At 38.6% G+C, this 72,089-nt stretch overlaps 2 protein-coding genes and 3 pseudogenes across 2 annotated transcripts; all 5 read right to left on the reverse strand.

The window, feature by feature from the left end:
* LOC102182330 (olfactory receptor 51B4-like) lies at positions 2,655-3,590 on the reverse strand. The gene is given in 3 exon segments (XM_013969668.2): positions 2,655-3,360; positions 3,362-3,449; positions 3,452-3,590. Coding segments are annotated over 3 exon segments (933 nt in total).
* On the reverse strand, positions 14,815-15,750 carry LOC102182057 (olfactory receptor 51B2-like). Its single transcript, XM_005689905.2, has one exon. The coding sequence runs from the start codon at positions 15,748-15,750 to the stop codon at positions 14,815-14,817; it is 936 nt and encodes a 311-aa protein (XP_005689962.2).
* Positions 28,560-30,093, reverse strand: LOC102181798 (annotated as a pseudogene).
* On the reverse strand, positions 40,371-41,281 carry LOC106503981 (annotated as a pseudogene).
* Positions 50,167-51,049, reverse strand: LOC102174229 (annotated as a pseudogene).

Below are 72,089 nucleotides of genomic sequence, written 5' to 3' on the forward strand. Positions count from 1 at the left end.
ACCTTAAAAATACCTGTATTTTCCACTTATAAGTTACAGAGTTGAGTCTTAATCTTAAATGCAGTACCTATGTTTATCCCTATTACAATTCACTTTGCTAGTTTTGTTCCCTTCCCTATCTGTCAACAATACTTTTGAATCCAGCTGTTCAACAGTGATAATATTTGATAATCATGCTAAGAGGCTTGGGTGGGCTATCAGAGGAGTCTCAAGGCTACTGAAGACTACAAGGGGAATCAGTAAGAATTTAGATAAACGAAGTTGTTAGGGAAGATTCTCATGGAGGAGTATACAAAAGGTGGACAGAAAATAAAGAAAGGAAGAAAATTATTCATGTAATATAGAGACACCAAGGTACCCGTGATTTCTATAAGGTGTGTGAGCAAGAGAGGTACCAATATAGGAGGATCTAGCACTTAAGATTTAGATGTGGGAGATTTCTGGCTGAGAGAAAATGACAGATGAGGTTTTTCCACGTTGACGTTCCTGGAATACTCTTAGAGAGCTCACTGTCTGGATAGGCCATCATTATGGAGAGTCTCTGAGGTGAGGCAGAGAGAACCTAGACTGTACTTGCTATATCCTGGGCTTCATATATAAGATCTAATCAGAAAACAGGATGTGGGGAGGAGGTCCAAGGAGAAGAACCAACTTAGAAATACAAATAATGACAATTCTCAGAAAGCAATGAGCACTAACTTTTTTTTTTTGCTCTTATTTTTTATTTATTTTTTTTAGTTTACCATATTGTATTGGTTTTGCCATACATTGACATGAATCCGCCACAGGTGTACACATGTTCCCAACCCTGAACCCCCCTCCCACCACCTTCGCCATATCATCTCTCTGGGTCATCCCATTGCACCAGCCCCAAGCATCCTGTATCCTGTATCGAACCTAGACTAGTGATTCGTTTCTTACATGATAGTATACATGTTTCAATGCCATTCTCCCAAATCATCCCACCCTCTCCCTCTCCCTCTGAGTCCAAAAGTCTGTTCTTTACATCTGTGTCTCTTTTGCTGTCTCGCATACAGGGTTATCATTACCATCTTTCTAAATTCCATATATATGTGTTAGTATACTGTATTGGTGTTTTTCTTTCTGGCTTACTTCACTCTGTATAATCAGCTCCAGTTTCATCCACCTCATTAGAACTGATTCAAATGTATTCTTTTTAATGGCTGAGTAATACTCCATTGTGTATATGTACCACATGGAGCTAGGCTAGTCCTGAGCATGTGATTTTTAGTAGCACAGAAACAACAGCAGATGAATGTTAATTAGCATAACATAACATCAGCAACAGACTGTAAGCTATATTTCGTTGTTTAATTTTTATGGAAGTATAGTTGATTTGCAATGTTGTGTTAGTTTCAGATGTATAGCAAGGTAATCCAGATATATAAGTATATTCTTTTTTATATTCTTTTCTATAATAGGTTATTACAGGATACTGAGTACAGTTCCCTGTGCTATATAGTAGGTCCTTATTGGTTACCTATTTTATATATAGTGGTGTGTATATTTTAATCCCAACTCCTAATTTATCCCTCCCCTACTTTACATGTTTTTTTTCCCAGCTTGATGTACACTTTCATATTTTTGTTGACTATTTCAACCAAAATGAACAGCTTAAAGGCAAAGACTTTGAAGAAAGTTGAAGGAAAAACCTATTCAATCAGCACACAGCATTACTAATGCCAGGTTTTCTGTCTTCATTAGCAGAAAAATTTCATAAAGGAAAAATGCTCTGAGTTATTCTCTGTCAGAAGAAAGTAAGGAGAGATGGAAACAGGAGGTGAAACATCAGGAAGCAAATTAGAAAATTGGAAAGAAGAAAATTAGTATATTGATGTTTACTGGGAAAAAGGAAAGGTGTGCTAGGGGATCTGACTTTAAAACTAGCTGATAGGAAATTGTTTGCTTGCTATTTAATTTTTAATTGTATCAGTTTCCCTTTAATAAATTAAAACATATGGATTTGCTAAGGGAAACTGAAGTTTCAGGAGTAAGTTTCTAGCATTGTATACATTTTGTAGTTTTCCTTACTTATGAAACAACATAATTTCTGAGAAAGATTCAAAACGTAGATAAGGGAAGATGATATCATTATAATTCTATTTTATAGAGCACACAAAATGTTCCTTCAATTGCAGATATATTTTTCAGACCAACCAAGTTTACACCAGGCTGTGTCCACCTCTCATTATACCATGGACTGCAGAAGACCAGGCTTCCCTGTCCCACACCACCTCCCAGAGTTTGCCCAAGTTCACGATCATTGAATTACTGATGCCATCCAACCGTCTCATCCTCTGTCTCTCTCTTCATCTATTTATCTTGATACTTATTATTCCTTTACATACATGATCTAGAATGTCCCATCTCACTATTTCCTATATCCCTTTCCCCAAGGTCACTGACATTATATTCATTATTAGAATATTTTATGTATTTATTCTAATATATACTCTGTAGTCAAATAGTAAATAAGTAGTATATATAACCTGCTCAAGTCAACATACAGCTGTATGTAATAATTTAAATCTCATCTATCTTGGAAAAGAACGAGTGAGCATAAAAGCAAGTTTCTCTTCCAATAATGAGAAAGGCCAAAGTATCCTAGAGATCTCAAGGTCCTGCAACAAGGCTCAAGCAAGCCTACTGCTCACAGGAAATAGACAAACAATGCTTCTGTGAATCTGCTTGGTCTTGATGCTGTGTATCAGAGGATTCATGAACGGAGGAAAGAGAAAGGAGGCGTAGCTCACGGTAATGTGGACTACGTGTGGCACATGGGTCCCAAACCTGTGCATGAAAGTCAGGCCAATCACAGTGATGTAAAAGACCAGGACACAGCTGATATGGGAGACGCATGTGTTGAGAGCCTTAGCTCGCTCCTCTCCAGAGGCAATGCCCATCACTGTCTCAAAGATTAGGATATAAGAGACGAGAATCATCAGAGCATCTAGGGAGAAAGTCGAAGCAACCAGAATAACTGGGTACACATGATTAAATGTAATATCAGCACAGGTGAGTTTCATGACATCTTGGTGAAGACAAAAGACATGAGAAAGAACATGGGGATGGCAGTATGGGAACAAATAAAGTGGCAGAATTGGGGGTACAATGGACACAAAGTCCCTCATTAATGCCCGCAGTCCTATTTTCATCACCCAGGAAATGATAAGAATGGAGCTGTACCTCACAGGGCTACGGATGTTAATGAAACAGTCATAGGCTCTGGCAGGCAAGATACCTGACTCTACAATAGCCAGTGTGTGAATGAAGTCGGGTTGAGTGAAACAAGCACTCTGGGCAATTTCCCTCCGATCCAGCAACAGGACACCCAGGACTGGGCATTGTAGTTAGCGTCATCCCAAGATCTGTACCTGCCAGCATAGCCCGGAGGTAGCACATGGGCTCATGAAGACCGTGTTCATCCAAATAAGGAAGAGCAGTGTGCCATTGCCAGAAAGGATGGAGAGGTATATGATAAAGAAAGGAAGAGAGATCCAGTGGTGGACTGCTGTTAAGCCCAGGAAACCAGTCAGCAAGAAGGGAGGCGCACTGTTGTTGGACCACATGGTAGGGTTTGCAGGTGAAGTGCCTTTTTCAAGGCACTCTTATTATGCAGTATTTGTTCTTTCTCTCCATCTTCTTACAGCATATTATCAAGCCATTTTTTTCTCTTAAATGTACAAGAATTTATGTATTGTTTCAGTCTTAATTAGTTATAAATCTCTATCCACAAAGCCTTTTCCTGGAATAATAAACAAACATAATACTAACCAAGTTAATAATCTCAGCAATTTACTCTTCAGCATCCAACTTTTATTCTATCAATCACACATCTATGTTTCTAGCCTTTATGCCTAGTTGCCCAAAGGATTCGGTGGCTCTGTTTCATGCTCTTCACTCCTTTATTCCTCCTCATATAATCTTTCACACTTAGGTATTTTCCCAATATGAACCAATAAAGATTTTCTCTCTTGAAATCAATCGGATATTTGTATCACTGATTAATCACTGAAGAAAATGATTAATCCATAGAATTGAGTCCATCACCAAGAAATATTTGAGAAATATCAATAGTGATGTCTCAAGAGGAATTTGAATAAGGAGATGACTTGTGAAAGTCTAGAGAAATGAGTAAGTGCGCATGCATGCATGCATATTGTCACTTCCGTCATGTCCAACTCCTTGGAATCCTATGGACTGTAGCCTCCCAGACTCCTCTGTCCATGGGACTCTCCAGGCAAGAATACTGGACCCGGTTGCCATTCCCTTCTCCAGGGGATCTTCCCTAGCTGGAAATTAAACCCACATCTCCTCTCCTGCATTGGCAGGCGGATTCTTTACCACTAGTGCCCCCCAGTGGGAAGAGTTGGTAACCTCATTTTGGCAAGGTATATGGAGCCCCACTCCATAGCCACAGGGCTCAGGACATTTTCTGTACTGCAGAAGATCTGAGGCCTGAAACACCAAGACACAAACTTTAAAACAGGAAAAGAGATGGTAGTTGAGAGCTCTCACAGGAAACATTCTGAGGAAGACAAGTCTTGGAACAAACGTCTCAGAAGCCAGAAGCCTAATACTTACAGAGTCATAGATTTTAAAAAGGCATGAGAATCTGAATGACAAAAGCAATATCAGAAATTCCTAACTGAACACATAAATTTTACACAGCCATCTCTTTGGAAAAGATAAGGCTCCCAGAGTGACAAAGATTGCTAATGGAGGCATCATTTAGAACTTCTTGTATTTATGAGTCTAGAAAGCTCATAACCAGAAAAAAAATTAAGAATAGGCTTCTATAGAAAATTTTGAAATATGACATGTTTATAATTATACTCTTATCAAATCAAGTTAGCTTTGTTTGCCTATAACCAAGAAATTTCAGAGCAAGCTGATCGCAATAACCTAGTGACTCAAATGGGTAAAGAATCTGTCTGTAATACAGGAGTCCCAGGTTTGATCCCTGAGTCAGGAGGATAGCCTAGTGAATGGAATGGAAACCCACTCCAGTATTCTTGCCTGGAAAGCTCCATGGACAGAGGAGCCTGGCGGGCTGTAGTCCATGGGGTTGCAAAGAGTCAGATATGACTGAGCAAGTAACACTTAATATAAGAGAAACATTAGTTTCTTCCAAATTCAGCTGAATCTATATGTACCCAGTCTTTTTCTTTTTTTAATTTTTATTTAACACTAAAAGCACTTTGTATTGGAGTATAGCTGATAAGCACAATGTTGTGGCAGTTTTAGGTGAACAGAGAAGGTACTCAGCCATAAATATACATGTATTCATTCTCCCCCAAGCCCTCCTCCAATCCAGGCTGGCACATAAACATTGAGCAGAGTTCCATGTGCTGTACAATATGTCTTTGTTGGTTATCCATTTTAAATATCTCAGTGTGTACATGACCTTCCCAAAGTCCCTGAGTATCACTTCCTCCTGGTAACCTACCAAGAGTCTTGTTAAATATTTGTTCTCTCTTATCATCATTACTGATATCTCTGAAGAGGAATTTAGAAAGAATGAAATGACAACAGTCTTTGTACCACTTCCATTTCATAAAAATATAAAAATAAGAATAGATTTTTGAGGATTTTGCATATGGTAACGTATCTAATAAAGAGCAGTGGATGGTGAGCGGAGATGGACAGAGGAAATGAGAATGTTCTGTGGAAATGACCACCACTTCAGGGAATACTGTCAATGACAAAAAGATCCGTCTGGACATTGAAGTGGCAGGTACTTTGTTGATGTGGATACTGATGAGACTGCCACTAAGTTGATCCACTGAACTATGACCCATGCGGGGCTCCCTTGTCAATGCCTATTTACTTGATATATAAATCATCGTAAATCATCATTCCTACCTACACCAACTTCTTAACTTTTTAACATTGCATTTCTAAAATAATAAAACCCATGAAATGAAAAGAAAGAGAATGGATACATGCAAAAATTTGTTGTTTGGGATATGTACAGATGACCTATCAGGACCAACTGTCACCCAGTAAGTGGACCAGAGGAAGGAAGCAGGAGAAAAATCCGAACTTGCTTAAATGACATGGACTTGTAAAACCTGAACTGAAGGCTTTGGATTTTGGAATTTGAGGTGATTCAGGTACACAAACTGTATGGGGATTGCTTTGGGAATAGACATTAAAATGTATTATTTTTGATAGACTAAATTAGAATTGTACTCAATTCATTACCTGCAGTCTTTAGCAGCAGCCACACTGGCATTTAATTATGGAAAATGGCAGTTTCAGAAACTGTCCTCATATTCCCAGAAGGAGTAGCCAGAATATGCCAGAGGGAGTAGCCACTCAGTATAGGGTCTCTTATTTGCAATGTGTGACAATAGTAGTAACTTCAGTGGAGTGTCTCATCACCATCAGGCAAGCCTGAGGCTCCATCAAAGATGCAGAGAGGACTAGAATTTACTATCTCCTCTCCCTCTTCAGTGGCTCTAATCGTAAAGAACCCACCTGCCACTGCAAGAGACATAAGAGACTCAGATTAGATCCCTGGATTGGGAAGATCCCCTGGAGGAGGGCATGGCAACCCACTCCAGTATTCTTGCCTGGAGAATCCCACAGAGATAGTCCATAGGGTCGCAAAGAGTCAGACACGACTGAAGCACCTGGCATGCATGCACTGCCTCCTCAGAGTCTTCATTGGTCTGATTCTCTGAAAATATTTTCTCTGAAAATTCTCTGAGTCCTTCCTAGTTTCTAAGAGTAACTCAGATAAATCATTTAGAGTTTATTCAGCCTGCTGTGCTAGCTAGAAACTAGAGAACTGTTCTAGAAACCTGTAGTACAGACATAAGAAGTTGAAAAGTGAAGGGAAAGAAGAGAGCCCATTAGAATTATGCTGAAGAAATGGAAAAATCTTCTCTTTACTTCTGTGTAGTCTGAAAGCAACCCATATAGTCAGCACCTCCTGACTCCATTTTTCCTTCACACTTAGATATTGCCTAAGAATCTGTACTCCGTTGTTTAAAAAAGTTATGTCTAGATATCTATATATTTAGATAGATAATCTCAACTAATAATGAGAAGACAGGTTGGAGGCAACAATCTCAAAGATCTCAGCTTTTAAGTGTAAGTCTAAATTTTGTCTTAGGTATAAATTATGATGGAAAATAGATAAAGGGAAAATTTGTGAGCCCAGGGAAGCATTCATTTTAGGATAGAAGGACATATCTCAAAGAAAATGGACAAAGTAGGCAGAAATATAAGAGGATAGTAAAGGTGACCTGTAATTTAAAAAGAAAATGGAAAATAAATTTTGTAGAATTAGGCAGTGCTGTAGTTTAGTAGTGAAAAATGTCATAGAATTTCCAAGTAAGACAAAAATGACAAATATCCATTTGGGGGGCAATAGGCTTTCGGTGATCTTGACATTTTCAATAACATTTTAGAAATATGTTCAGAATGATGGCAAAATGGAAAATGAATACTTAATGAGAGAGTGAAATATGTTTACATTCATTCTACAGATGAGAAAATTGAGCTTTCAGTAGGTTACACAGTTTGTCAAAAATCACACAATTAATAGGTGGTATATAAGAATTCAAACTCAGGTTTATCTGATCCCTGAACTCATGATCTAAACCAACATCCATTGAATATAAATGCTAATTCTCCTGCCCAAGTTTGCCTTCCCATATAGTATCCTAGTTCCTAAATTATTCATTTTGTTAAAAAAAAAAAAAGACTAAAGTGCTTTCTCCTCCTTAACAGCCATGCCAACGAGTTACTCTTAAAGCATTTTTGCTGCATCTGAATCCATGTATTTCCTTACCCAAGCCACAGCTTTTTCTTTGTTGTTCCTGAGCATGATCTGTGGATTGGTTTGTTCCTGTATCTTTACCATGTGTTCAGAGTCCTGATGTGTTTATTTGTTAAAGAAACAACCCCCAAGCGAGTTATCTAGCTCATTTCCAACATAGGCTATTTGGGAATACCAAATGATCCTTTTTTCCCTCTCCAATCTGAAAAAGATCTGGCCTGCTGAAGCTGCCCCCTGTGCCCTGCTTTTCTTCTCTGTGTAGAGAATCTCTTAAGCGAAGCAGTGTCTCTACAATCAGATGAAGCAAGCCTATCCAAGTCACTTTCAAGAGTTCTATGTGTCATAGAACAGGAAGATAAGTCATTGATTCTTCAAAACTGTTGGCCTTGGCAAAAACTATTTAATTCCTCTTTTTTTTTTTTTAACTGTTCTTGAATTATATTTTGACACACCACAATATTTTTAGGAACAGCAATATGAAGAGACCACCAGATCCAATTCTTTACCAAATTTTTAAAGGGAAAGTGAAAGTCACTCAGTCCTGTCTGACTTTTTGCAACTCCATGGACTATAGTCCATGGAATTCTCCAGGCCAGAATACTGGAGTAGGTAGCTTTTCCCTTCTCAGGAAATCTTCCCAACCCAGGGATTGAACCCAGGTCTCCTGCATTGCGGGCAGATTCTTTACCAGCCGAGCCACAAGGGAAGACCAACAAATCCTTAAGCCACCATCTATTAATAAAATTTCATCAGACATCTATTTGTTGTTTCTATGGATTGAAACCTGCCTCTTGAGAAATCTGTATGCAGGTCAGGAAGCAACAGTTAGAACTGGACATAGAACAACAGACTGGTTCCAAATAGGAAAAGGAGTACGTCAAGGCTGTATATTGTCACCCTGCTTATTTAACTTCTATGCAGAGTACATCATGAGAAACGCTGGGCTGAAAGAAGCACAGGCTGGAATCAAATATGCCAGGAGAAATATCAATGACCTCAGATATGCAGATGACACCACCCTTATGGCAGAAAGTGAAGAGGAACTAAAAAGCCTCTTGAGGAAAGTGAAAGAGGAGAGTGAAAAAGTTGGCTTCAAGCTCAACATTCAGAAAATGAAGATTATGGCATCTGGTCCCATCACTTCATGGGAAATAGATGGGGAAACAGTGGAAACAGTGTCAGACTTTATATTTTTGGGCTCCAAAATCACTGCAGATGGTGACTGCAGCCATGAAATTATAAGACGCTTACTTCTTGGAAGAAAAGTTATGACCAACGTAGATAGCATCAAAAGCAGAGACATTACTTTGCCAACTAAGGTCCGTCTAGTCAAGGCTATGGTTTTTCCAGTAGTCATGTATGAATGTGAGAGTTGGACTGTGAAGAAAGCTGAGCACTGAAGAAATGATGCTTTTGAACTGTGGTGTTGGAGAAGACTATTGAGAGTCCCTTGGACTGCAAGGAGGTCCAACCAGTCCATTCTGAAGGAGATCATCCCTGGGATTTCTTTGGAAGGAATGATGCTAAAGCTGAAACTCCAGTATTTTGGCCACCTCACGTGAAGGGTTGACTCATTGGAAAAGACTCTGATGGTGGGAGGGATTGGGGGCAGGAGGAGAAGAGGACGACAGAGGATGAGATGGCTGGATAGCATCGCTGACTCGATGGACATGAGTCTGAGTGAACTCCGGAGTTGGTGATGGACAGGGAGGCCTGGCATGCTGCGATTCATGGGGTCACAAAGAGTCGGATACGACTGAGTGACTGAACTGAACTGAACTGATGGATTGAAAACGCCATACCTCCTGAGGTAATGCATTCCATTTTTGTCTCTATCATATATGTGATATAATTATACATTGAAATATAAATCTACTTCTCTAAATGATCTACCTCTTATCCCTAGTCCTGATCTCTGAAGTCAAATGATCAAATTTAAACAATCACATTCATATCCCACCTCTAAATGTTATAAAAACATCTGCATTAATATTTCTGAGACATCTTTCTGGATAGCTGACAATCCAGTAGTATGTTAATTATTCGTGGTATAATTTTCCTAGTTCTGATTCTTTTATTATCATCCTGCTCCATAACAATCTGGATGTTATCAGATCAGCCTCATTCTGTAAATACCCACTGAACCATATGTTTAATTTCTATTTTAGCAGTCTATGATTGTGCAGGTCTGCAAATACATATCCAAAACCCTTGTCTCAAGCTGCATGCCAGAATCCAGTCTTTCAGGTTTAAAAAAAGTCATAAAGTGACTTCCCTGGTGTTCCAGTGGCTAAACCTCCCTGCTTCCACTGCAGGGGGAGTGGGTTCAGTCCCTGGTCAGAGAACTAAAATCCCACATGCTGCACAGCATGCCCAAAATTCAAGCAAAATAGTCATAAAATGCGCATTCTATATTATGCATGACACCCCTAGCAGGTTGCAACCTGTAATACCTTATCAACTATCATCTGTTTATATTAAGATAATGAAGAAAGACTAACCTGTATGTTCAGATCAGATTTTGCTACAGTATGGTCTTAGACTATGTCAGATTTTTGTCAGTAAAAATATACTTCATAAATAGTTTTGCAGAACCTTTGATTTCAGAATTATAATTAAGAGATTGTAGCTTTTTAATAACTGTGCTATGAAGTTAATTTACATTACTCATAATAAAACTTCTGAAAGACTTTTAAAGGAATTGCATTTTCATTTCATAGCAAAAAGCTTAGTTGTGGTTTGTGCTCGTTAAGTACTAGCTGAGTGAATGAATGCAGAATCATGTTATCAAGCAATTGGGCGTGTAGTCGTACATCTTTTACTTTTATTTATAAGAAGGTCAACTATTTTAGATTCAGTCCCTCACTCAAGTATGTCGAATTATAGGTCCTTTTCTTGTTTATCATTTATTTATCTCCAACTTTTATTTCAACCATATTGCAGAAAGAAATGTGTAACATGACACCATCGGGTTACAGAAGAGAGATGTATGTGTCTCTTTTCGTTCTGAGTGCTTTTATTGACTTGTGAGGATTAAGAAGAGATTTTTTCAACCATTTATTATAGACCTTATACTTCTCTATTTTGACTGAAAGACTACTTTGAAAAGTGTTGTTGATGTTTAATTACAATAAGTCCACCTGATGCTATAACCTACCCAGACTACTGACTGCTTAGACTAATACTTGGAAGAGAGTTTCAGTTTCGATAAAATCTCTACCCAGAGGATACTATACTACAAGTTAAATTTATTTTCTTCCTCTTGATGTCAACTCTGTCACCACATGGGAAAAATAGAAACTGAGGCTTACGCTCTGGGAGATAGAGGGCCATGTGTGTTATTCTAGCCAAGGAGTGGCAGAGAGGCCTGTGGTCTTCCCACGTGGCCCGGGACTCGGGGCATGCATCTGGAAACAGGACTGCCAACCAGGGAGTCTGGTGCACCAAGCCACATTGAGGTGGCTGTAGGTGATCTGGCTAACCAGCTGCCAAAAATAAATAAACAAAAAACCTGGAAATAAAATAACGTCTATAGATTTCATGGGAAATAGATGGGAAACAGTGGAAACAGTGTCAGACTTTATTTTTTGGGGCTCCAAAATCACTGCAGATGGTGACTGCAGCCATGAAATTAAAAGATGCTTGCTCCTTGGAAGGAAAGTTATGACCAACCTAGATAGCATATTAAAAAGCAGAGACATTACTTTGCCAACAAAGGTCCCTTTGCCAACAAAGGTCCATCTAGTTAAGGCTATGGTTTTCCAGCGGTTGTGTATGGATGTGAGAGTTGGACTGTGAAGAAAGCTGAGTGCCAAAGAATTGATGCTTTTGAACTGTGGTGTTGGAGAAAACTCTTGAGAGTCCCTTGGACTGCAAAGAGATCCAACCAGTCCATTCTAAAAATCAGTCCTGGGTGTTTTTGGAAGGACTGATGCTAAAGCTGAAACTCCAATACTTTGGCCACCTCATGTGAAGAGTTGACTCATTGGAAAAGACTCTGATGCTGGAAGGGATTGGGAGCAGGAGGAGAAGGGGATGACAGAGGATGAGATGGCTGGATGGCATCATCGACTCGATGGACATGAGTTTGAGTAAACTCCAGGAGTAGGTGATGGACAGGGAGCCCTGGCGTCCTGTGATTCATGGGATCACAAAGAGTCGGACATGATTGAGCGACTGAACTGAACTGAAGTGAAATAAGCCAGACACAAAAGAATATTATAAGATTCCACTTTATAAAATATGTACAATAGGCAGTCATAGAGATATAAACTAGATTAGAGGTTAGAAAGACCTGGAAGTAGGGTAGAATGGGGACTTATGTATTAATGCATACAATGTGTCTGCTTGGGATAATGAAAACCTTTTGGAAATAAGGATGATAGTTGAATACTGTGAATTTCATGAAATTGTACTCTTAGTATGGCAAATTTTACATAATAGGCATACATATAATGTACAAAATATATATAAACCACAATAAAAATATTTCAATACATTCATTCTATTTCATTAAATTTATTATGAAAGTTGTAAAAGTTTTGAGATCAGAAATTCTTTATAGGATAAGACCTTGAAAGGTTTATCACTGTTTTACATGTGTGTAAACACACACAAATGTACATATATTATATATATGTATCCTTCTTTCTTTAGAGAAAAAATTAAAATATATGTATTGTACATATATTACAGTACTATTTTTTCTTATTTATAAATTAACAAAATTAATAACAACCAATAATTGCTTTTCAGTTGGTATTCTTCAAATAGTGTAAAACAGAAACTCAACGGTTATCTTTGCTTCCTTCCCAACCTTTTTTCCTCTGTTTTTCTAAAAAAAAAAAAGAAAGAAAGAAAAGGAAAAAACCTATAAATCTTAATCAATTTAGATCCTAAACTTATCTCTTGTTAATCCATTACCTCCCATCTGTATTTTCTGAAACTGAGCTGCTATTACCTCTTTTTAAAACTATTCTTAACATCCTCTGATTGTTTCTTCTGTTTGTCTCCATATTCATCAAGCTTATTTCACCAATAATGTTGAAATGAAGATTTTTAAAACCTCAGTGAAATCATATTACTTCCTTCAATAGTTTTCCGTGAATCTTTGGGTAGATACTGAACCTTCTGCCATGGCCAGAAGGGTCTTTGTGATCTGGTCTCCTCTTTTAGCCTCAGCTTCTCCTCAAGGTAATCCCTCTCCCCAGGTAGCCATTTTATCTATATGGGTGATTCTGTAGTAGATAGACTGGAGGTCTACACATGTACTAATTCTCTTTTTGGAATATCCTGTTTCCTATTTCCACCAGCTGGTTTGTAATTTTTTCAGACCTCAGCTAATGCAACGCTTTTCTCAGGGTAACTTACCTTTACCTCAAGCCAGAATGTTTGAGACTAGCAACCTAAAATCAGGTTCTCCTATATATTTTATTATTAATTTTGAATAACAATTACTAACTTATTAAGTTTGTCATTAATTTAGCTTGAATTTAAATTTGATTTTGTTTAAATTTTTGAGTCTCTGATTATTTAAAAATTCAAAGAGGGGAAAGTTTTTGTCTGTTACTATCATATCATTTTTGCTTAGCAAAGTGCTTGTCCCATACTAGCACCTTAAAAACTCTGCCAAATAAATGATTGAATATTATTGCTACTTCCATAAAAACAGGCACATGAAGGAGATTGATTTAAATCCCTTATCTTCCTCCAAACACAAATATATTATAAAACAAAATATGTGAAAATAAATTATGCAAGGATATAAGAAAAGATACAAATAAATCTGAAAATAGGACTTTGTCAGTGTGGCCTCAATTATTTCAATAGATAAAGCGAATAATAAAATTATTTATACATCAATTTTTAAAATATTTATATAGAAGGCAAATAAAGGTGGGAGGGGGGTTCAGGATGGGGAACATGTGTACGTCTGTGGCAGATTCATGTTGATGTGTGGCAGAACCAATACAATATTGTAAAGTAATTAGCCTCCAATTAAAATAAATAAATTTAAATTTAAAAAATTTAATACAAAAAAACTGGAAAAATACTTATACATAAAACATTTCAGATAATATAAAATGGACTCTTACAAATCTAGCAAAAAAAATACTATTAGACAAGTTTAAAGTGAGGTGCAAATGGTTGCAGAAAATTAAAATTGTTTGTGCTTTATAGCAATAAAGAGTAAACTGAATACACAAAACTATGATATCAGACTAGAATTCATATATCAGACATATGACAAATGTTTCTCTCATATATTCAGCATTTAGAGAGAACACCAGAAAAAAGAAACCATTCATGAAATGAACTAATTCATGAGCTCAGAGATACTCTGGCATAAAGTTTGTAAATGACACTCTATCACTTGGAAAGCAAATCCTGCATTGAAATATAGTACTTTTGAGATAGAGTTTCATGGTTCTCAATTCACACGCTCTGGTTCATCTTTGTATGGCCCTCAGATGAAGCTGTGATTACCTACTTTCCTTAGAGCAGGCTGTGGTTGTCCCGGACTGGACATCTAGCTTGACCTTTTCTAATCTGTTACTTGACACTTGTTAAAAATATGGAATCTGAAGTTCCCTATCTTTCCTGGTTATTGAAGTATTTGTTATATTTAGAAATATTACCTCTCTTCAAATTCTACCTACCTACAAATTATCTATGGATTCCCAGGTGGCTCAGTAGTAAAGAATCCACCTGCCAATGTAGGAGACGCGGAATCAATCTCTGGGTTGGGAAGATCCCCTTCAGTAGTAAATGGCAACCCATTCCAGTATTTTTTCCTGGGAAATCTCATGGACAGAGGAGCCTGGTAGGCTACAACCCATGGGCTTGCAAAGAGTCAGGCACGACTGAGCACACATGCAGAAATTACCTGTCTATATTGCATTCCTCAACTTAGCTTGTATCTTTATGTAATAATTGAAGCCTATCTTACTCTGATAAAAGGCCTAGACATCCTGGAGCTTCCAAAATTCTAAAAGAAAAGTTCAAGCCCTACTGTGCACAGAAAATAGGCGAACAATGCTTCTCTGAATCTGCTTGGTCTTGATGCTGTATATTAGGGGATTCATGAACGGAGGAAAGAGAAAGTAGGCGTAGCTCATGGTAACATGGACCACATGCGGTACATGTGTCCCAAACCTGTGGATGAAAGTCAGACCAATCACAGTGATATAAAAGACTAGGACACAGGTGATATGGGACACACAGGTGTTAAGAGCCTTACCTTGCTCCTCCCCAGAGGCAATGCCCACCACTGTCTTAAGGATTAGGATATAAGAGACAAAGATCATTAGAGCATCTAGGAAGAAAGTCAAAGCAACCAGAATAATTGGGTACACACGATTAAATGTAATATCAGCACAGGCAAGTTTCATGACATCTTGGTGGAGGCAAAAGGCATGGGAAAGAACATGGGAATGGCAATATGGGAACCAACAGAGTGGCAGAATTGGAGACAAAAGGGATAAAAAGCCTCTCATTAGTACTCCGAGACCTATCTTCATCATTTGATTATTGGTAAGGATAGAGTTGTACCTCAGAGGGGTACAGATGGCAATGAAACGGTCATAGGCCATGGCAAGCAAGATACCAGATTCTACAATGGAAAGCGAGTGAATGAAGTAGGCCTGCAGAAAGCAGGCTCCAGGGCTTATTTCTCTGTGATTGCCCCATAAGAGACCCATTACAGTTGGCATTGTGGTTAATGTCACCGTCAGATCTGTGGCTGCCAGCATGGCAAGGAAATAGTACATCGGTTCATGGAGACTCCGGTCAGCCTTGATGAGGTAGAGGAGAGTGCCATTGCCAAGAAGCACAGAGATATAGACTGCGAAGAAGGGGATGGAGATCCAGTGATGAGCTGCCTCCAGACCTGGGAAGCCAGTCAGCAAGAAGGGGGCCTCACTAGTGTTGGGCCACATAGCATGTCCACAGGTGGAGAGCAGCCTTCTGGAAACCTTTTATGCAGAAACCCAAAGTTTTCAATTTGTAATATCTCCTTGTGGGAATATATCACAACGGTTTCAATTTTACCCTTTGTAGTTAAAAGAATGAATTTGCGTATGTGCGGTTTTGCAACTATTTTCTTTTAGAAGAATAATACAGATGCATAGACTGTACTTAGGAAGAGGAATAATGGTATTTTCCTAAATTATGTATAATATTAGATTAATAGCTAAAATGTTCATTGGGAGCTTGTGTACACCCGTGGCAGATTTATGTCGGTGTATGCCAGAACCAATGCAGTATTGTAAAGAAAAGTGAAGTAAAAATAAAAATTAAAAAAAAAAATCATGAGGCCCCACTCTAATGTATATGCTGGAAAATGTTTGAAGGAATAAAAGTAACAAAAAAGAAGATAGAGTACTTCCCTGGTGGTCCAGCGATTAAGAATTCATGTTATGAGGGTGCAGTTCAATCCCTGATTGAAAAACTAAAATCCCTCATGCCATGCAGCATGGGCCCCCTCAAAATAAAACAAACAAAAAAGAAATATAGATATATCAAAATGGGCAATAATATTGCTTCATTAGATTTTCTTTTTGCTTAATTGTAATTTTTTTAATACATTTAAGCTTGACTTTATGCTTCACAACCGTGATAGTTCTTGTTAGAAAATGTTTGTTCCATTTCAAAATTGAATGTTATTGGCTTATGGAATTCTAAACAAAAGCCATAAACAGTCTATGCAGTAAATGGAGAAGAGCAGACATGTCACCTTTAGACTAAAGAAATTCAGTTTTTCTAAAGCATGTCCATGTATACCCCATTAGAAACTTCAAATTCACCTTGACATACATGTCTCAATTAAAAAAAAAAAAAATCTGTGCTATAGGTGTTGACCATCCAGGGTAGTGGATACCCCATTTTGCAGACCTCTGGAAAATCTTTCTATCTTCTCTTGACTTCATCTAACATCAGCTTGGAGAGGAGTCATTTCATATTTCTGGTCCTGGCACTCACCAATAACACGGTGTTATTTCTGGAATAGTTACTTGTTTCTGTCTTACTTGAAGATTTGTGCCAGACACTTTCATCTCAAAAACCGTTGAACAGTCCAGGTTAGAGAGTTTATGTATATAGAAATCACCTCCCCAGAGTTGTATTTTTCCAGCCACTTGGGAGAGTCTTTTATTTTCCTTCCCTTCCTTCTTATTCTGGGAGAAGATGAGCCACTCAAACAATGTTTACAAGTCTATAGTTCCCCAAGGATGTATCAGGAAAGTGGAAATTCAAATGCCATACAGGTACGAGGATGCCACGGCTTTCCCATGTGGGATTGCCACACAGGTGTGAGGATGTGACCCCGGGATCCTCAGCATCAAGATTTAGGAAATCCATGCATGACTTCCCAGTAGTTACCCTCATGAGTTACACGTGACTTTGTCAGTCCAAGAATTTGTAAATCCTAATTGCATCTTTGTTTTTCCTGCTTCTTTGGGGAAATCAGTTCTGATTCACAGAAACCTCAACAGATCTGTGAATAGCCTAGTGCGTAAAGGACATCTTATATTGTATTTTAAAATTACTTTGCTAATACTCAGATTATTGCCCATTTGTGTCAAATTCAGGGTGATGGACTTGTTCTTTTCTTTAGCAGAACTTAAAAATCTAATGCAAGCTAGGAAGGAAATATTATACATTTTCATAACAATCGTCACTGCATGGAAGTTAATGTGCTATAAGGGGAGCACAGAAGATGTATCTGGGATCTGGAAAACTTCCTCAAAGAAGTACTATTTAAGCTGAGAATTGGATAATGAGACAAGTAAGGGATATGATAGTTTGGGTTAGAATTGGCACTGGTTTCAGGCAGAGAAAAAACAAAACCAAATCAAACAAAAACATCTACACTGGTCATAAGACAAAAGAAAATATGATGACTTTAAACAAAAAAAATCATTTTATACTACATTAGATGCACTAAAAATTTATAATATCATTAGAACAAAACCTGAAAGAAAGCTTGACATAAAATGAATCTGTGGTGGTATGTTCTGATCACATAAATCTGATCACCTAATGACAACTTGCATTAAATGAATGACAAGACTGTGTTTATGATCAGGTGATCATTGCTTATAGGTCACTTTGCTACAATATGACTAGTACATTGGAAAAGAGGTGGTAAAAGAAAGAGAAATAGTAGGAAAGAGTAATCTACATGAGAAACTGTGTTGGTAGGGATGTGACTAGCTGTTATCAGTAGGGCTGGATAGAAGCTGATGAAAGAGAGAGTCTATGATTTAGAAAGAATAAAACTTGATAACTGATTGCATATGGTAGATTAAGGGAAAGATGACAACTGTATTTCTGACCTAGCTGACTGAAGGATAATTCCATGTGTAAACATAAGATCACTGGAAGATAATTACTTCATTCATTAATAAACAATTTATTTGTTGATTGACTCTTTTTCACTGAGCTTTGTTTTACACATTAGATGTTGAAAAGGTTAAAGAGAACTTGTTCTGTTTCAGTCATCCTGTCTATAAGTGGTCAATTTAGGATATAGTTACTCTGGGTGGATGTAGTGATTAAAAGGCAATATAAGACTCGTTTTGACTATTTTTGTATTTGGTCTAAGTAGACTCACACAAGAGTTTGATTTTTATTGTTTGCTCAATATCAGGTTTAAGATGCATCCATGCTGGGAGTTAGTTCATATTTAACTATAATATTCATTATAAAAATATAATTTATTTATCTATTCTTTAGTTAATAGGAATTTAAGAAGCTGGAAATCATGTTGAAAAAAAAAATTCATTTAAAAACCATAAAGGCAGGGCATCCCTGGTGGCTCAGTGGGAAAGAATCTGCCTGCCAATGCAGGAGTCATGAGTTAGATCCCTGATCCAGGAAGATTTCACATGCCGCAGAGCAACCAAGCCTGTGCACCACAGCTATTAAGCCTGTGCTCTAAGCCTATGGCTCTGGGAGCCACAACTACAGAAGCCCTCATTTCCTAGAGCCTGTGTTCTGCAACAGGCGAAGCCACTGCAAAGAGCAGCCTCTGCTTGCCACAGCTACAGCAAAGCCAGTGCAGCAATGAAGACCCAACACAGTAAAAAATAAATAAATACATAAAACTTTAAAAAAAATTAAGGCACCTGGAACAGAGCACTGAACTTCTTTTTAATTTATTTATTTTTAATTGAAGGATAATTACTTTACAGAATTTTATTTTCTGTCAAACATCAACATGATTCAGCCATAGATGTAAATATGTCCCCTCCCTCATGAACCTCCTTCCCATTTCCTTTCCCATCCCACCCTCTAGGTTGATATAGAGCCCCTGTTTGAGTTCCCTGAGTCATACAGCAAATTCCCATTGGCTATCTATTTTACATATGGTAATGCAAGTTTCCATGTTACGCTCTCCATACATCTCACCCTCGCCTTCCTCCCTCTTCCAAGTGTCCATAAGTCTGTTCTCCATGTCTGTTTCTCCATTGCTACCCTGCAAATAAATTCATTGGTACCATCTTTCTAGATTCCATATATATGCATTAGTATACAATGTTTATCTTTCTCTTTCTGACTTGCTTCACTCTGTATAATAGGCTCCAGGTTCATCCACCTCATTAGAACTGACACAAATGCATTCATTTTTATGGCTGAGTAATATTCCATCATATATATGTACCACAGGTTCTTTATCCATTCATCTGTTAATGTGCATCTAGGTTGCTTACATGTTTTATCTATTGTAAATAGTGCTGCAGTGAGCATTGGGATACATGTGTCTTTTTCAATTTTGACTTCCTCAGGATATATGCCTAGGAGTGGGATTGCTAGGTCATATGGTGGTTTTATTCCTAGTTTTTTAAGGAATCTCAATGCTGTCTTCCATGGTGTCTGTATCAATTTATATTCCCACCAACAGTCCTAGAGGGTTCCCTTTTCTCCAAACCCTCTGCAACATGTATTGTTTGTAGACTCTGATGATGGCCATTCTCACTGGCAGAGCACTCAACTTCTTAACCAAAGCTTGGGAACAACTCCACCAATAAGTCTACCAGTTGCCTAAAGTCTTCTCCCTCCATACGGAAAACAACCCTGCTTATCCAACAGTGAGAGGCCTTCTTGCACCTCTTCAGGAGCGCTTGAATATTGTCACTTCATGTCCAAACCCTCTATGTGCTCAAATGCTGCTGCTGCTGCTGCTAAATCACTTCAGTCATGTCCAACTCTGTGCAACCCCATAGATGGCAGCCCACCAGGCTCCCCTGTCCCTGGGATTCTCCAGGCAAGAACACTGGAGTGGGTTGCCAATTCCTTCTCCAATGCATGAAAGTGAAAAGTGAAAGTGAAGTCACTCAGTCATGTCCAACTCTTTGCAAACCCATGGACTGCAGTCCACCAGGCTCTTCCATCCATGGGATTTTCCAGGCCAGAGTACTGGAGTGGGATGCCATTACCTTCTCCAATGTGCCCAAATGAGCATGCCAAAAATGCTGGTCCACTAAAATTTGAATCTCCCAATCCTCTCACACATATGTGGCAAGTAATTTAGTAAACTGTGAAATGAAGATCCATGTGAGGTAACTGGGGTCTTGCTCATTAACAAGATTTATAACTTAAAAGGCCTTGGCCAGATTAACTGGGGTTTCTGCCATCAAATTTAGCACTATAAAAGAGGCAACCCATCTCTAAAATTTAACTCTGAAAGTGGGATATATCAGTCATTGGTGACCACACAGAAACCATAGATTCCCCACAGCTTCTATTTTGCAAACATGACTTGCAAATCTAGTCTTTCCTCAGCGAAAGAACCTCTGCACCAAAGTTAGCAAATCAAATGGGAACAATTTGGGGTGTCATTTTCTGTTAAAGATATATATACTATAGGCCTTGTGGACACACATTATGAGGGACAGAGGAAGACTTTGGGAAATAACCAGACTTTAAAATTTTGGTATATATTCAGCATTAATGGCTTAAACATTTTACTCTAGGGCACATTATCCTGTTATGAATCTTATGACATAAAAATACAGTTTCACAAGTAAATTAAGTTGAAAATAATTTAGCACACAGTCATACAGAAAACTCCTCCTAACCCCAGTTTTTTAAGCATTTCAGATTAGAGTCCATCTGTAGCCATGCTGTTCTGTCTTCCCAGTATAGACATTGTACATAGAAAGGAAAGCACATATTTGTTGCAGAGAAATTATCAGTTCTAATTTTTCATCCTGGAGAGGTACCTACAAAGTGTAGATGCCTTATGTTTTTAGTTCTGAAATGATTATATTTTTTTTCTCTATGGACTTGACATTTCTCTCCTGTCATTACCCTCCTGCTCTCCACCTGGGTCCTCTTTCCCAATAAAATCTCTTGCTTTGTCAGCACATGTGTCTCCTCGGACAATTCATTTCTGAGTGTTAAACAAGAGCCCAGTTTCGGGCCCTGGAAGCGGTCCCTCTTCCTGCAACAAATGGCGACTCTGGCAGGGACTCTTCTTCGCTGAGACTGACATCCTGACCACTTGGGGTACTCAGGGGCCAGCTTGCCTGCCAATAGACCAGACCCAGCAGCCACGACTGGGACCCTTTTGTCCCTGGTCTTCTCCTGACGTGGACAACTGGCCAGAGTGCCCCGACTGGTAAGGAACAAGAGACTTTATTGACCTCTCTCCCCTTCCCTCTCTCTTTCCTCTCCTTAACCCTTCCTATCCTTCCCTGCTTTTCTAGTCCCTGGATGCAGAAATCTGGTCGAAGGGCCCTCAGCCTGAGCTGAGGATTGGAGACTGATCACCTCCTCTTGGCAGAGAACTCTAATTCTGGCTGATTTCTGGTAGGGCCGAGTTCCAGTCCTCCGTTCTTTGGAGGCCCAGGGAAAAGTCCCGTAATGCCTGGGTATCTGTAGGTGGCAGGAGATGTCTATAAGGCCACTCGTTTCCCCCCTACCCCACCTCCTCCCCCTTCTTCTTTCAACCTGGCTTCCTTTCCTCCCTTGAAATCTTTGATGTTAGTACTTGGATCTGAAGTTCTGTGTCTCTATAGGAGGTTTTCTGAGAGACTATATTCTTGTATTTAAAGGCTTCCCTGGTGGTGCAGAGGTTAAAGCGTCTGCCTGCAATGTGGGAGACCTGGGTTTGATCCCTGGGTCTGGAAGATCCCCTGGAGAAGGAAATGGCAACCCACTCCAGTATTCTTGCCCGGAGAATCCCATGGATGGAGGAGCTGGTGGGCTACAGTCCACGAGTCACAAAGAGTCAGACACGATGAAGTGACTTCACTTTCATTAAGACAAGGAACACTGCTGCTAAGTTGTTTCAGTGCTCAACTCTTTGAGACCTTATGGACTGTAGTCACCACGCTCCTCTGTCCATGGGATTCTCTAGACAAGAATACCAGAGTGGCTTGCCATTTCCTCCTCCAGGGGATCTTCCAGACCCAGGGACAAACCTGTATCACTTATATGTCTCCCGTACGGGCTGGCGTGCTCTTTATTAGTGCCATCTGGGAAGCCCAGGATAAGGGATAAGTTTATGTAAATCATTGAGCAAAAAAGTGACTTCTTCCAAGAGGTGAGCCTTGTTTTTCTCCTTCAAGGATTTAGATTGGGCACTAGAATATTCAAAGTGGGAAGTGGTTCAGATATATGTTTGTGTAGGACCTGAGCACCCTGGGGTGAATGCATTGGAATTGTACAGAAGCTCATTAAATTCCCTACTTGAAAATGACTTATGGTTTCACTTGGAAAATATAATATGCAAATCATGATCCCAGAGAGTCTCTTAACTCAGGCTAGAGGATATTTAAAATGGACATCAAGACATGCTGATTTAAAAGTAAACTTAAAATACTAATGCAACTTTATTATGAGAAAAAGAAAAGACTTTAAAGTTAGAAATTATAGAGAATAAGAATCACAACTTTCTTTTATTTTTATACATGTGTGCACTAGCATGTTCACCACTTCCTCCAACACACACATGCAAAAGCACACACTGATGTAAAGCTTCCTCGTACTTGGAGATGATTTGTGGGCTTGTTTACAGAATCAAATTAAGATGGCTAATCTCCAGGTACATTTGAAATGAGGAATTATGTATGAAAGTTTTCAGTTCCATATAGTTTTCTTCAGAAACCTGTGACCAGGCATCTGTAGGATATGCCTCAGCCCTGTGGTAAATTACTTAAGCCCTAGCCAAAAAAAAAAAACACCTTTATTTTCCAATGTAGCATTGCTTTTTGATCAGAGGAATCCAGTTGTTCTTTATTCAAATTTTGTATTTGTGTCTGTACCTGATTTTCCATCTCTAAACCATTATTTCTTATCACAATTTATGTATTATTTTCTGTATTTTGTATTACAACTGACTTGTATTTTCTTTGTGAGCAAACTCTAGCAAAAAAATGTTCAGTAATCCTGATCTATCTTGTTCTCCCAAGATAGGAAAGCAAAGACCATTGTCTTCTATGAGCTAATTTTTTTAAGCGACAACAAGTTCAGGTGTTTTTCTGTTGTATTCTATAATCTTTTAGCACAGACTGACAAACTCCTACTTTTTCTATAGTTACTAATCAGTTCAGTTCAGTTACTCAGTCGTGTCTGACTCTTTGCCACCTGATGGACTGCAGCATGCCAGGCCTCCCTGTCTATCACCAACTCCCAGAGTTTACACAACTCATGTCCCTTGAGTTCTTAATGCCATCCAACCATCTCATCCTCTGTCTTCCCCTTCTCCTGCCATCTTCAATCTTTCCCAGCATGAAGGTCTTTTCATATGAGTCAGTTCTTTGCGTCAGGTGGCCAAAGTAATGGAGTTTCAGCTTTAGCATCAGCCCTTCCAAAGAACATCCAGGACTGATCTCCTTTAGGTTGGATCTCCTTGCAGTCCAAGGGACTCTCAAGAGTCTTCTCCAACACCACAGTTCAAAAGCATCAATTCTTTGGGGCTCAGCTTTCTTTATAGTCCAATTCTTACATCCGTACATGACTACTGGAAAAACCATAGCCTTGACTAGATGGACCATTGTTGACAAAGTAATATCTCTGCTTTTTAATATGCTGTCTAGGTTGGTCAAAACTTTCCTTCCAAGGAGTAAGCATCTTTTAATTTCATGGTGATAATCACCATCTGCAGTGATTTTGGAGCCCCCCAGAATAAAGTTTGTCACTGTTTCCACTGTTTCCCCATCTATTTCCCATGAAGTGATGGGACTGGATGCCATGATCTTCAATTTCTGAATGTTGAGCTTTAAGACACCTTTTTCACTCGCTTTCACTTTCATCAAGAGGCTTTTTAGTTCTTCTTCACTTTCTGCCATACAGGTGATGTCATCCGCATATCTGAAGTTATTGATATTTCTCCTGGCAATCTTGATTCCAGCTTGTGCTTCATCCAGCCCAGCATTTCTCATGATGTACTCTGCATAAGTTAAATAAGCAGGATCTCATTATACAGCCTTGACATACTCCTTTTCCTATTTGGAACCAGTCTGTTGTTCCATATCCAGTTCTAACTGTTGCTTCCTGACCCCATACAGATTTCTCAGGAGGCAGATCAGGTGGTCTGGTATTACCATCTCTTTCAGAATTTTCCACAGTTTGTTGTGATCCACACGGTCAAAGGTTTTGGCATAGTCAATAAAGGAGAAATAGATGTTTTTTCTGGAACTCTCTTGCTCTTTCAATGATCCAGCAAATGTTGGCAGTTTGATCTCTGGTTCCTCTGCCTTTTCTAAATCCAACTTGAATATCTGGAAGTTCGTAGTTCACATACTGTTGAGTCCTGGCTTGGAGAATTTTGAGCATTACTTTACTAGCATGTGAGATGCGTACATTTGTGCGGTAGTTTGAGCATTCTTTGGCATTGCCTTTCTTTGGGATTGGAATGAAAATGTATTTTTTCCAGTCTATGGCCACTGCTGAGTTTTCCAAATTTGCTGGCATATTGAGTGCAGCACTTTCATAGCATCATCTTTCAGGATTTGAAATAGCTCAACTGAAATTCCATCACCTCCACTAGCTTTGTTTGTAGTGATGCTTTCTAAGGCCCACTTGACTTCACATTCCAGGATGTCTGGCTCTAGGTGAGTGAGCATACCATCGTGATTATATGGGTCATGAAGATCTTTTTTGTACAGTTCTTGTGTGTTTCCTTTCCACTTCTTCTTAATATATTCTGCTTCTGTTAGGTCCTTACCATTTCTGTCCTTTATTGAGCCCGTTTTTGCATGAAATGTGCCCTAGATATCTCTAATTTTCTTGCAGAGATCTGTAGTCTTTCCCATTCTATTGTTTTCCTCTATTTCTTTGCACTGATGACTGAGGAAGGCTTTCTTTTCTCTCCTTGCTATTCTTTGAAACTCTGCATTCAAATGGATATATCTTTCCTTTTCTTTGTTTTTCACTTCTCTTCTTTTCACAGCTATTTGTAAGGCCTCCCCAGACAGCCATTTTGCTTTATTGCATTTCTTTTTCTTGGGGATGGTCTTGATCCCTGTCTTCTGTACAACATCATGAACCTCTGTCCATAGTTCTTCATGCACTGTCTATCAGATCTAATCCCTTGAATCTATTTGTCACTTCCACTGTATAATTGTAAGGTATTTGGTTTAGGTCATACCTGAATGTTCTGATGGTTTTCCTACTTTCTTCAATTTAAGTCTGAATTTGGCAATTAGGAGTACATGATCTCCACAGTCTTCTCCTGGTTCTGTTTTTGCTGACTTTATAAAACTTCTCCATCTTTGGCTACAAAGAATATAATCAATCCAATTTTGATATTGACCATCTGTTGATGTCCATGTGTAGAGTCTTCTCTTATGTTGTTGGAAGAGGATGTCTGCCATGACCAGGGCATTCTCTTGGCAAAAGTCTATTAGCCTTTGCCCTGCTTCATTCTGTTCTCCAGGGCCAAATTTGCCTGTTACTCCAGGTGTTTTTTGACTTCCTACTTTTGCATTCCAGTCACGTATAATGAAAGGACATATTTTGGGGTGTTAGTTCTGAAAAGTCCTGTAGGCCTTCATAGAGCCATTCAACTTCAACTTCTTCAGCCTTACTGGTCAGGGAATAGACTTAATTATTTGATAGTGAGTGGTTGCCTTGGAAATGGGCAGAGATCATTCTGTCGCTTTTGAGATTGCATCCAAGTACTGCATAGTCCAGCAAAAAATATACATACTAACAATTATTTCAGTATATGACTACTTAATGAATATGGTACTATTTTCCCTTAAAAATTGAGTGCTGCAGTATAGAATATTTCCAGAAGTCATTTTTATAGATTACAACTTCATCGTTTGTACTTTTAATCATCCTCAAATTTCCAGAAAAATTGTTTATCTTTATTTTAAAATGCTTTATTTTCTATTGGAGCATAGTTGATCAACAATATTGTGTTAACTTCAGGTGTACAGCAAAATGATTCAGTTATACAGATATATGTATCTATCCTTTTTCAAATTGTCCTCCCATTTAGATTATTACAGAATGCTGAGTAATGTTCCCTGTGCTATACATTAGGTCCTTATTGGTTATCTATTTTAAATATAGCAGCATGTACATGTCAATCCCAAATCCCAGTGTACCCCTTTCCCCCAGTAACCATGAGTCACAGAACATTTTTTAAATAATTAAATTTTTCTGATTGTTAATAATTTACTGGATACATAATCAGTAATAGGACTGATAGTACTAAGATTTCAAAAATAATCCAGAAATTCAACATTATATCTTTTCCTCCCAAACTTTTATACACCTCTCTAAAATGGCATTACCAACTTGATGGACATGAGTTTGAGCAAGTTCTGGGAGTTGGTGGTGGACAGGGAAGCCTGGCGTGTTGCAGTCTATAGGGCCACAAAAAGACGGACAACATTGAGTGACTGAACTGAAAATACTCGCAAATCCTGTTGATTTTGGATCCCAATTAAAACTCATATCTATCCACTGCATACACCATCACTTTAATAGAATAATTTTAGCTACTGATATTGCTTTCTGAAACTGGTACACTATTTTCTTTCTGATTTTCTTGTTCCCTCTTGCCTCACGTCTAATAGTACCTGAACTTTTAATTTGTAAACATCACTGAAATCACCTCACTCCCTAGTTTGAAGTAAGACATTGAGTTAACACCCAAAGCCAACAGGATGCTCTTCACTGAACCTCCTCTTTCCTCTCAGCCTCCTCTTGGAACTATCACACTTTTCCTGTCAGCTACATTCAAGGAAGATTTCATGATCCATCCCATCTGCAGTCTCTCACATACTGCTTCTGCTCTCATCCCTGTTTTCACTAGTTATTTTGTAATCTACTCTAACATCTCAGCTGAAGTGATCTTCCTCCAGAAAACTTTCCCTTCCTCAGTCTTGGTATGATCTTTTTGAGATCCTTCCCTGGTGGCTCAGATGGTAAAGAATCTTCCTGCAGTGCAGGAGACCAGGTTTGATCCCCAGATTGGGAAGATCCCCTGGAGAAGGGCATAGCAATCCACACCAGTATTCTTGCCTGGAGAATTCCATGGACAGAAAATCCTGGTGATCTACAGTCCATGGCATTGCAAAGAGTCAGACATAAATGACTGACTCACACACACAAACGCACACACACACACACATCCTCAAGGCAGTTCGTCCTTTACATTATGTCACTAGTTACAGTGATTATTTTTAATTTAGGTGTGCTTTATTTTTGATGCCCCAGTAGCTTGTATATACACAAGATGATATCTTATCTGTTTGCTTGTGGTTATAGCTTTGTTTTAGCATCATTCTTGTCTCATGCTTCAAAATATCAGTCAAATGGATGACTAAATATTAGTGTTACTACCTTTGAAAATAGATATAAGGAGGTTTGATTTAAACTCCTTGTGTGCTAATATGCTCAGTTGTGTCCAACTCTTTGTGACACCTTGGACTGTAGCCTGCCAGGCTTCTCTGTCCATGGAATTCTCCAGGCCAGAATACTGGAATGGGTAGCCCTCAGCTTCTCTAGGGAATAGTTCCAACCCAGGGATCAAACCCAGGTCTTCCACATTGCAGGTGGATTCTTTACCATCTGAGCCAACAGGGAAGCCCACTTCTCCTCAAATAATAAACTATGATAAAATAGAATATGTGAAAGGAAGTTACATAAAAAACACAAGAAAATATATAAATAAACCTGGAATCAGGGAGGTTTTTATCATATGGCTATAAAATCTCAATAAAGTAAATAAAAATGAAGTTATTTATATAAAACATTTTTAATTCTATCTATTAAATACAAATAAAATGGAAGCATTTACAATATAAATGGCTTACTGGATTTCACTTATGATGAATATCCACAAATAAATTAAGAAAGCATGAACATCCTGTTGGGACATTGAGTGAGTGATATGATCAGAGAAGTCAGTAAGACATGCAAATGGTTCAGCAAATTGAAAACTTTGTATGCTTTTTAATCATAGAAATTAATTAAATATTCAAAAAGTATAATATCAGACTGCACTTAATCATCCAGGCAGACCAAAAATATTTCTGTCCTCTACTTAGCATTTAGACAGAAGAACATGAGATAATGAGAAACAAAACAACCCAGGAACTTAACAAATGGCAAATCTATTAATTTAAGAGCAGACTCTTTATAAGCTTCATAAATGGCATTTTGCCATTTAGAGAAGTGGAGGCTGTCTAAGAAGTTTTGAGACGTATGGAATTCCATGCCCTCTACTTAGAGAAATTTTATATCCCCAGCATCTTCAGTGGGCAATACCCTACATCAGAGTTTAACTGCCAAATCTATGTTTAGATAAAAGGCAGAAAACGCCTTGTTGAATTTGCTTGGTCTTGATGCTATAGATAATAGGATTCATTAAAGGAAGAAAGAGGAGGCATGCATAGCTCATTATAATGTGAACCACTTTTGGCACATTCTTCCCAAACCTGTGGATGAAGGACAGACCTATTACAGTGACATAGAAGAAGAGCACACAACCCATGTAGGAGATACAGGTATTTGAGGGCCTTGGATCACTTTCATTAGAGGCTATACCCACGACAGTCTTTTAAGAATCAGGATATAAGAGAAAAGAAAAATCAGAGAATCTAGGAAAACTGCTAGGAAAATCAGAATTACAGGATAGTCTATTGAAAGTTATGTAAGCACAGGCCAGTTTCAAGACTTCTTGGTGAAGACAGAAAGCATGGGACAGAATATGAGAGTCACAATATGGAAAAGAAAAAAGATACAAGATGACAAGTATGATGGATATAAAACCCTTCACAAAAGCTCCTATCCTTAACTTAATCACTTGAGTACTGGTGAGGATGGAAGTGTATCTCAAGCTGATAGCTTATGGTGAATGGTGTCAGATTTGTGATCTCCAAAGAAGAATATTTAACTTTGGGACCAGCGACCAGGTTTGATCACTCAAGAGCTTTTGCATAGCAGAGTTTTATTAAAGTATGAAAAGGGACCAAGAAAGCTTCTGACATAGACATCAGAAGGGGCACGGAGAGTGCCCCCCTGCAAGTCTTTAGCTGGATGTTTTATGTCTGTTAGAAAGCTATTAATCAGATAAGAGAGACACCTCAAGGCTGACAGAGTTTCATCAGGACCCTCTCCCACAAAATGTATTTTTGAGATAGGATGGCATGAGGTGTGTCATCCCCCAGCCATAAAACAATTGATATGAATACTGGTTTGTTGAGCTATTATCAGCCCAAGGTTTGAGAAAAGAAAAACAGTTAGTCTTAGGTGGAACCATTTTGAAGAAGGGAAAATTCCAAAGCAAATACATAGTTTCATTAACTTAGCTTAAGAAAAGCATTTCCATAGTTTTTCCCTCCTGCCACTTAAGGGAGAGATAAAAAAAAAATGTCTGACACTTGCAGCCTATTTCCCCCGTTTGGAGACCCCTGGCCTTCCTGTCTGTTACCCTCTCAAAGGGATGGTGGATGGCAATAAAGTGGTCACAGGCCATGGCAAGCAAGATACCAGATTCCACAGAGGAAAGGGAGTGAATGAAGTAAAAAGTAGGCTCCAGGGCTCATCTCTTGGGGATTCACCCATAAGACACCCATTACAGTTGGCATCGTGGTTAATGTCACCATCAGATCTGTGGCTGCCAGCATGGCAAGGAAATCGTACATGGGTTCATGGAGATTCTGGTCATCCTTGATGAGGTAGAGGAGAGTGCTGTTGCCAAGAAACACAGAGATGTAGACTGTGAGGAAGGGGATGGAGATCCAGTGATGAGCTGCTTCTAGAGCTGGGAAGTCAGTCAGCAAGAAGCAGGCAGCACTAATGTTGGGCTACATGGTATTGACAGGTAGAGAGCAGCTGGAAATCTTTTACCCAAGAATCCAAAGTTTTTAGTAGCAGTGTATCCCAGAAGCATCTATCACATCTTCATACTTGGGGATAATGAACTGGTATGATAAATGGAACACTGTGAGTATTTTTCTGCAGAAGAAGAATAAAGATTGCAGGTTACACTTGAGATGAGTAATATTGGTCTTTCTCTAATTCAAAGAAAGTATTAGTAAATGAATAAATTTTTCTCAAATTAAAAGAAACATTTTTATTAACTTTTCCTAAATCATCCTACCCTAAGATTGGGTGCAAGCTTAAAATTTTTGCAGGAACAGTGACAGAAACAACACACAAGGTAAATAGATTATTATCTTATTTAGCTGCTTTTTTTTTTTTTTTTTTTGCTGTGATTGATAACTTTTTGGACCCATTTAATTTTCATTTTTATCTTTAATAGTCATGATAAATACATCCTTTTAGCTTTTTTTGTTTCTGAAATTGACTATCAGTGTTTGATGGAACACAATGAGAACTGCTATCATTTTCAATTGCTTTGTTACCCTTTTCTAGAAGTTTGGGCCATAGACCAGCCTCAACTAACCAATATGAGGACTTGGTGGACCTGCAACCTTGGATTCCACTTCCAAACCACTGAATCAACATTTTATCATGATCCCTAGGAAATTTGGATGGACAGTAATATCTCAAAAGCACTCCTCTACGCATGTCGTGTCTACTCCATCTTTGGAGATGCATGTTATTTCATTCCTCCACCTGACTGACCATCTCATTCCCTCAAAATATTCTCTCATGATAATTTTCTCTGATCCTCTCAATTCACTGGTCTTTTTCTGCCTCTTGTCCTTTTCAAAATTATTTGACATAATTGAATGTTCAGGATCTTTCTTCATCTCTCCCCTTATCCCCGTCTCCTTTTCCTCCAATACTTAACTCCTGATAAGGTGCTGCTCATGTGACTGGTTACATTATAACATTTCCACAGCCTAAAGACGTCAGTTATCTAAACTATTTATATCTTCTTGGTTGCCAAAACCCCAAATAAAGAACCTAATACCTTTTATGCTGAAGTCTTACTTTACCATGAATTCAGAAACTTCAAAGCATGTCTCAGTACCGAGCAGTGGAATACTTCCCTCCTTCATGTGCCTAGTCGTTCAGTCATGTCTGACTCTTTGTGACCCCATGGACTGTACCCCACCAGGCACCTCTGTCCATGGGGCTTCTCCAAGCAAGAATACTGGAATGGGTTGCCATACCCTTCTCCAGGGAATCTTCCCAACCCACGGATTGAACCCAGGTCTCCCACATTGCAGGTGGATTTTTTACCATCTGAGGCACCAGGAAAGCCCTTCTTTGTGACAGATCACAAAGATTCTAACTGTTGTGTAAGAGAATATTCTGAAGTTGCATCTGTATAAGCATGATACTCATTGGGGTAGAAGTCACCAACACTAAAATTTCTCTAAAAGTAAAGCACATTTAGGTCACATAGAGGTTCAAAGTATGATTATTATACAAATGTTGCTCTACTTATGAGTTTCTGGATGAAAAATGTGGATTAAAGAGTAATAAATAAAAGGAAGAGAAAGATGATGTAATGATACAATGAATTAGAAACATATGGATGCTGATGGGTAAAATATGCAGAAATACATAAGGTCCTGGATTCATTTTTAAAAGAAATGCAGAATAACTAACTATATTTTCAGACTTTGAAAAACTTCTGTGAGTTACTGCTTGAAAATTAGTTAAGTCTTTGCAGAGACTGTTAATGAAACATTTAAGACCAAAATGGACACAAACTTTTACTATTTTTATGAGCAGAACAAATTTGAGAAACAAGGAGGTTGTATTTCTCTCCATCACTAGATTTGAGTCAGAAAAATAATAAGATATAGTGAAGCCTTTGGTAGTTCTAAGAATATAAAAAAACAGGTTATGCCTCTGACATTTCAGAACAAAGATAAAACATAAAGATAAACCATTGCAAGACTAAGAGAAGACCCTGGTATTTATCCAGAAACTGGGTTGTGGCACTTTGAAGAACACAAGATGCATCACTGAGCTGAGGTGAACTTTAGTTTCTTCAGACCTGAGACCATACTGCATGCATCCTCCCAAGTCTATATTATATAGCAAAACCTCCATCAAAACAACTTGGCTATATATGGATTTAATTATTGACAAATATTTTTTTAAAAATACATCAGGTGCATAATGAATAGTTTGTCTGGGTATAGATGAGGAATGTATCATATTAAAATTTTTTAGCAGCTCCCTGGGACATATATTTTCTTTAGTTACTTCCTAAGATTCTGGGAGTATCTGATGAGCTGCCCTTCAAGGGGCAACTTATTCAACCAGGTATAAACAGCCAATAGAAGCATCACTTCTCAGTATCATCTGTGTGTACTGAATGTACATGCTTAGTCATGCCTGACTCTTGCAACTTAATTGACTGCAGCCTGCCAGGCTTCTCTATCCATGGGGTTTTCCAGGTAAGAATACTGCGCTGGGTTGCCATTTCCTTCTCTAGGGAATCTTTCTAACCCATAAATTGAACCTGCATCTCCTGCATTGCAGGCAGCTTCTTTTGTTTAATAAACATAACTCTGTTCTGAGGAACCTCACAGTGTGAACCAGAAGTTTATAATTGAGTTTAACAATCAACTTGCAGTTTTACACATGGTATTGTTCATAAGCATCTCAACAAAGTCTACAATGCTAAAAACATGAAGAAGCATAGATAGATCTGAGCCACATTCCTGGATCATTCTAGATTCCCTAACAACCTGATTTTCATGTGATGACATTTATCTGGGTAAATAGGATTCTTATTACACTCACAAAACATATAGACATCCATGGAAATAGCCCAAATTGGTCAATGTGAGGACATAACCTGATTCTTAGTTATGGGAGATATACAGAAAGTACCTCTATAGTATCATAGGTAAATCTGTGCCTCTGTAAGATCAGAATAAACCATGTACACATTATAGCCCTTAGAGGAAAACAAGGCCTAGTGCTGCCAGTTCCACAGGGGCAAATTCTAGAAGCACCCCATTCAGGCAAGTGAGAAGGAAACACCATAACTGATGTGTACCACAGTACATCAGCTGAAAGATGTAGCTCGTGCATATTAGCACTTGTTCTTGAAACAGACATCTTCCCTTTATTCCTGCTTTAGAGGAAATTGCCCAATATCACCAAGCTTCTGGAGAAAACCACATTAGGTAGCAATCATCACACCTCAAGTGAAAACAAAGCGACAAATTAATGCACACAGAGAGGAAGCACACACAAAGAGGACATTTGTACCAACAGAAGCGCCTTTGTCTCTTGTCCAGTGCTTTCTGGATAGGGCTTCCCTGGTAACTCAGTGGTAAAGAATGTGTCTGCCATACAGGATACTCATGTTTGATCCCTGGGTTGGCAAAATCCCCTGGGGAAGGAAATGGCAACCCACTCCAGTATTCTTGTCTGGGAAATCTCATGGACAGAGGAGCTGAGTGGGATTGCAAAGGAGTCCATGGGATTGGATTGCAGAGTCAGACATGACTTAGTGAAGTGAAGTCGCTCAGTCGTGTCCGACTTGTTGCGACCCGTGGACTTTAGCCCACCAACTCCTGCGTCCACGGGATTCTCCAGGCAAGAATACTGGAGTGGGTTGCCATTTCCTTCTCCAGGGGATCTTCCCGGCCCAGGGATCGAACCCAGGTCTCCCATATTGCAGGCAGATGCTTTAACCTCTGCACCACCAGGGAAGCCCAGACATGACTTAGCAACTAAAAAAACAAGAGGAAGGAGAAGGGATAGAAAGGAGAATTAGTTGTATGAGGAAAGAAAAAGTAAGAAAAATGTGTGGACCTCAAAAGAAAATACAAAATAGTGAATTGATCAGTGTCCAAATAAAAAAGTAAATTGAGAAGACAGTGTGATTTATCCTCTCTCATTTACTCTTGCATATATTCCATTTCTCTGGAATTGGATGAGGGATAGGCCCTGGTAGATTCTAGGGCTATGAGCTAGAATCAGGGTCTCAGGATTCTTCCTGGTGAGTCTCACTAACAATTATTCATGTTCTTTCTAAGAGAGCAGTTCCTACAGTCAACACACAGTCTGCTGTTAGGATCTAATACAAACTGTAAACCTCTACCCAGAAAAATGGATAAGGGGACACAATGTCACATTTAATTTTGGGCATGCACAGGTATCCTGATGTCAATCCAAGGATTCCAGATTAGAAAAGTAAAATCTCTCACAGTTCCTTGGACACCCTTATTAAGAAGGGAAAATTCTGTGCTGAAGTGTTTCTTACCTCAGCTGAGATCTTCCCTCTAGGTGGGTCTCTGGAAAACATTAAATTATCTCCTTGATTGCATCTAACATCAGAAGTGAGAGCAGTCATTCCACAGATTTGTTCCTAACAGCCACCCACTCCAGTCTAAGTTGGTGGAATAGGCACTCATTGCTGCCCTATTTAAATAGTGCAGCTGATTTCCTCACTCAGCCTCCCCAAGAGACCCCTCGAGAAAGTTTATGTATTTTGGGATTATCTCCCAAGACTTTTAGCTTTACAGCTACTCAAGAGACTCCTTGATCTCTCTTTCCCTTCTTCTTTTTCTGGGAAGAGCTGGGTCATTCAATCAAAGTCCTCAGGAAACAGTGTTTTCCAAAAGACCTGTTAATTCAAATACCAGCAGAAGTAAGGGGCTTCCCCAGTAGTTCAGATGGTAAAGAGTCTGCCTGCAATGGAGACTTGGGTTCAATCCCTGGGTCAGGGAAATCCCCTGTAGAAGAAAATGGCAACCCACTCCAGTATTCTTGGGAGGAAAAGTCCCACAGATGGAGGAGCCTGGCAGGCCACAGTCCATGGGGTCCCAAAGAGTCAGACACTACTGAGTGACTAACTCTCAGCAGAGGTAATGATATCAGTACTTGGTCACGTGACATCTCTTCCCCACCTCCCCCAGAACCCTCAGCATCAAGGTTGAAGAAATTCACACATTTCCTTCCTGTTGTCTGCTTCAAGAGTCATTCTTTCACAAGCGTCTCTTAGGGGACACATGTACCAACATTGATCCTAGAGCTTGTAAACTCCAATTGTATTTTTGTCTCTCCCATTTCTTTGGGGAAATAAGGTCTGTTCCAGAAGAGCATCAGTGGATTTCTTAATAGCCATGTGTATGGGAATGGTCAACCTATCCCTTTTTAAATTTTTTTTTAATTGAAGTATAATTACTTTGCAATGTTGTGTTGGTTTCTGCTATATAACTACATGAATCAGCTATGTGTATGCACATATTCACTCCCTTACAGCCTCCCTCCCATCCTCACCATCCCCGCCGCCCCCCACCCCCACCGCCCTTGTGGGTCATCACAGAGCACTGAACTGAGCTTCCTGTGCTATACAGCAGCTTCCCACTAGCTATATATTTTATAAATGATAGTGTTAAATTACATTGTCTTTAGGTCATTAACTATTCTGTCAGGTTCACAATGAAGAACACAGTCTCTTTATTCACAAAATGTAACCTAACCATATAGTGAGTACCAGAAAGAAAATATTTACCATAAATGTTCATAACACTGTCATCACTACATGCATGGTAGCATGCTAATAACACACAGAAAATATTTTGGGAATCAGAGAAAACGTCCCAGAAAAAATTGCAACTTAAGCTGAGAACTGAACAATGAGAATGGTAAGGAATTCAGTAATTGTAAGTGAGATAGACTTTTAGTTCTAGTGAGAAGGTGTGAAGCCAAAGGCAAGAAAAAATATGATGGGTTTTAAACAATTATTATAGGTAAAACAGAACATGTTGGAAAATTTGACATAAAATGAATCTGTGGTTGCAGGTTCTAATCATGTGGGGTCATTTAAGGATTTTGGACTTCACTGAAGAGTAATGAGTATGAAATGAATGGGAATGGTGTCACAATCACATAATCATTGTTGTAAGCTTACTTCGTTTAAAGTATGAGAACCCACATTGGAAAAGTAGAAGGCTGTGTGAAGAGAGAATAAACCACAATTGCAATAATCCAGGTGAGAAATAGTATTGGTATGGATGTGATGATGTGTTTTCAGTAAGGTTGGACAGAATTGGATGAAAGGTTGTGTGGCTTAGAAATAAGAGGAATTGGTGACTGACCGAAATGGTAGATTGAGGAAAGAAAGTAGTGAAACATGATTACTGCAATTTTTATTTTACCCTATATTAAGAAAAGGATCATAGGCAGAGAATAACTTTCTTAAGTAATCAATGACTATTTGTTGTTGGACTCTCTAGCGCTAAGCATTGCTTTACACATAGATTTGGAAAACGAAGAAAAGAATATTCAGATTCTAAAACATTCAAGTCAAATATCTCCCAATCAGTTATATAGAGCAGAAGAGACTCAAGAACAATCAATGATCAGGTTAAATCAGAAAATTTTGTGTCAAATTGTTGAAACCAGTTGTTAAGAGCGTAGGTTCTAAAATCAGCTGGACTAAGTGTTAACCCTAACTCTACATCTTATAGGTTCTGTGTCTTTACTATATACGCATCTGTAGAATGGGGATGATAGAAGTTGTTGAAACAGTTGTTGTGAGGATTAAATAAATACTCCTAAGAATGATGGTGAAATGTGTATTGATTAATGTTAATTTATGTATGTGTTGGTCAAAGGCCTGGAAATGTTAAATGCTCAGTAAGGGTAATTTTCCTTTGTTTTATTATGTTTTCTCGGAAAAGTAAGTATGGGTACAGAAACAAACAAAAATACTGGTAGACTATTTCCATGAGACTCTCTAAATAGCTGAACAATAAAATCCGTTCAGGTTGAAAAGGTAAATGAAGACAGAAGAATCAGCAATGAACATGTCATTGAACAGGAGACCATAGGAGACAGCTATATGGAGAGAAACTGATGGAAAAATAACTTTGAAAATCATTTTTTATTTTTTAAAAATAATTATTTTCTAAAAAAACCTAAAAAATAGTTATTTAACCTCATATTATTAGCTATGTATTTCATCATACAAAAGAATCATCATATATTTGATTATTTTTACTGGCTGACTGTTCTTGCTTCCTAACAGTTTTGAAAGGTTAAATTTTTCAGGTTTGTCTTTGCCAGTGAGAATGATATTAAAGTAATTAATAGAACACATGAGTGCCAGTAGTACAATGCATTTTCTCAAATCCTGAAAGAAAAACTTCCAAAGTGCATTTTGCTATTCTAATTGATATGTGAGTTTTTCTGAGGCTCAGAGATTAAATGACTTGTTCAAGATCACAAATGTTGTAAGTGAGTAAGACAAGAAGAGAGGTGATTTATTTTTTCAAAAACCACATTCTTTCTTTCGTACTCATCCAGTTTTGTTTTTCTAAATGTTGTGTCCTCCAACTAAATTCACACAACTAGATTTACTTTATATAAAGGTATAAAAACAAATATAGCTTTAGGCTTTGTAATAGAATATTTCCTATGTCTAGCATATACTCTGCCCATTTTATCTAGGGAAGTTTGAAGGGAAAGTATCGATTGTAAAACAATTCAATTAAGATGGTATATTAGTTAGAATTGATTGGTAACCACATTTCCATAATATCTTTCTACATTTTTGATATATTTTGTTTATATATTTTAATGATATAAGAAAATAAAGATCATAACTGTTGAATCTTCTCTGAAGAAATATGGATTTATCTTGTCTGTTTCATTGTTTCTCTTAGAATTTGTATCTTGGTAGCTTTCTATTATAGATACTTACTATGTTTGACTTGCATCATGTTGACTTATAACTTTTAAGTGTATCATTTTCCTGCTTTTAAGTTCTTGCTATACACGCTTTGCAAAAAATTTTTAAACTTACTGAATTATACATATCAATTGTTCTATTCATTTTTTTCCTCACAGCATCAATAGGAAAAATAACTAAAATAAATAGGGAAAGCTAAGGGAATTAAAAATTAGAGAAAACTTTGATGGAAGCTTTAAGTCAATGGTTTTCAAAGGTTATTTTGTAAGTAATCATTTTCAATGAAGAAATAAAATTAATTAAAAGAGAATCTGTTGGTTATAGGAAATCACTCTAAGGACCCTGGTAACATATGGGTACATGCATCAGTTCAGTTCAGTTCAGTTCAGTCACTCAGTCGTGTCCGACTCTTTGCGACCCCATGAATGGTAGCATGCAGGCCTCCCTGTCCATCACCAACTCCCAGAGTTCACTCAGACTCATGTCCATCGAGTCAGTGATGCCATCCAGCCATCTCATCCTCTGTCATCCCCTTCTCCTCCTGCCCCCAATCCCTCCCAGCATCAGAGTCTTTTCCAATGAGTCAACTCTTCCCATGAGGTGGCCAAAGAACTGGAGTTTCAGCTTTAGCATCATTCCTTCCAAAGAAATCCCAGGGGTGATCTCCTTCAGAATGGACTGGTTGGATCTCCTTGCAGTCCAAGGGACTCTCAAGAGTCTTCTCCAACACCACAGTTCAAAAGCATCAATTCTTTGGCACTCTGCCTTCTTCACAGTCCAACTCTCATATCCATACATGACCACCAGAAAAACCATAGCCTTGACTAGACGGACCTTAGTTGGCAAAATAATGTCTCTGCTTTTGAAGATGCTATCTAGGTTGGTCATAACTTTTCTTCCAAGGAGTAAGCATCTTTTAATTTCATGGCTACAATCACAATCTGCAGTGATTTTGGAGCCCCCCAAAATAAAGTCTGACACTGTTTCCACTGTTTCCCATCTATTTCCCATGAAGTGATGGGACCGGATGCCATGATCTTCGTTTTCTGAATGTTGAGCTTTAAGCCAACTTTTTTACCTCTTTTACTTTCAAGAGGCTCTTTAGTTCCTTTTCACTTTCTGCCATAAGGGTGGTGTCATCTGCATATCTGAGGTTCTTGATATTTCTCCTGGCAATCTTGATTCCAGCTTGTGTTTCTTCCAGTCCAGCATTTCTCATGATGTACTCTTCATAGAAGTTAAATAAGCAGGATGACAATATACAGGCTTGACGTGCTCCTTTTCCTATTTGGAACCAGTCTGTTGTTCTATGTCCAGTTCTAACTGTTGCTTCCTGACCTGTACACAGATTTCTTAAGAGGCAGATCACATGCATGCCCTTTTTCAAAAAAGAAGGAAAGACATGTACTAATTGTGGTTGAATATACTGATATTTAATTTGCTGATATATTTTTCTATAATTTTGCTTAGCATGCATCATTCTACCTAACCGTCCTTATCCCTTGATAAACAAATAAAATGTAGTTTCTCTTCCTATATTGCTGATGTACACATCTGGTCATGTTGAACTCTGCAAGGAATGAAATGCATCAGAAGCCCTAAGTGAACTCTCCTTAAATAGTTTGCTTAACTAACTTTCTTTAAATATCTTATGTGTTTCAAGACTTCAATATTACAGTGTTTTGTGGAGGTAGTTTATTACAAACACCCTGTTCAGAAAAAAAAAAAGACAAAACGTTGCCTCTGCTAACATGTTATTAGAATGCCTCCACAACTAGTATCACTTTATTGTTAAGCATATATAGAAATTATTAACTGCAGAACGGGGAACAAAAACTCAGGTATGTAAATGGAACTTTAATGTAGCTGATTTGGAGTCCTCAACCTACTAGGTGGAAGACACCAGACATTATCAACTCAGAATCTTTTCACGAATCCTTGGTGGGCATCTAGCCATGCTGGCACCTGCTGGAATCTGAGTTCTTATTTGATTTTTGGTTGTTTTTGTCTGAATATCTTACTCCCATCTACTTCTGATCTACTTTACAGCCATAAAGTACCAATGGGGTTGTCTAAGACTTTTTGTCACCTCTGATACACTGTAGGACATAGAGAATTTTTTTTTTTAAAGTTTAAACTATTTTTCACCGGATACAGAGGAACTCTGTAACATTATCTCATTCTCCCTTTTTTTTTTTTTTTATAGATTCTACAAGTTTCAAGTATCAGTAGCTTCATGTAACCATTAAGCCAAGAGATTCTGCCAGACTAGAAAATGACAGGATAAAGCAGACAATCTACCAAGCAAAGCAACAGAACTAAGGTCAAAGTCACTGAGGATGTGACAGAGGGAAGGGGCTAAGAGTCAGAGCAATAAGTCTATTTCTTTTAAATAACAGGAATTTCAATCCTTTTAGTTCTGAGCTACATTGTCATTTTATAGTCCATTCTGCCAAGAAACCCATCCCACAATGAGGAGAACCCCCAAAGCAGATTAGATCACACTCAAAGTCTATGGAAAGAGAAAAAGTGATTGATACCATTTTGTATCTGCTTTGTCTTAATACTATAGATTACTGGCTTCATAAATGGAGAGAAGAGGAGGTATAAGAACTATATGTGGTACATATTTCCCAAATTGATGAACGAGGGTCAGCCCAGTCACAGTGATATAGAAAACTAGAACACAGCTAATATGGGTGACATAAGTATTTAGAGACTTAGCTAGCTCTTTACTGGAAGAAATTCCCATGACAGTCTTGAGGATTAGGATATACAAGATGAGGATAAGCATAGAATCCAAGAAACCAGTTAATAAGATCAGGGTTATAGATACAATCTATTAAAGGTAAAGTCGGCACAGGCCAATTTAATCACATCTTGGTGCAGGCAGAAGGCATGCGAGAGGACATGAGATCTGCTGTAGGGGAATCCAGAAAGGGTGATGATTATGGGCACAATGAGGATAAATCCTCTCATTAGAACCCATAGAACTATCTTCACCACCTTAGCATTGGTGAGAATGGAAGTGTATCTCAGGGGATGGAAATGGCAATAAGACGATCATAGGCCACGACAAGCAAGACTCCAGACTTCACAACAGACAGTGAATGGATCAGATAGGCCTGGAAGTAGCAGCCTCTATGGCTGATCTCTCTGTGATCCAGCCACAAAACACCAAGCACAGTAGGCATCATTGTCAAAGTCAATTCAAGGTCTGTGACTGTCAATATAGCCAGAAAGTAGTACATAGGCTCATGAAGAGTTTATTCTCTGATAAGGAAGAGGATGATGCCATCGTCAAAGAGTATGGAGATATAGGCGAAATAGAGGGGGATGGAAAACCAAGGATGAAGTATCTCCTGACCTGGGAAGCCAATCAATAGAAAAGGGGCGGCACTGATGTTGGACCACATGGTGGATCCCTGGGAAGAAGAAATTAAACTTTATCTAATTAGCCCTGTTCAGTAGAAATGCAGTTTGAGCTACATATGTGATATTAAAATTTCTAATAACCCCATTAAAAACATTAAAAAAGTAAAGAATTACAAAAATTTCAGCCTTTTATTTAAACTGCTATATCTAAATTATGCCATTTCAAAATTAATTATTATAAAAATTGTGCATGAGATATTTTATATTTCACTGTACTAATCTTTCAAAATAAATAATGTAGTTTATACTTTAAAAATTCCTAACTCAAGCTAACCACAAGCTACAGTATTAGAGAGTACACCTCTAGATCGTAAAAATTATTTTCCCATATCATTTGAAGAATAAAGAACCACAGTATCTGTATAAAATTCTGTCCAAGTTGTATAGCCTTCCATCATAAATTTCTCACTCCAGTTCTCTAATTCTAGTATTTTCTAATAACTCATTATCTTGGTTGGAATCCTCTGCTTACCTAAATGTCTTACCTGGTCTCACCTGAAATCCAAAACCTTTTGTCAGTTTAAGTTTGTCTTCTAATCTCTTTTTCTCTATATTGTGAACATATCTTATATTGTAGGAAATAAGTCAGTACTTTCGTTTTGGATATAACATTTACATTATGTGTTTACTGATTCAATAAATAGACATTCAATGGTACCTACATAAATGAAGAATCGGACTGAGCATTAAGGATGCAAACACCAAACCTGGGCTGGTGGATCTTGTTAGTAACAAAAATAAATTTTCTTTGGGTTATTCCATCTTTACTTTAAGTTCACATTATAATTATTTGTATGGATAAATAGATTACATAACCCCACAGGGCCAGCCCACTCAGGGAACCCTGAAGATGGATGCCTGAAGTCTGTCCAGGCATCTGCTGACCTCCTTGGATTGTTATATTACTAAACTTATGGAGTTTACAACTGTCTGCTTCAAGGAAGCATGGCATTTGGCTCCAGAAGACATTATAGAAACCTGGATGTGACACTCTTTTTCAATTTCTAAATTTTAATTAATGGTAACCATATTTGTCTTTATTACTCAGTGATCTGATTTTTTTTGCTTCTTTGATCTTCAGAGTTTTGTGCTAAATATGGTGAATATATTAATTTTTTTTTAAGTGTAGATATTTACACTCATTAGAATGGTTAAAATCCTGAACATTGACTTTACCAAAATGTGGTGAGAATATGGAGCAATAGGAATTCCTACATTGCTTGTGGAAACAGAAAAATAGGTACAGATGCTTTGGCAGACAGTTTGGAGGTTTCTTACAAAACGAAACATACTGTTGCCATACAATCCAAAAAAAGTATCTCTTGGTATTTATACAAGGATTTGAAAACATGTCTATATAAAAATCTGCACCCAGACGTTTATATAACTTTTATTCATAGCCAGTAAAACTTGGAAACAAACAAGTTACTTTCAATAGGTAAATGGGTAAATAACTGATATATCCAGAGAAAAGAATATTATCCAGCACTTTAAAAAAAAACAAACAAACAAACAGATGAGCTATCAAGCCATGAAAAAGCACGGAGTAAGCTTAAATGTATATTACTTCATGAAAGAAGCCAATCTGAAAAGTCTACACGTTGTATAATCTCAATTCTATGACATTCTGGAGAAGACAATGCTTTGGAGACAGTTAAAAGATCAGTGGCTGCCAGGAGTCAGGGCAGAAGGGTTGAATACGTAGAGCATAAAGGGTTTGTGTAGTAGTGAAAATATTCTATGTAAAATTGTAATGTTGCACATATGGCGTTATACGTTAGTCCAAAGCTGTAGAATGTCTAACACCCAGAGTGAACTCTAAGGTAAACTATGGACTTTGGGTGATTGAGATGCCAATCAGGCTTACCTTTTTTTTAAAGGAAAAAATAAAATAAAACAAAACAAAACAAAAAAAGACTTTCTGGTGAAATGATGTTGATCATAAGGGAAGCAATGCCTGTGTAGGGACAGATGGTATATGATTAATCTCTTTATCATCTCAGTTTTGTTGTAAATAGAAAACTGCTCTTTAAAAATGTCCTTAAAAAAACAGAGAGCATCCCTGAACTCTTATAGCTTATAGTCTAATGGAGTGGATGCACAGGAACCATCTGTCATAATAGTCTTATATAAAAAATAATAGTGATGATAAATATAAAATGCTTGTTGTTTTGTTGCTGTGTCTGATCTTTGCAATCCCATGGACTGTAGCCCACCAATTTCTCTGTCCATAGGACTTCCCAGGCAAGAATACTGGAGTGGGTTGCCATTTCCAGGGGATCTTCCTGACCCAGGGATCGAACCCATGTCTCCATGACTCCTGCATTGGCAGGCAGAGTCTTTACCACTGGCCACCAGGGAAACTCTGAAGAATACTTCAGTTCAGTTCAGTCACTCAGTCGTGTCTGACTCTTTGCGACCCCATGAATCACAGCACACCAGGCCTCCCTGTCCATCACCAACTCCCGGAGTTCACTCAAACTCATTTCCATTGAGTCTGTGATGCCATCCAGCCATCTCATCCTCTGTCGCCCCCATCTCCTCCTGAACCCAATCCCTCCAAGCATCAGTGTCTTTTCCAGTTAGTCAACTCTTCTCATGAGGTGGCCAAAGTACTGGAGTTTCAGCTTCAGCATCAGTCCTTCCAAAGAACACGCAGGGCTGATCTCCTTGAGAATGGACTGGTTGGATCTCCTTGCAGTCCAAGGGACTCTCAAGAGTCTCCTCCAACACCACAGTTCAAAAGCATCAATTCTTCAGCACTCTGCCTTCTTCACAGTCCAACTCTCACATCCATACATGACCACTGGAAAAACCATAGCCTTGACTAGACGGACCTTTGTTGGCAACGTAATGTCTCTGCTTTTGAATATACTATCTAGATTGGTCATAACTGTCCTTCCAAGGAGTAAGCGTCTTTTAATTTCATGACTTAGATCATAGTAAATGCAAAATAAATTTTACTGAGCAATAAGTGTAAATGTCTTTTCCTGTCTGTCTTTTAAATTGGAATTTATTTTTAATCTCAATAATCAGATTTTGTTTCTTTTGTATGTTTGTGCATGCATGGTAAGTTGCTTCAGTTGTGTCTGACTTTCTGCGACCCTGGGGACTATAGCCCATCAGGCTCTTCTGTCCACACTGGAGTAGGCTATTATGCCCTACCCCAGGATATCTTCCTGACCCAGAGATGGAACCCGTGTCTCCTCCAGCTCCTGCATTAAAGGCAGATTCTTTACCACTGAGTCACTGGGGAATTCTTCTATGTGCTCTAACTTTTGTTTTTTCTAAGAACTCTAATTACTCCATTCTCAGTTTCTACTCTAGCTTCTATTGAGAGTTCATTTGGAGACTTTACTTCATCAAATACTTGTTAAAAATAAATATTATTTTACATATGCTATATAAACAATAAAAATGTTGGAAAAGAAAGTCTCTTTCAATAGCTACTTTTTAATAGTCAGAAATCTAAAATTTACCCCCTCACACACACACATACCTGCCAAGATTCTCTATCCTAATCCCTGAGTTATTAGACTGTGTTTATAATGAAATACAATATTGATGATTATAGATGTAACTAAGACTTTATTTTTGGGGGCTCCAAAATCACTGCAGATGGTGACTGCAGACATGAAATTAAAAGATGCTTACTCCTTGGAAGAAAAGTTATGACCAACCTAGATAGCATGTTCAAAAGCAGAGACATTACTTTGCCAACTAATGTCTGTCTAGTCAAGGCTATGGTTTTTCCAGTGGTCATGCATGGATGTGAGAGTTAGACTGTGAAGAAGGCTGAGCGCTGAAGAATTGATGCTTTTGAACTGTGGTGTTGGAGAAGACTCTTGAGAGTCCCTCAGACTGCAAGGAGATCCAACCAGTCCATTCTGAAGGAGAACAACCCTGGGATTTCTTTGGAAGGAATGATGCTAAAGCTGAAACTCCAGTACTTTGGCCACCTCATGTAAAGAGTTGACTCATTGGAAAAGATTTTGATGCTGGGAAGGATTGCGGGCAGGAGGAGAAGGGGGCGACAGAGGATGAGGTGGCTGGCTGGTATCATGACTCTATGGATGTGAGTCTGAGTGAACTCCAAGAGTTGGTGATGGACAGGGAGGCCTGGCGTGCTGCAATTTGTGGGGTCGCAAAGAGTCGGACACGACTGAGCGACTGAACTGAGCTGAACTGAACTGAAGATTCCTGATCAGTCAACTTTGAGTTAATAAAAGGTGATTATGTAGATAAACCTAATATAATTATATGAGCCTTTAAAAGTAGAGTGTTTATACAAATTAGTAATGGAATAAGGACCCAAGGTGATTCAAAGTTGAGGACTTGACAGAGAGTTATTGGTTCAAAGGTACAAAGGGTCACATAAGAAGGAATTCAAGCAACCTCTAGGAACAGAAAGAGGGTCCTCACTGACAGCCTGCAAAAAAGTGGGGACCTCAGAGCTATTGTCAGAAGAACCCGAATCCTTGCAGCATTGTCAACGAGTTTAGAAAAGGATTTTTCTCTAGACCCTACATATAAGAGTGTAGTGCAACTATCAACTTGATTCTGGCCTTAGGACACCCTAAGCAGAGAGCTCAATCAAGCCTACTAGACTTCTGACTTACAAAATTGTGATATACACAAGTGCTATTTTAGTTATTTATTGTCCAATAGCATTAGTTTTCTATTGCTGTATAGCAAACTACTACAGACTGTCCTGCTCAAATAACACTCATGTATAATATCATAGTGCTGTAGGCCAGAAGTCTAGTAGGCTTCATAGCTAATATTTAGAGAATTTATGTAAGTTATCAGTTAGCTACTGCCACAAAATTGCCACATGACAAAGGCCTATTTGGCATCAACAGCTTACAACATTGCATGTTTATTTTTATCCCACATGCACAATTCAGGTAATTCTGGCTGGCCTCGGCTGGGTACCTCTGGTAACTTCTGCCTCTCTTTCTCATACTCCCAGGTTTCAACCAGATGTCTTCTCCATCCTATCATTTTCTTGCTTTTCCCTTCTTAAATCCAGTATACTTTTCTTGGATTTATTATGATTGTATCTCTCCCTATAGTTAAGGCCCAGATGCCTTTTCAAGCCTCAGGGCGAAACTTAACACAAAATGTTATCTTCTATGTTATATCACACATCTCTTAGACCTAGTGGCTCCAATTAGCTCATCCTGATTAAATCATGGATGTAGTACCAATTCAATGCTAATGTCATTTACCCTACTGACTGCTATATAAACATACCAATTTTCCTGGAAGTAATGACATATTTTGACATATTGACTGTCAGATCATTTATGAATTTTTAATTACATTATTATTAACATTGATGTGCTTAATGGCTAGTATGCTGATGGTTAAACTGATTTATGTAATAACATTGACTTCCAAATAATAGGTACTGATACCATAATTGGCTAATGCATAAACTGACTGATTTATACTCTGCTTTTTCACAAACAAATGTCCTGTTAAAATTTACCAATAACTCACCAACTGCCTGAATACTTTGTCATCATCAGACTATCCAGACTCCAAGTTTTCCCCAAAGTTGCACATGAATGACCAGTCCTGACTTTGTCTCTCCCTATGGAGTTCTTATCTAATGATCATTTCCAAGCCTTAGTGGAATAGCAGCTCTTAAGGATAAGCACTGAGGTAAGAACACACACACAGTTTTGTCCTATAACTGATGCTCAGCCTTATCTCTGAAGGCAAAAGGCACAGGAGAAAGGAGAGGAGAAAGGAAGAATGAGAAAGATAAGAGCAGAAATATAACACAGGGATATATGAGAGAAAGAAAAGTGAACACGGACAACAGCACAAACAAAAGGAAAAGATGTAATGTAGAGAATGATTTGTCATGACGACCCTACCCTGTCCATTCACTCAACATCCATCTCTCTTCCCTTTTCTGCCTCTTCCAATAAATAGAGCATTGTAAGAAAAATATCTCAATAGTCCTAACCTAACAAGAAAATCTGGGTAGAAAGCTCGATCTCTTGATTATTCATATAAGCATCCATAATCAAATAAAAAAAGAAAAAACACTGCTCAACTATAAAAGTCATTATTTTCCAGGGAATTAAACATTATGTTGCAATCTGTTACCCTGGAAAGAATCCATAAAGGCAAATTGCTTTCCTCAGTGTTCTATTTACAATCTTGCAACATGTGCTTGAAGGAAGAGCAGTCCAAGAAACCAGTCAAATTTATTTCCCTTCCTATTATCTCCATTACATTCTCCCAGGATCACCAAATCCTTGCCAAGGGCATCAGAAATTAAGGGGAAAAGTGATTTCTGGGTCTTGACGTAGAAGTTGGTGCAAACATCATTTCTAACCACAGGGTAAACTGGCAAAGTTCTTGTACAGAAAAAGGCTCCCTAGGGTCCCTCATACAATTAGGCTTCTGGGATATCTTTTCCTAGCCTACTCTGGGGAAGGAGATAGGACCCCAGAGCTGTGGTCTATAACTCCACATTTTTATTGCAGACAGAGAGCAGAATTATAACTGAATCTAGCAGATAGAAGTCATGCTCTCATATGACCTTTGTCCTTTCTGATCTCCTCCTCAACAGAGAAGACACTGTCTAAACTGTATTTCACTTTATCATTCCTAAATCTTGAAGTAAGGTCACTAAGCTTAAATGAAGCTTGAAAATTCCCTGACACCTTTCCTTGGCTTCAAATGAAATTCATTACAGTACTTGACAAATGCATTCTTGAAGCCATGTTTTCTCACAAATGAGTGGAAGTGCTGATAAATTTCTTCAAGGAGTAAGTTTTCTATCTCTTGGTCATAACCAGAGGTTATTGTTCTTGCCTCTAAAACAATTCAAAGCAACAAAAAAAAAAAAAGTCTTTTACTTTAAGTATCAAATAGTAAGATGACATGCTAAAGGTAATCTTTCCATCCTTGATTCTCCCTGATGGTTTGTACTTGAGTAGAGAAGACTATAGTCACATTCTGGCAGAAATAAGCACCTCCGGGTCTTTACTATTTTGTCTCAGCCTTATACCCTAAATTTATTCTATAACCTAGCCCACCTGCAAGATCTTGAAATGACGATGAGCACAATGTAGTCAAACATGCTGGTAACAATCTGGCTTCTGACAGTTCAGATTCAGTTAAGTCCTGCCTGAACTTATACTCAAAAATACTTATGTTAAAAATCCTTCTGAAAATCAGTGTGTGTGTGTGTGCGTGTGTGCTCAGTTGCTTCAGTTGTGTCCGACTTGTGACCCTATGGACTGTATGTAGCCTGTTGGACTTCTCAGTCCCTGGGATTCTCCTGGCAAGAATACTAGAGTGAGTTGCCATGCCCTCCTCCAGGGGATCTTCCAAAACCAGGAATCGAACCTGAGTCTCCTGCATTGCAGGTGGTTTCTTAATGGACTGAGCCACCAGGAAAGCCCTCTGAAACCCAGTAGGATTTGGAAAATCATGATTTGGAGTCAGTTTCTGAGAATGACTTGGATCTGGATGTTATTATACCTGAAAACTCTTTGTACTAAATATAAATTTAGACGTTCCTTGATTTGGGGAAGCCATATTTGAGCTCAAAATGAGGTGGAAGTAGCAAGCAACTGAGATAACCTACATCATTTCAAGCTGCCTCTCCTCATTTCAACAAGAGTAGATTTACACTCTCATTTGCATAGATAGCTCTCCTCTCCTTTATGTGTAACACCATTCCTGACACCAGTGACATCAGTAACATCTTCTGTAGTTTCATCTCCTGACTCACCTAGTCTTTTTTCTCTGCTGTAATTATGATGTAATAAAGACGTAGTGTCTACCCTTTGAGGATATTTTAACTTGAGTCACAAGTCCCTTTCGAATTGGTCAGAAAATTTCAGTCAAATAAGAATAATAACTTATTCCTTGAGACATTTCACACTTTAAAAATGGAGCCAAGATACATGTATAGAAAGCAACTATTTTCCTCTAAAAGTGTGGAAATCTATTCCTTCAGTATCTCAGCCCATGTTCAAAGCAAAAGAAGGGAGAGATAACTACATTTTCCACTCAGACACAGTTACTCACTGATAGATGCTCTGGAGTGACAATATCTGAGTAAAAGATTGGGATAGGAAGTTAAGAATGAGGACAAAGATGGGAGAAGGTACTGACTGTCTATTTCCTCTCATTTATCCTTGGTTTCTCTAACCATAAATAATTTTTTTCCTAAGCAGGTACTGCCTTGGAAAATAAATGTAAATTTATGGTTCTCGAGACATAGCCATAATCATTAAATGGAGGAGGTAAACACTGATGAGATAATTGGGATGATAAGCTATACAACACTGATCAAGAACTAATTTTTACTTCTTTTTAGAAAAATTCCTGCCTCAGTGACCAAACACATAGGTTTCCATACTGTCTTGGGATATCTGTGCAGGAATTGTTTAGAATTAGAGATTGATTGGCTATAAATAGACCAAATTTTATCCATCTCACCCTAACTTTTTCACCCTTATAGCCATTCCTATCTGCCACCTTTCAAACTCTAAATAAAAATGTTTTAGTTACATTATAGACACACCTCTAAACACCTAAGGTGGGTACTTGACACACAAGAACTGAGTGTCAAGCAGAAATATTTAGTACACAGAATTTATTTTTAATTGCAAAAAACTAGATCAAAGACCTGGGCTTAAGGAAATACCTTGGACGATTTATAGCTCTATTTTGACAATTATTTTACCAAGAGATTTGATTATGGGGAGTTGACATGAAACTTCTTCACTCCCCTGTCCAAAACCAGAGTTCTGACTTTCTGGGTGAGGGACTATGATTGTTAGAGATCAGGCTGTAACTTGATGGGTAGTAAAAAGGTGAAGAATCCCACTCAGATCTGCTTGGTCTTGGCGCTGTAGACTATAGGGTTCATTAATGGAGGGAACAGAAAATAGACGTAACTCATAATGAGGTGGGCGATATGTGGAACATGTTTCCCAAACCGATGAATTGGAGACAATCCAATCACTGTGACATAGAAAACCAGGACACAACAGATACAGGGCCCACAGGTGTCGAGGGCCTTGACCCTCTCTTCTCTGGAGGCAATGCTCAAGACACTCTTGAGTCAACACATAGGAGATGAGAATAATCACAGAATCCAGTACAAATATAACCACTACAAGGACCACTGGATACAGTCGATTGAAGGTAGTATCAGCACAGGCCAGTTTGATGACATCCTGGTGAAAGCAGAATGCCTGGGAAAGGACATGGGAATGGCAATAAGGGAAAAAATAAAGGGGTAAGATTTGGGGGACAACAGATACAAACTGCCTCATCAGAACTCCCAGCCCAATCTTCACTATCAGAATATTAGTGAGTATAGAGGTATATCTAAGCAGGTTGTGGATGGCAATAAAATGATCATAGGCCATAGAAAGCGAAACTTCAGATTTCACAAAGGAAAGTGAGTGTATAAAGTAGGCCTGAGGAAAGCAAGGCTACGTTTCCAATCTCCCTGTGATCCAGCCAGAGGACTCCCAGCACCGAGTCAAGCTCAGCTCCAGACCTGTGGCTGCTAGCATGGCCAAAAAGTAGTACATAGGCTCATGGAGATTATGATCTTCCTTAAAGAGAAGGAGGAGGACGCCATCACCAAAAAGGACAGAGAGGTACAAAAAAGGGAAGGGTGTGGAAATCCAGTGGTGAGCTGCCTCCAAGTCTGGAAAACTAGTCAACAGGAAGGAATTGAAGCTGCTGTTGGGCCACATGTGGGGTTTCTCTAGGCAAAATGTTCTTTTTTTCCCTCATTTATTACCATAGAAATGCAGCTCTACTTTCAAGGTATCACTCCAAATGTATCTTCTCAGAATTCTTCCGTAAAGGTAAGAATGACATCAATATAAGCCATTGTTTTTGAGAATATATTCATAAGACAATCTATATTTTTTGAGTTCTTAACTGCATATTCCAGGAACCATCACTTACCTAAGTAATCAAATCCTTAGAACCTCACCTAGTCATCTGCATGTCTACAAGCTCCCCAGGGAATTTCTCATGCACACTATAACTTAGATCCATTTTTATTAATTATGCTGCTTTCCCAGAATAATCTATTAATGAGGAATTTCAAGGAACTCAACTCTAATGTCATTACAATCCACTACCTAATATTCAATTTTCTTCACAGTAGGGCTTCCTTAACCCACGTTGTCCTGCATATGTATGATTTCTCAGTAAAAGTGTCAAGAGTCTAAGAGAAAAATGTATAAGAAAAGAAGCTGTGCCACCACCGTGTTTGCTAAGGAGCAGGTTGAAGTGGAGAAGAGACACTTTTCCTCCCATTTCATGGATTAGTTTTGGAGAAAAAAAAGAATTACCTTAAGTAATGATCAGCCTCACCCAGACAGTACAGAATACTCACTACCACTATTGTAGCCCAAACTGATTCAAATGTAGATGAACATAGACCCTCAGACTGGAATAAATGCTTAGGCCAGGGATGGATCTGACTCATGATAGAGTTTCTCCTTGTATTTGAAAATTTTATATTCTCTTATTTTCATGTAGTTTCTTTCTCTTTCCCCATTATTTTTCTGTCAGCCCTCTAAAATAACTCCCCAGGACTTGATTTCTCTCCTTTCAAATTCTCCATTTGTATTTTTTAAAAAATCTTGATTTTCTTCCTTTTATATCTAACCATAGGCTTATCCAATATTAAATGGGGCTCATTGTTGCTTAAAGACAGCGTTTCCTGTTAATGAAGGAAGATGCATGTCCTTTAAGAAGTCTTTGACATTTCTTCTGTCACTAGCCTATGGGCTTCTTATTTTATTTGCCATGATCAATACCTAGCAAAGTACCTAATATGTGAGATATATGTGTATATGTGTACACATACATCAATAATACATATATAAACGTACATATCTACATACATGCATACATATGTATACACATATATTTATACGCATTATACACCCAGCAGTTTTTGAACACCCAGTGTATGATAGGCTTGGCATTTTAAGCACTGAAAACAAATGGTAATAAGGTAAAGTACCTGATTTTATAAATAATAAAGCTTAAAATTAAGTGCGATGGGAGGTGGAAGGGAGGTTAAAGATGGAGGGGACATATGTATACCTATGGCTGTTTCATTCTGGTATATGGCAAAAACCACAATATTGTAAAGCAGTTACCTTCCAATTAAAAATAAATTAAAAAATTAAATGAGAAAAATTAGATACATATAAGAGTAATTTTAGAATAAAACAGTACTATTCAATAGATTGTTTGAAACTGTAGTGCATCCTGGTTCCAGGTTAGTCTAGTAGTTTGGGTGACCTGAGACTGCATCTCTGAGGAGGTGACATTAAGCTGAGACCTGCATAACAAGGAAGAGCTGGACATGTAAAGATCAAGAGGAAGATGGCTTCACTGATAGAGGAAAATACGAAATGTAGCATGCCTGGAGCTTGGTGAGCAAACAGAAGAGGCATAACAGGGAATATCAGAAACCCAGGCAGTGCTCAGGTTTCATAGGTCCTCGAGACACTAATAGAAATTTTGTTTTAACTACAAATGCAATTAGAAGACAGTGAAGAGTTTTAAAAATCTCAGTGGAGGAGGAGCAATGACGTATTATGATGTGCGTTTTGAATGATCACTTGGACTTCTAAGTGCAGAATGGATTATCAGGAAAGATAAAAGGAAGGAGAAAGCTATTGAAATAATTTAAATGAGAGGTGATGATAACTCTGACGAGGAGAGCAGCAGTGGTAATGGAAAAAATATTAGATAAGGATGCACTTTTGAGGAAGTACCAAGACGCATGTTGGAAATGAGAATGAGAGGAAAATGAAATGAGAATACTCCAGATTTCCAACTTGAACTAATGGGAGACTGGTAGAAAATTTATACTCAAAAGGGATAGTCTGTGGGAGGTATATATTTACTTGTGAAAATGTCAAGTGTTATCAGTAAATATGACTGAATTTGAGTAAATGCATGTTCTACTTTTTTGCAAACATGCTTTTTTTGAAGTTATTTTGCCAATATAAGCCACTGACCATAAGATGCTCCCAAAGAAAAGCATCTTCTTAGCTTCTACATGTATAGATGAGATCGAGCTGCGAATTTCCAGCAGTAAAGAGTTGCCAGACAACTGGGCATAAAGGTATGGTTCAGCCCTTTTGGATTGACCCTGAGGAATGGAAAATTGACAGAATCACTTCTCATTCTCCCTATTCTGTCCCCAGAAGTGAGAGACAAACCAAAATTTAATGCTTATTTAAAATATAATAAGTGATGTTTATTCTTCAGTCACTGGATGCAAATATCATCCCACATGGCTGATCCTCTTCTGTGTTCTTGATGCAACTTCATTCCATTTCTCTGACCCTTCAGCAGTGATATTCTTTAACCCAATCTCTTACTGAAATTTTGTAAGAAACCCCTCTTGTTAAAGACTGTATAGCACAAGTAGTGTATCACTACAGGAAAAAAAAAAAAAAACTACACAAAGTAGAAGGGATCAATTCTATTTTGCCAATATAAATAGCTTTCAACTCAGTTCCCTCTTCTCCATTCCCAAGAATGTCATGCAGATATACATTGTACTTCATGCTGTAATAAAAGCACACGTCTTAGGCTGGGAGCTTCTCTAGGTTTATGAGAAGGACCTTGAGTGAAAAGGTAAAAGCTGAGGAAACACCATAGGGAAGGGAAAGAGGATCCAAAAGTTGAGGATAAAATCCGGAAGAATTTCTAGTTGAGTGTCCCAAAATTAATGTAAGCTAATACCATTCACAGGGCTTTCCAAGTGGTGCTAAGTTGTAAAGAACCTGCCTGACAATGCAGGAGATGTAAGAGACGCTGGTTTGATCCCTAGGTCAGGAATATCCTCTGGAGGAGAGCATGGCAACCTACTCCAGTATTCTTGCCTGGAGAATCCCAAGGATAGAAGAAGCTGATGGGCTACAGTGGGGTCATATAGAGTTGGACATGACTGAACCAACTTAGCACACACGCAATGCCATTCAGAGCCATAAACCTTCTCTGCATCATTGAAAAGTCTGGTAGAATAAGAGGTACCACTGTATTCATCACCTAGAAAGAATAGGAAACATATGGGAGGGTCAACCATATTTATATCACTGGACATGGTAAGTCTTAAGATTCTTATGCCTATTGCTCGTCCCAAATGTTACCAACTTCAATCTAAGATCTGTGCACTGTTTGAGAACTATTGGCTCTATTTATCCTTCCCTTCCTCCCCTTGTCATCTCTCTATAAGGTTTGTAGAGGGATCTCCCAGTTTCCTCTTTTTGCATCTCTCAGGTATTTCCCTACTCACATACGCATAGCTTGTTAAGAATGAAGAGCAAGGTTTGGGGTTCCAGCCTGAAGACTCAGTTTTGTGACTGCGTCTCAAAGTCTGTTAAATGAGCCAGTCAGGGAGGTTATTAATAAAGAAAGCACTCCCTAGAGTTCTTCCTTTTCCAGCCAATCAGGATCTTAAGAAATATCCCCTCTATCTTAACCTCTCTGTGAAGGAGATGGACCACATAATTAATGTCTCAAAGTATTTTCTCCAAATAAGATATGAAGCTAATACAGCCTCAGGTGACAATTTGATGTGAGAGGAGTCAAAAGGTTGTTTTTATGGCCCAGGAGACCCTGGCATCACCAATGGGAGGCCATTTATCCTTCACGTCTACTTTAAAAGTCAACTTTTTCCCAGTTGTTCTCAGGAGGAAACTGAAGCATCTTCTTGGCCTATCTTTTGAATGCTAATTATATTTTCTTCTTGGTTTATCTCAGAGCTAGCTTGAGAGTAGAAAGTTAGGTGGACTAAAGTCAATATGGTACAAGCCAAGCAGCTTCTCCTAGAACCTATGGTGAACCCAGAATTAGCAGTCCTTAGCATTCCTTTATTATTTATTACACAAGGATTTTTTTCTTTTCCTAGAACTTCAGTGGGCCTAATTACAACACAGTATTTAAGACAAGCATACTCTATCACTTTAGTCCTAAGCATGATAAAAATCTGTGATTTCCCTTCAACTCTTCCGGCCATACCATGTGGCTTGCAGGATCTTAGTTCCGCCATCAGAGATTGAACTCAGATCATGGCAGTGAAAACCCAGAATCTTAACTACTAGTGCCACCAGGGCTTACCAGGTGGTACTAGTGATAAAGAAGCCTCCTGCTAATGCAGAGACATAAGAGATGTGTCTTTCCCTGGATTGGGAAGACCCCTGGAGAAAGGCACGGCAACCCACTCCACTATTCTTGCCTGGAGAATTCCATGATTAGAGGAACCTAGCAGGCTACAGTTCATAGGGCTGCAAAGGGTCCGACATGACTGAAGTGACTTAGCACACACACATACACACAGATACACAGGCCATCAGGAACTCTCTCTTCTCCAACTCTTATAGAAAACATCTTGCCTCTTACCATTAGCAGAAAATAAATATATATTACCAGAAGAACAAATCTCCCAACCCTGAAGAAATGTTTTGGAGCTTGACATGCTGTGTTAAGATTAAAGTAATGTTAAGAAGATACCCTGGAGAAGGGAATGGCAACCCCCTCTAGTATTCTTGCCTGGAGAATCCCATGAACAGAGGGGTCAGGTGGGCTACAGTCCATAGGGTCACATAGAGTCTGCCGTGACTGAATGATTAACACACACACACACACACACACACACACACACACACACATTGCAAATCAGAGGACCAGATGAATTCTGCTAGAATCATCAACTCTTTAGTAACTGTTAAAGGCTAAAGTGTGCCACCCCTCCCCCCACAAAAAAATTATATACCAAAGTCCTTCCCCTCAGTACCTTAGAATGTGACTGTACTTGGAGAAATACCTTTAAAAAGGTCATTAAGTTCAAGTGAAGCTGTTAGAATGAGTTGTAATCCAATCTCACGTGTCCTTATAAGAAGAGGAAATTTGGGCACACAGAAAGACACCAGTATACACAGAGGGGGAAGAACATGGAGACACAGAAAGAAGATGGCCATCTGCAAGCCAAGGAAAGAGGCTTCAGAAGAAACCAGCACTGTTGTCAGCTTGAACCTCAACTTTTAGCTTCCAGATCTGTGAGAAAATAAACGTCTGTTGATTTAACCCATGCAGTCTCTAATTCTGTTATGGCAGCCCTAGAAAACTAGTACTCTACCAATGTAAACATGAGCAAGTTACATAATCTCTTTAATACTGACTGTATATTTAGGTATAAATTTAATATACAGGAGTAGATGTTAAAAATTATAAAGTCATGATGAACAATATCAAAGAATGCCTAAATAAATGGCCAGACAACTTATGTTCATGGATCAGAAGACTCAGTGTAGAAAGATGTCAGTTTTCCTTAAACTGAATGAGAGGTTTAGTGGAATTTCTGTCAAAATCCCAGCAAAACATCTTAGTGACATAGACAAGCTTTTTCTAAAATTTGTATGGGGAAAACAAGGATCTAAATAGTTAAAATAGTTAAAAAAAATAAAATGAGAAGAATAAGACTATTCCAAATTAAGGTTTATTATATAGCTCTTACCGAGTCCAAGTTCGCTCTGCTCACCACATGCTGCTGCTAAGCCGCTTCAGTCGTGTCCGACCCTGTGCGACCCCACAGACGGCAGCCCACCAGGCTCCCCCGTCCCTGGGACTCTCCAGGCAAGAACACTGGAGTGGGTTGCCATTTCCTCTCTCGCCACATGACAGGCCAGTAAATCCTAGAGACACACTGTTGAGGGAAGGGACGCGACTGTATTTGGAAAGCCAGCTCACAAAGGAGATGTTAGGTTACAGTCTCAAGGTAACCATCTCACTGGGGCCTGAGTGCCAGATTCTTTTATAGGACAGAGATGAAGGGGGAGAGGAAGAAGGAAGCAAAGTAAAAAAGCCATTAATCTTGCATCTCCTAGAATGGCAAGCCTCAGGGAGGGGATCTGTTCATTTCTTCCTTCCAGCCATCCACGGGAGGACAGGGCCCTGACCAAAGGCACTCTAACAGCCAAGCAGAGGGGCAGGATTCTCTGAGGCAGATTGTTATGTATGATTATAATAACAAAAGGAACAGAAAACAGGTGAAAGAAACAGTTCCAGTGGGTAGTCAGAATTGGCCCTTCCCTGCAACAGAGCTACAGTAATCAAGACTGTATGGTATTGGTAGGATAGGCATAACGATTTTTTTTTTGAAACCTCCCTGGTAACTGCACCAATTTACATCACACCAAAAGTACACATGAGTTCTCTTTTCTCAATATCCCTGCCAATGTTCATTATCTCTAGTCTTTTTTTGTTTTCTTAATAGTAAACATCCTAACAGATGTGAGGCAATATCTTACTGCAGTTTTGGTTTATTTTTCTCTGATGATTAGAGATGTTGAAGACCTTCGCATGTATCTCTTGGCCATTTGCGTGTCTACTTTGGAAAAATGTCTAGATTTTTAGATAGGAAGCACAGATTAGTAGTCACCAGAGGTTACTGATGAGGGAAAGGTGGAAAGAAAGATGGATATGTCTATAAAGGTGTAACAGGAGTAAGCTTTGTTGATAGGGACAGAACAAAGGGATAAAATAGGTGATTCAATAGTTAATCTGAAGCAATGATAAGTAGAAAAATATGGGAAACTCCTGCAAGTTAATGATTACTGGAGAAAGCAGGTTTGCTTAACCACAAAACCATCAAGCTTTCTTAACAATAAAACCATACAACAGAAGCATAAGACATGTCCCAAAACAATAAAACAATGGTGGCGTGAGACCCACAGCATGTCCAGTGCGTTCAGTAAGTTACAGACCCTCAAAATAGGCTCTGCGCATACACAAAAAGCAATCATTTATGGAAGGTGACTTTTCAAAATGAAAGACCCACATTGTATTGAGACCTGAAAATACTTTTCCGAAGTTCTGTGATAGTCCTGGCCTAACCATATAGGATGGGACAAGTGAACTTTCCTGCCAATTCTGGGGGAGGAATTGATGATGGAAATATGACGTCTACTCAAGAAAGACAAAAAAGTTCTTCTTCCCCTCCCCACTTTTTCTTTGATTATAAAACTGTCTCCTACTAATTTCCCAGGGTGTGGCATTTCTCACCTGCCCACTTGTAAACCTCACCAGCATCCTATTCTAATAGATAATTTCTCATCTACCACTTTGCTCTTATTTCAATCTTCTCTGCTCTGAGACATAAAGGACTATGGTATTGAAGCTCTTCGGAGCTTCCCTGAAATGACACCAATTGGTTTCATTGTTAGGATGGATCAGTTTTATATCCTGATATGGTGACGCTTATTTGATATAAGAAACAAGTTTGTATCTTCACTGTGGTGTCATTTTTATGAATCTACACAGGTGATAAAATTGCATAAAGCTATCCACATATACACACAAATGAGTGCATGTAAAACTGTTGAAATTTAAATAATCCTTGTGGATTCTACCAATATCACTTTGCTTGTTTTGATACTTTATCACAGTTATGCAAGATTCTATTATTGGAGGAAAGAGACCAAGATGGCTGGGCTCACTTTCCTTAACAGAAAACATCAAAAATGCAACTATACGTAAAACCACTCTTACAAAATCAGCATGGGGACTAGCAGGATGGCTCTTCCACAAAGAAGCCTTTAAAGAAATGTCCATACAGAGTCTGGTAGAAAAGGAGAAGAAACCTGGTTAGGACCTACAACCCTAGCAGAGGACAAAGAGAGGAAGAGGATATTACTCTGGAGAGCAAGGGGTTCAAGCCACATGTTAGGCACTTTAACACTGAGGTTTGACAATGGGGAGATGAGCCTTTAACTAGTTTGAAAACTATAACTCAGCTGGATCCTATGTGGCTTTCCCAGGACAGTGCTTAGTTGCTCAGTTTTGTCCAACTCTTTGTAAACTCATGGTCTGGGACCTGCCAGGCTCCTCCAGACAACAACATTGAAGCGAGTAGTCATTCCCTTACTCCAGGAGTTCTTCCTGACCCAGGGATTGAACCCTGGTCTCCTGCATTGCAGGTGAACTCTTTACCGCCAGAGCCACCAGGATAGCCCTTCCCAGGACAAGCGTTCCTCCTTATCCTCTGATTTGGCTCCTTTCTGAAGTAGTACCTGCTACTGCTGCTGCTGCTAAGTCACTTCAGTCGTGTCTGACTCTGTGCGACCCCATAGACGGCAGCCCACCAGGCTGCCCCATCCCTGGGATTCTCCAGGCAAGAATACTGGAGTAGGTTGCCATTTTCTTCTCCAATGGCATGAAAGTAAAAAGTGAAAGAGAAGTCTCTCAGTCATGTCTGACTCTTAGCGACCCCATGGACTGCAGCCCACAAGGCTCCTCCATCCATGGGATTTTCCAGGCAAGAGTACTGGAGTAGGTGATACAAATTTCCTGAGTTGTTTTGCAGAAACACCAAAGAGAAAACCACCAAAAGGAAGGTGTTAGCTACTTGATGACTCTGAGCACACAGCCCCAGGCCTCCTGGAACCTCAGCACTGATAAAGTTCCTGTGACACCACCCTGTTCCCTCATCATCAGAGAATTGTACACAATTTGATCACATACCCTATGACCCCCACTGCCTCACTTGGATTTTAAAAATGCTTTGTTGATACTCTCTAGCAGCTCAAGGCTTTTTAGGGCATGGACCACCTCAGTTACTTACATGGCCCTGCAATAAACCTTTCTCTGCTAGAAATTCCGACATTTCCCTGTGTTTGAACTCACTGTGCATCGGCAACTGGAACTTGTGTTAACAAAACCAGTGGAGCTTACTGGAGGATTCTAAGAAACCAAGACTCCACTTTTAAAGGACTCACACACAAACTTTTTTCCTCCCAGTCAGAGCAAATTGAAAACTTCCTAGAGCTCTGGCCTGCATTCCAAGACTGACTTAGTATGCCCCCTAGCCTGCTGCAGCCTCTTTCCCAGGGAGGCTTCCCAACTAAGGCAGAGGCTGCCATTGCCAACAAGAGTGCTCACACTTGGAGGGAGCTTGGACCACAGCCCTGCCTCTGACCTGGAAGAAGGCACCCAACACCCCTAGGGAGGAAGCAAAACTAGCTCCAGGGCAGAAGCCTCTTGCCAGAGCTGGCATCCCTGCACAAACCTGGGAGGAAGAGAAGCCAGATAAGTAGTGAGACATCAACGCTTTCAGCCCCAAACCAGCCTCTAACAAAGGAGCAAACAAAGGGGAAAAATTATAACCAGCACAGAAGTAGTACAGCCTCAAGCCCTCAGGCCCCAGCCATACCCCAAACTAGACTGCCATCCCATCACACCTGAGAAACCCAGCTTCTTCAGTGCTTCTGCCCCAAACAAAAAATAAATGTTTGCAAGGACATGGAGGAAAGGAAACCCTGATATGCTGTTGGTGGGAATGTAAATTGTTGTAGCCTCTATAGAAAATTTTTGAGGTTCCTCAAACATTAACAGAGAAGGCAATGGAAACCCACTCCAGTACTCTTGCCTGGAGAATCCCCAAAATTAAAAGTAGAACTGTAATATGATCCAGTAATTCCACTCCTGGGTATCCATCCTAAGAGAATGAAAACACTAATTTCGGGGGGAAAGAAGTGCACTCTAATTTTCATAGTAGCATTATTTATGATAGCTGAGATGTGAAAGCCACCTAAGTATCCATCGACAGTCGTCAACAGATGGATGGATAAAGATGTGTCATATGTATACATATACACACACAAACATATACATACATACATACATACATATATATATATATATATATATATATAAAAGGCTTTCCTGGTGACTCAAACCGTAAAGAATCTGCCTGCAATGTGGGAGACCCAGGTTCAATCCCTGAGTCGAGAAGATCCCCTGGAGAAGGGAATGGCTACCTACTCCTGTATTCCACGGACAGAAGAACCTGGGAGACTACAGTCCATGGGGTCACAAAGAGTCAGACATGACTGAGTGGTTAACATACTTGTATATTATACAATGAAATATTATTCAGGCTGTAAAAAAGAATAAGATTTTGCTATTTGCAATGGCATGGATGGACCTGGAGGGTTATTATGTTTAATGAAATAAGCCAAAGACAAATACTGCATGTTTTCTCTTACATGTGGAACCTAGAAAATAAAGCAAACAAATGAACATAGCAAAACAAACAAACAAAAAAAAATAGCTCATAGATAGAATAAACAAGTGATAACCCATGGGGAGAGCTGGAGTGGCAGAACAAGATAGGGGAAGGATATTAAGAGGTATGAACTACTAGGTATATAATAAATGAAAAGGATATAATGTACAACACAAGGAATATAGCCAATATTTTATAATAACTTTAAGTGGAATATAAACTAGAAAATGTTGAATCACTATGTGTATATCTGAAACTAGTAGAGCACTTTCAAATCAACTAAATTTTAATTAAAAAACATAATATTCATTGTGTTAGACCTTCATAATTCATTAACATTTCTTTTTGTAAATTAACTTCAAATTTTTTTTACTTAAAAAAATGTTCATTGAAGCCTCTTCTGATTGTCAGCTCAGGTTTATCTATAATGTATTATCTCAATTGTGTTTTTTCTCATTATATTAATAATTAAATAAAAATAATTGATAATTAAATTAAATCTCATAATTGGTTTAACTAAGGTAGGAATACATCCCTGTGCTTGTCTCTATATATTCTGTAGATAGACCTATTACTAAAATCTAGGTTTTTAAAAGCTCTTTGTTAAGTAAACTGGTGTTCATGAGTTAGTGGTTTTAATCTGGAAATGAAAATTACTCTCTATCGATCAGAGATACGTAGTCAAATTGTCTCTGCTATTATCTACCTTCAGGATCAGAAATTAGGGAATATGACATTGATTCTATGGTTTAGTCACTTGTGTATCTTTGTGTCATTAAATTGTGAAAGATGAGGTCTATTTCTCAAACAGTTCACTCTTCAATAGTGAAAGATGGTCCAAAATACAAACAATAGGTGTAATTGATTATGGCAGAGGTAACAATAGCTGACATTGATTAAGTCATTATTACATATTGAGTACTGTCCTAAGTGATTTACATCTAAACGTCACAGCAACTTTATGTAACAGTAATTATAATTACATATATTCTTGCAATAATGAATGCAAAGTACAGTGAGGTTGAATAACTTTTCTATAGTAGCACAGCAAAAGTCACAGTCTTAACATTACCAAAGTACTCAAGTTCCAACATTAACGCTCTTAATCACATGCATACTGTGTTGCCAGTTCTCTATGGGAAGAAAATGAGATACCTGGCCTCCAGACAATTTGCATTATAATCCCTGCCTTCTGTATCTTACTTACGGTGATTGAAAATGACATCCATCCTTCAGTGTCTCCTTTTAGAGAACATGGATATGGAGGACATAATCAGAGGGATACGGGAAATTAGGGGCAAGAAAAGGGAGCTCCCTTCCAGGAGGCAGGGCTCAGGGCTCCCACTGATTGCAGTCCAATATCACAGTCCAATATCAAAACTAGGAGAGAGAGGATGGGTTGGGGGAGCTCTTTTACTTCATCAAAACAAATATCCTGCTCTCCAGTAATTTGGATACATTCCTCATTCTAAGGACTTTAAAAACTTTGTTTCATTCCAGATTCATAAATATTAATATTTTACTTTTTCCTCCAATATAATAATAGATATAAATAACTAATCACTCTCCTAGCAACAAGGCTTAAGTAAAAGCTAAGACAGAGACCTTGGGGACTGTTGTTCAAAGTCCCAGATCTCCAAAGCCAAGGGTCTAAACAAGGATGCAGAAGATGTAAAGAGAGACACATGGAAGGGGAGGACGCAGAGAGTAAAGACAGAGGAGGGACAGTGAGTGACCTAAATTAGGAATGCACCCTGGAGAGGAGCTTCTAAAATAAATGTTCCCACCAGCCAGGACTTCATGAAGATGATGAAAAGAATGGTGTTTTGACTAAATTTTTATTAAGGCTAAGAATTCCATTCATGACTATGGCACTGAAGAATGGGAAAGAACCAAAATCCAGGTCAGTGAGGGCATCTAAAGACTTCTCACTGAGGTCTCACTCTACCCTTGCAGGCACAAGGGTAGAAAGGGCCCCAAATAAGGATCTGGTTTCATAGCAAGATCAGTTCAGATCAGTTCAGTCGCTTAGTCATGTCCAACTCTTTGCGACCCCTTTGCACCCCAGGCCTCCCTGTCCAACACCAACTCCCGGAGTTCACCCAAAGTCATCCATGGTTGGATCGGTGATGCCATCCAACCATTTCATCTTCTGTTGTCCCCTTCTCCTCCTGCCCTCAATCTTTCCCAGCATCAGGGTCTTTTCAAATGAGTCAGCTCTTTGCATCAGGTGACCAAAGTATTGGAGTTTCAGCATCAACATCAGATGGTTGAATGGCATCACCAAGTCAATGAACATGAACTTAGGCAAACTCTGGGAGATGGTGAGGGACAGGGAAGCCTGGCATGCTGCAGTTCATGGAGTCACAAGAGTTGAACACAACTTGGTGACTGAACAACAACATAGCGTGGTTCAAACTTGGTCGGTCTGAAAAATATATGTGCAATTAGAGGTACATTTTGTGTGCTCTATAAAATAGAATTATAGTGATACTTTTATCATCTGCCCATATCTATGTTTTGAATCTTTCTTAGAAACGATGTTGTTTTATAAGTGAGGAAAACTAGCAAATGTATACAGCTTTAGAAACTTACTCCTGAAACTTCAGTTTCCCTTAGCAAATCCATATGTTTTATTTTATTAAAGGGAAATGGATACAATTAAAAACTCAGTAGCAACCAACCAATTTCCTATCAGTTAGTTGTGAAGTCAGATCCCCTATCACACCTTTCCTTTATCCTAATAAGCATCAATATACTAATTTTCTTCTTTCCAATTTTCTAATTTGCTTCCTAATGTTTCAGCCCCTGTATCCATCTCTCCTCACTTACTTCTGACAGAAAAGATGTCAGAGCATTTTTACTTTACAAAATTTTTCTGCTAATGAAGACAGAAAACCTGGAAAAAGTAACACTATGCACTAATTTAATAGGTTTTTCCTTCAACTTTCTTCAAAATCTTTGTCTTTTTGTTGTTCATTTTGGTTGAAATAGTCAGCAAAAATACAAAAGGTTTCATCAAGCTGGAGAGAAATATGTAAAGTGGTGGAGGGATAAATTAAGAGTTGGGATTAAAATATATACAGTACTATATATAAAAAAGTAACCAACAAGGACCTATTACTACATAGCACAGAGAACTATACTCAGTATCTTATAATAACCTATTAAGGAAAATAATCTAAAAACAAATATACATCTATATCCGGATTACCTTGCTATACACCTGAACCTAACACAACATTGTAAATCAACTGTACTTCAATAAAAGTTTAAAAAAAGAAATATAGCCTACATTCTGTTGCTAATGTTATAGGTTATGCTAATTAACATTCATCTGCTGTTGTTTCTATGCTTCTATATGGAGCTAGGCTAGTTCTGAACACGTGCTCTAAAAAGGTAATGCTCATTGCTCTCCGAAAATTGTCATTTCTTTGTATTTCTAAGTTGGTTCTTCTACGTGGACCTCCACCCCACATCCTATGTTCTGATTAGATCTTATATACGAAGCCCAGGATATAGCAAGTCCAGTCTAGGTTCTCTCTGGCTCACCTCAAAGACTCTCCATACTGATGCCAATCCAGTCAGAGAGCTCTCTAAGAGTATTCCAGCAACTTCAACATGGGAAAGCCTCATCTGCCATTTTCTCTCAGCCAGAAATCTCCCACATCTAAGTCTTAAGTGCTAGATCCTCCTATCTTGGTACCTCTCTTACTCACACACCTTATAGAAATCACAGGGACCTTGGTGTCTCTATATTACATGAATAATTTTCTTCCTTTCTTTATTTTCTGTCCACCTTTTGTATACTCCTCCATGACAACCTTCTCCTACCACTTCGTTTATCTGACTTCTTACTGATTCCCCTTATAGCCTTCAGTAGCCTTGACTCCTCTGATAGCCCACCCAAGCCTCTTAGCATGATTATCAAATGTTATCACTGTTGAACAGCTGAATTCAAAAGTATTGTTGACAAATAGGAAAGGGAACAAAACTAGCAAAGTGAATTGTAATAGGGATAAACATAGGTACTGCATTTAAGAGTAAGACTCAACGCTGTAACTTATAAGTGGAAAATACAGGTATTTTTAAGGTGGCTTGAAAAGCTTAGGTATAAATCTAGATTCTAACATGATTTCAGGATGTACTAACATTAATAGGATAAAGTCAATTATGTGGTCAGATCTTACTTTTGCTACTCAATGTCTTTTTATCTAATTAAGCTGCATGAAAATTGAATTACTTTTCATTATAATCCCCAATACACAGATGAAGGGACTAAGATGTAGGTGGGTTACTTAAGTTGTTGTTCAGTTGCTAAGTTATGTCCAAGTCTTTGCGACCCCATGGACTGCAGCACACCAAGCTTCCCTATCCATTACTATATCCCAGAGTTTGCTCAGATTCATGTTCACTGAATTGGTGATGCCATCCAACCATCTCATCCTCCATTGTCCCCTTCTCCTCCTGCCCTAAATCTTTTTCAGCACCAGGGTCTTTTCTTAGCATCAGAGTCAGTTCTTAGCATCAGGTGACCAAAGCATTGGAGCTTCAGCTTCAGCATCAGTCCTTCCAGTGAATATTCTCGGTTAATTTCCTGAAGTTAAATATTTTATCCCAAATCATACATTGTGAAACTTAATAAGATACAAATATACAAAGAGAATTTGTGGTGCAAGTGAAGGGAGTGCTTTGCCTCTCTGGGGTTCTGGGCAGATGGGAATAAGTAGAATATTCAATCTATTTATCACACTTAAAAAGGACCTTGAATGTTTGCTGAAGACTTGGGCGATGCGTACAGGAATCAAAGTATCATATCCTAAATATGTATGAGTCAGTGGGCCTATAAAGAAGGAGAAGACGGTTGATAAGGCAATGATTATGAGCGTATATATAAGACTCACATGATGCTCGCCTGTGTGAAGAGGCTATATTTATGAACAGTGTGTGTGTGTAAAAGTGTGCCTGTTTGCTCCTACATCTCCTGGTGTGCCTAGAGGTATCAACTGCTTTCAGCATACAGATGTCTATTCCTCTGTAATGTCTAAATGCCTGGGTATCTCTACTGCCCTGAGTCTCAGTGGAAAGTGTGCATCATAGTGTATATCTAATACAAATCTGAGGGATCACTTAAAGTTTATCCATTCACCAAAACTCATTAAGTGTCTAAACTGCCTCAGATCCTACAGTATGTACTGGAGAAACAAAAGGGAATAAAATACAATATCTAATTTAATAATGGAGCCTAATTAGGGAGAAATGCATGAAATACAGAATTGAAATATGTTGAAATGAGCTATAAGAAATGCAGCCTATTTATCAAAAGCTTCTGGGATCATAGAACAGAGGGTCAGCTCACACTGCCAGGGGAAGATAAGAAATAGTTAACTAATATGAAGTAACTTTAAAAGAGAAAATGTATCAGAAATTCCCTTTCCATATCTCCTCATCATGTTATCATGATGGAACAGATGAATACAACAAATACATTTTAAAGGTAATATTTATACTAGCTAGACATTTAAGCCTAAATCTGTCTTTGAGTGCTGAAAATGCACCCATTAACCTGTTATTAAATATGAATTGAGGTTAGCATTCTATACATACGAAAGAATTGGAGAGGGGAAAACAAAATAAGAGTGACAAAGATCTGACCATAGATAGAAACTGAGAACAGATTAGAACTGAACTTTATGTAAAGTAAGCCAGAAAGAAAAACACCAATACAGTATACTAACACATATATATGGAATTTAGAAAGATGGTAATGATGACCCAGTGTGTGAGACAGCAAAAGAGACACAGATGTGTAGAGCGGACTTTTGGACTCTGAGGGAGAGGGAGAGGGTGGGATGATTTGGGAGAATGGCATTGAAACATGTAAGAAACGAATCGCCAGTCTATGTTCGATGCAGGATACAGGATGCTTGGGGCTGGTGCATGGGGATGATGCAGAGAGATGATATGGGGTGAGAGGTGGGAGGGGGGTTCATGTTTGGAAACTCATGTACATCCGTGGTGGATTTATGTCAATGTATGCCAAAACCAATACAGTATTGTAGAGTAAAATAAAATTTAAATTTTAAAAAAAGAAACTTAAAAAAAAGAAAAAGAAAAAGAAACTAAGATAGGTAGTAACAGAGTGGCATTTTGAGCAAAACTACTATGAGTTTCTTTATATAAAATAACTAAAATATATTGTGGAGAGTTACAAGGAGGCACATTTTTAGGTCAATATAGGAAAGACTTTTCAACAATCAGAGCTGTACACAAAGGGAATAGACTATCTCAAAGATTGCCCAGTGCTATAAATATCTGAAAAAAAGCAACACATTTATTTACTAACATTTTAAATATCCAGGTAAAATGCAGATGATTGTATAAAGCCTCTAAATGTTCTATGAACTTTGAAATTCTCAAATCGTTCATTACTTAACTTTTATATATTTTTATATATTAGCAACATTTTTATATATTAGCATATGTTGTACTCTAGTCAGAAATCTCTGTACATTACTGGGAACTACCCTTTAGTGACTTAATTCTTTCTGGAACCAAGAAGATTTTTAGATAGTGCTAAATGCTAGTGTCCAGTATGGCAGAGACAGTGTGCTGCTGCTTCTGCTGCTGCTAAGTCGCTTCAGTCGTGTCCGACTCTGTGCGACCCCATAGACGGCAGCCCACCAGGCTCCCCCGTCCCTGGGATTCTCCAGGCAAGAACACTGGAGTGGGTTGCCATTTCCTTCAGGGTCCTGACATCTATGTGCTCTCTATCAGATCCATCAGCCCTTTGATTAAGCTGGCCCTGTGACTGGTTTGAATAAAGGAATATGAAGGTAATAGTGTGTTCCTGGCAAAATCAGGGGTGTCATCACATCATTTGTCCCCATACCTCTCTCCTCCCGTTGGGAGGAATAAAGGAATTCTGAGGTAGAGAATTCAAATACTGTGTCTCTGCTTGGAGGTGAGCACCCAGGAGAACTACCTAATAATCAGTATCTGCATGTGACATAAGCAATGAATAAACACTAATTTATGAGAACCTGCCCAAAATTATTGAGGCAAATCGTGTGCCAGATATTGTGCATTTGTATTTGCTTATGCCTTTCTTGTTTGCTTTTACTGGCAATCCTATTTTTTATTACAATGTCATTTAAAGTTCTCATTGAGGATAAAATGACCATCACTTCCAGACCTCCAAAAAAGAAAAAGATTTTCTTAGTTTCTTAGTTTTCCCCCACATTTGCCCATTTTCTCAAGTTCACCTAAATTGATCAACATTCATGGAATGTAAGGAACCACTGAGCTTTATCTAAATCCATTGTTGCATTCTTATGCATCTGAGATTTGAACTGTGGCCCAGATTTCTGAGTGACTTTAAGGCAAAGGCCTCTGTGGTTCCTTTACCAATCACACCCACAGTGACTAACAGCAAGAAGCTCCTAGTTCAGTCACAGGCATACCTAGCCCTTTCTGCCAGCATCTCTATCTCATTCTGTTAGCTCTACATGTCCCAGTGGGCAGTGCTGCAGTTTTGGCCAACATCAGGAAACAACACTTTTTTAGTGAGCCTATGTTTCTCTCCATGTGAGATAGATGCATCTGGTCATTATCTTCACCTGAGAAAATTGTATGAGAGTCAATAAATAACAGTTAGAACCTTATGTGGAACAACTTAATGATTCACAATTGGGAAAGGAGTATGACAAGGCCATATATTGGCACCCTGCCTATTTAATGTATATGCATAGTACATCATGTGAAATGCCAGGCTGGATAAATCACAAGCTGGAATTGAGATTGCCAGGAGAAATATCAGCAACTTCAGATATGCAAATGATACTGCTCTAATGGGAGAAAATGATGAGGAACTTAAGCTCTTGATGAGGGTGAAAGAGGAGAATGAAAAAGCTAGCTTAAAACTCAACATTCAAAAAAATAAAATCATGGCATCCACTCCCATCACTTCATGGCAAATAGAAGGGGGCAGGGGGGAAGTAGAAGCACTGAGAAATTTTATTTCTCCAAAATCATTGCTGATGTTGACTGCAGCCATGAAGGTAAAAGGTGCTATCCCCTTGGAAGGAAAGCTATAACATATCTAGACAATGTATTAAAAAGCAGAGACATCACTCTGCCAACAAAGGTCCATATAGTCAAAGCTATGGTTTTTCCAGTAGTCATTTAGGGATGTGAGAGTTGGATCTTAAAGAAAGCTGAGCGTTGAAGAATTGATGCTTTTGAATTGTGATGCTGGAGAAGGCTCTTGAGAGTCCCTGGGATTGCAAGGAGATCAAACTAGTCAGTCCTAAAGGAAATCAGCCCTGGATATTCACTAAAGGACTGATGCTGAAGCTGAAGCTCCAATACTTTGGCCACCTGATGTGAAGAGTCAACTCATTGGAAAAGACCCTGGTTCTGGGAAAGATTGAAGGCAAAGGAGAAGAGGGTTGCCGAAGATGAGATGGTTGGATAGCATCACCAACTCAATGGACATGAATTTAAGCAAACTCTGGGAGATAGTGAAGGACAGGTAACCCTGGTGTGCTTTAGTCCATGGGGTTGCAAAGAGTAGGGCATGGCTTAGCGACTGAAAAACAACTTAACCTTCACCATCCTCCCCACAGTTATGGAATCCTGTGTTTTAATGCCTCTGAGTTTATCTTCTAAGCCTATGTCTAATATTGCTCCATCCTTAGATTACTCTTTATGGGATCCTTTTCCAAGTCCTTTGACTACCACGTGGTTGTCTGCTACTCCCTGCCTTACACCTCCATCTCTTTACCAGGATCTCTTTTGCACTGTTAGCATCACAATCAGCTGTTGTTATGCTCTTTTCTACTAACCCAGATCAAACGTTTTTTTGTTTCTTGCTCCCATCAATTCTCCCCTCTTGCCTCCGTGACATGATCCACATAGCCTGTCTTTGTGTCTGGACTAAAAATTGGTGTAGATTTATGCTAGAGTTTCTTATCCTAATATGGGGTCCACTGTCCACTATTCTTCTCTATGCACTAATTTGGAGAAGACTTATTTCACACTTTCTGGAAAATATGTGTAAGCTTTCTAATTCACTCTGCTTAACTGTTTCAGCTTAAACCTGTAAGCATGAGGTTACCTTTTCTCTGATTCAATGTTTCACAGCTGATGACCTTCAGTGTAACCAGAGTGACCACAAGAAAGACTGAGAATATCCGTGGTAATCATGATGATAAAAAAGGACAAACTATATATTTTTATCTCATCAGGGTGTTAATACTCTCCAATATATATCTGGAAGATTTGTTTAGAAAAGTAGGCTGCTGCTATTGCTATGGCCATCAGAGGGATGGACATACTGATGTAGTTAACAGGTTATGATGGGTGGAGCCTCCTATGAAACCAGTGTTGAAGAGGTCTCTTGACTGAAGGTAGGTGCCCCCACCTTGCAGAGACAAGGTATTTGAGTACCTCTTTCAGCTTCCTTTTCCCCAGTAATGTCCCCTGAGGAAATGGCTACACTTTCTTTCCCATTTCTAATAGTAAAGCAAAGGATAGTAAAATATCAAATTACATTTTCAGAATGTCACAGACCCTCAAATGATTTTAGATATTAATCTGTCTTTATTTATCCCAGATTTCAAAAAGGAAATATTACCTTCAATTTAACATAATAGGAAGAGCTTTAAGAGATAAACAAATATTGAATCTCTTTCCTCACCCCTCTGTTCCTCTTTCTCTCTCTCTCCCTCTCTCCCACACCCATCCCCATGAATCAGAAATACATTCTGGAAGGATTCACACCAGACTGCTAAGGCTGGTTTCCTGTAGGAAGAGGAATGAGATTAGGACTGTAGGAGAAGAACTATCAATTTTCAGTTTGTGAGTGTTTGTATTATTGGAGTATTCTATAAATAAAATTATTTTCTAGCTATATAATGCTTAAATATTTTCTTACATATTTTGATTTATACTTTAGTCACTTAGAAAATGGGGATAAATGATTTCTGCAGAGTGTACTAATGACTAATAGAAATATTGCATGTAAAACTCAAATCATTAAAAGAACATACTCAGTTGTGTCTGACTCTTTACAATCCCATGGACTGTAGCCTGCCAAGTCCTCTGTCCATGGAATTCTCCAGGCAAGAATACTAGAGTGTGTAGCCATGCCCTTCTCAAGGGGATTCTCTTGACCCAGGGGACAAACCTGGATCCTCTGCATTGCAGGCAGATTCTTTACCATTGAGCCACCAGGGAAGCCCAAATAATATGCTGAAGGTGCTTAAAATAGATATATTAAAAGATAATATTTATAAGGGTCTTAATTTATGCTAGGAACTATAGGAAGTATGTAAATGCATCAGAAATTAAGATTTAATTTGTATAATAGGATCTCCCAAGATCCTATTATACAAATCTCATCCTGAAGACTTCTGGACTCACACATGTTAATTAAATTTCTATGTGCCATAAATTTGTTTCAAAGACTGAACTCAAACTGAAGTTCATCTAATTTTTGAAAATTCCCTCCTACATATGATATGATTATTCTAATTTGAAAGTTATTATCCTGAGGAAATTTAAACACAGAGAGGGCAGGTTTTACATAGCATCTCAAAATCAAGCTAAGCAGTTGGCAGAGACTTGCAGGGTAGTCTGAAGACCACAGGGAGGCAGCAGAGTTGTACATCCACCTAAGTTAAACC

This window comes from Capra hircus, chromosome 15, assembly GCF_001704415.2.
Source record: "Capra hircus breed San Clemente chromosome 15, ASM170441v1, whole genome shotgun sequence".
Lineage (NCBI taxonomy): Eukaryota > Metazoa > Chordata > Mammalia > Artiodactyla > Bovidae > Capra > Capra hircus.

What these genes read in the sequence shown, in the direction of transcription:
- LOC102182057 (XM_005689905.2), bottom strand. Translation starts at nt 15,750, where the DNA reads ATGTGGCCCAACACTAGTGAGGCCCCCTTCTTGCTGACTGGCTTCCCA.